We start from the raw sequence: 72,089 nt of genomic DNA, 5'->3' as shown, positions 1-72,089 counted from the left end.
GGGGTTAATTGTCCACATTTGCTCAAGTTTGTGAGGAGTTGGCTTCTACTTCACTTGGCTCAGCTCTTTTTAACTAAAAGGGCCATCTTGTGCAGCAGTAATGTTGCATTCTTTCAAGGTGGCTCTTTTATTTGGGCTCCCTTCCACCGCTGAAATAATCATTTTTATAATTGCCGCCATACCTGTAGTCTGCCCGGGGGGCATGTCTTTTCCCTCCCGGACACAAACACCTCCGAGCCATTAGTCAAATGTTACGTCCCCGGAGGCTCGCTGTAAATTTTTTTCTGGGCATACGCAGTTTGCGCTGCCCTTCGACTCACATCACATGATGGGAACTTACAGCGCAGGCGCCGGGGACGTAAATGAATGCAGAGGAGGCGTCGCCCGGCACACGGGAGAAATGAGTGAAGGCTGGGAGGCATTTGTGTTCGGGGAAAATACATGCCCCCCACCACAATTTAATCTCAGCAAAGACAATGACAGCCTCATGTAATGGGAAAAAAGAAATAAAGAAGCTGATGCAGAACTCCAGAAAGGAAAAGGCTTCAACATAGGTGAGTATAATGTGATCTGTGTGTCTATCTGTATATCTATCTATACATCCATTATACACCATGATTAAGGCTCCTTGCTGAAACGTGTCAGTCTGTCTCATGTGGATTACCAGTGGTTACCAACACTTGCATTTTTTTATGGAATAATTAAAAGCTAAGTTTTTTACTTTTTATTGCTACGTCTTTTAGGTGTCGGTATTCTCCCACTGCATGGGGTAGATCCCAAGCCTTGTCTGCCTCGGCGGTCTCCCATTCGGGTTCGGCCGCAGCAGGTGCTGCTCAGTATAGATGTCGGTTGGTCCCAGTGTCTAGCTCAGGTTCATGGTATAAGGTTGGTTACTGCAGTCTCTCCATCCAAGGCCTTTGTAACCAGTGGTATACAGGTGCAGACTGCCACTCTGGAGTCTAAGTCCAGAAATCACCTTACTGACCATGTCCATCATGTGGCGCCTTCTTATTGGTGGTTGGATGTCTCCTGCTCTGGTGATGTGGCAGCTCTGGATTGGTCTGCGGGCAATGTCTCGGCCAACTTGGCGTGAGTGTTTGGGGTGGAGCCTTTTGAATGAAAGATCCCCAATGGCACCCCCGGGCGAGCTAGTATCATTTGTGTGTGGCTATGTGAGTGTAGATCCTACCACTCTGTCTGCAAATGTCGTATGTCTGTCTCTGCTTTGGGACTGTTGATATAGGCAGGCAGCTATCATCAGTGGGGGCAATTAGCCGTTTGGCTTAGCATCTGTTACCTACTTATGTGTGGTTAGCACGTAGCGTTTCAGAGCAAGCTCAACTCTAGTCAGGGTATTATGCTCAGAGCATCTGTTTCATTTCTGTGTGCGAATGACACAGCTCATTTGCAGAGCATCTATTTAGTTTCTGTGTGCGAGTGACACAGCTCAGTTGCAGAGCATCTGTTTCGCTTCTGTGTGCGAGTTCAGTTCACGTGCTTGCCCTGTGCCAGTTAACTGGACAAAGCACTTGGTACTCGTTTGTACTATTCCTTCCTGTGGAGTAACAGAGTTTGGAACTCAGCGTTCTGTTCACACTGAGTGGCGTTAACCCAGTATGTACAGGTAATCGCTCGCCGTGTATTCCATCATTATCCACTGCAGCAGTTTTCCATCTCTGCATGGTGGACCCCGGGTTGCAATTGCTCTTTATTATTTATTTTATTTAGCGCAATCCGCCAACCGTAACAACATCTTTGCATTTCTTCACTGGAGACCATTTTGCACCCTTTGCTTTTGTTGATTGCGTCTGAGACTGGGACGGCTCCTTGCAAATTTTTTCTTCCAACAAGGTGCATCAGAACACGTGAACTGACTTTCCCTTATTCCCTCTCCCTTCTTGCTATACATAATCTAAGGTGTCATAATTTATACCGTATATATGTACTACATCCTTTTCATAATATGGGCTGCAATATATACAGTTGTGCTCAAAAGTTTACATACCCCAGCAGAATTTTTGCTTTCTTGGCCTTTTTTCAGAGCATATGAATGATAACACCAAAACTATTTCTCCACTCATGGTTAGTGGTTGGGTGAAGCCATTTATTGTCAAACTACTGTGTTTTCTCTTTTTAAATCATAATGACAACCCAAAACATCCAAATGACCCTGACCAAAAGTTTACATACCCTGGTGATGTGGGCCTGATAACATGCACAGAAGTTGACACAAATGGGTTTGAATGGCTACTACATGTAACAACCTCACCTGTGACCTGTTTGTTTGTGATCAGTGTGAGTTTCTGGAATCAAGACAGACTCTTGCATCTTTCATCCAGCCACTGATGTTTCAGGATTCTGAGTTATGGGGAAAGCAAAAGAATTGTCAACGTATCTACGGGAAAAGGTAGTTGAACTGTATAAAACAGGAAAGGGATAAAAAAGATATCCAAGGAATTGATAATGCCAGTCAGCAGCGTTCAAACTGTGATTAACAAATGGAAAATCCGGGGCTCTGTAAAAACAAAACCTCGGTCAGGTAGACCAACAAAAATGTCATCCACAACTGCCAGGAAAATTGTTCAGCATGCAAAGAAAAGCCCACAAATAACATCAGCTGAAGTACAGGACTCTCTGAAAACTAGCGGTGTGGCTGTTTCAAGATGCACAATTAGGAAGCACTTGAAGAAAAATGGGCTCCATGATTGAGTCACCAGTAGAAAGCCATTACTGTGCAAATGCCACAAAGTATCTTGCCTACAATACGCAAAACAGCACAGAGACAAGCCTCAAAACATCTGGAACAAGGTAATTTGGAATGATGAGACTAATATTGAACTTTTTGGCCACAACTATAAACGTTACATTTGGAGAGAGGTCAACAATAGAGTTGAGCGACCTTGACCTTTTTAGAGTCGAGCCGGGTTTTGCGAAACCCGACTATGTCCAAAGTCGGGTCGAGTGAAATCGGCCGATTATGACGTAAAGTCGGGATCGACCGAAACACGAAACCCAATGCAAGTCAATGGGGCAGCATAGTCGGCAGTGAGTGGGGGCCAGGAAAACACCTAGAGTGGCCATTTTAATGTCAAAACCATCCATTCTTCTTAATGAAGCTTGTCAAGCGTAATTTACCTTATAATAATTGGAAGGCATTTGAAATTGGGGGTCATTTGGCTAAAGTTGTGGGGGGTAGGGCTGGTTCAAGTAATTAGTGGGCCCAGGAAATCTGGACCACGTCACGGCAGTGGAGCAGGGAGAGGTAAGTATTTCAACTTTGCAAGTGCTGTGAACCTGAGCAAGCAGGGGGGGCCCACTCGTTGGCATTGGCACTGGCACAGGGCCCCTCAAAGTACAGCGGTGTGTTTGCACGGCGGGGGCGCCTCCCACCGGCAGCAACACTTTTGCGTACTATGAGAGGCCCTGTGCCAGTGACGTCGCCAACTAGTATTCCTCCCCCCACCTGATGAAGGAACCTGCACTTTCATCTGCACCTTCCTCTTTGTCCCCGTGTAAGGTGGTATGGTATGCGGGAAGAGCAACCTGACTTTCAGCAGGGTCACAATGTTGTTGTGTAGCGTGCACGGGGAATGTTGCGTTATGGGTCAATGTACCAGCAGACTCATCTATCACTGGCTGGGCAATGGGCACGATGAAGTGGAAACACAGATATAGGCCCAAAGAAGAAAGTGGGCTAAATGCAGTTCAAAATTGGTAACACAGGAATAACCAGGGGGCATTGCAGTGGAGGACAACTGGAATGAGAGGCTGACACAGAGAGTAGGGCCAAATCAGTAAGTAGTCGAAATGCAGTTCAAAATTGGCAACCGTAGTAAACAGGCGGCACAGCTTTGTTCAGTGGAGGAGAACAGCAAGGAGTGGCAGACACCGATAGTAGGCCCCAAACCAACTAGTACGCCAAATGCAGTTGTTCCATTTAACCACAATTTAATGAGAGCCTGAAGATAGAAGCTCAGGAAAGGCAACCTGGGGAACACCTTGGAGTGTAACACACCATCTCTCTCCACCCCATACCCATTTTGTATGGCCTAATGCAGTGTACTTTTCTACAACTACTAAACGAGAGTCGGAAGACCGAAGCAATGGCAAGGAAACCTGGGGAACACCTTAGAGTGTAACACACCCTCTCTCTACACCCCATACCCAATTTGAAGGCCTAATGCAGTGTAGTTTCCAAGAACTACTAAACGAGAGCCGGAAGATCGAAGCTCAGGAAAGGCAACCTGGGGAACACCTTGGAGTGTAACACACCCTCTCGCTACACCCCATACCCAATTTGAAGGCCTAATGCAGCGTAGTTTCCAACAACTACTAAACGAGAGCCGGAAGATCGAAGCTCAGGAAAGGCAACCTGGGGAACACCTTGGAGTGTAACAAACCCTCTCTCTACACCCCATACCCAATTTGTAGGCCTAATGCAGCGTAGTTTCCGACAACTACTAAACGAGAGCATGAAGATCGAAGCTCAGGAAAGGCAACCTGGGGAACACCTTGGAGTGTAACACACCCTCTCTCTACACCCCATACCCAATTTGTAGGCCTAATGCAGCGTAGTTTCCGACAACTACTAAACGAGAGCCGGAATATCGAAGCTCAGGAAAGGCAACCTGGGGAACACCTTGGAGTGTAACACACCCTCTCTCTACGCCCCATACCCAATTTGTAGGCCTAATGCAGCGTAGTTTCCGACAACTACTAAACGAGAGCCGGAATCTCGAAGCTCAGGAAAGGCAACCTGGGGAACACCTTGGAGTGTAACACACCCTCTCTCTACACCCCATACCCAATTTGAAGGCCTAATGCAGTGTAGTTTCCAAGAACTACTAAACGAGAGCCGGAAGATCGAAGCTCAGGAAAGGCAACCTGGGGAACACCTTGGAGTGTAACACACCCTCTCGCTACACCCCATACCCAATTTGAAGGCCTAATGCAGCGTAGTTTCCAACAACTACTAAACGAGAGCCGGAAGATCGAAGCTCAGGAAAGGCAACCTGGGGAACACCTTGGAGTGGAACACACCATCTCTCTACACCCCATACCCAATTTGAAGGCCTAATGCAGAGTAGTTTCCAAGAACTACTAAACGAGAGCCGGAAGATCGAAGCTCAGGAAAGGCAACCTGGGGAACACCTTGGAGTGTAACACAACGTCTCTCTACACGACGGAAGGGCTGATTCTTAGGAAGGAAGGCTGTTGGAAATAAGCATTGCGCGTCCGAGGGTGATTATATTCTTATTAGGTATATACTCACCCTCGGACGCGCCCTGCTTCTTTATTTGGAATGAATGTTTATTTGCAATGTGGTGTTGACTTTCTCTATTATTTTGGTAATTAATGATTTTATTATTTTCATTATTTTGCATCTTCTCGGCAATAATATAAAGAAGACGCGACAGGACAACACTCGGTGGATGCCATATGTGTGTTTTCAATTTAAAAAAACTTTCAGTTAACTACTTGCAGGAGAAAGTAATTGTAGCTGGTGGCCATTTTTAGTACTGTACCAGATTAGAGTTGTGTGTTTGTTTTTAATGTTAAAATGTCTGCATTTGATATCTCACCAGTATTTTCTTTTTTATAAGCAAAATACTTATTTTTATATTTTCTGATGTTGGTTCCAGGGGTACACGGCCAGCAGTGCCCTGGTCAGTGTAGTAGTAGTTGAAAGAATGGACCGCAGACAGGCATCGAAGGCCTAAAATAATAACACATGGCTGTAGGCAATTTTAAATTGGTTCCAGGGGTACACGGACAGCAGTGGTGTGGTCAGTGGAGGCCTAGTGGAAGGAGTGACCGCAGACAGGCATCGAAGGCCTAAAATAATAACACATGGCTGTAGGCAATTTTAAATTGGTTCCAGGGGTACACGGGCAGCAGTGACCTGGTCAGTGTAGTAGTAGTTGAAAGAATGGACCGCAGACAGGCATCGAAGGCCTAAAATAAAAAAATTGGGCTGGCTGTAGGCAATTTTAAATTGGTTCCAGGGGTACACGGGCAGCAGTGGTGTGGTCAGTGGAGGCCTAGTGGAAGGAGTGACCGCAGACAGGCATCGAAGGCCTAAAATAATAACACATGGCTGTAGGCAATTTTAAATTGGTTCCAGGGGTACACGGGCAGCAGTGACCTGGTCAGTGTAGTAGTAGTTGAAAAAATGGACCGCAGACAGGCATCGAATGCCTAAAATAATAACACATGGCTGTAGGCAATTTTAAATTGGTTACAGGGGTACACGGACAGCAGTGACCTGGTCAGTGTAGTAGTAGTTGAAAGAATGGACCGCAGACAGGCATCGAAGGCCTAAAATAAAAAAATTGGGCTGGCTGTAGGCAATTTTAAATTGGTTCCAGGGGTACACGGACAGCAGTGGTGTGGTCAGTGGAGGCCTAGTGGAAGGAGTGACCGCAGACAGGCATCGAAGGCCTAAAATAATAACACATGGCTGTAGGCAATTTTAAATTGGTTCCAGGGGTACACGGACAGCAGTGGTGTGGTCAGTGGAGGCCTAGTGGAAGGAGTGACCGCAGACAGGCATCGAAGGCCTAAAATAATAACACATGGCTGTAGGCAATTTTAAATTGGTTCCAGGGGTACACGGACAGCAGTGACCTGGTCAGTGTAGTAGTAGTTGAAAGAATGGACCGCAGACAGGCATCGAAGGCCTAAAATAAAAAAATTGGGCTGGCTGTAGGCAATTTTAAATTGGTTCCAGGGGTACACGGGCAGCAGTGGTGTGGTCAGTGGAGGCCTAGTGGAAGGAGTGACCGCAGACAGGCATCGAAGGCCTAAAATAATAACACATGGCTGTAGGCAATTTTAAATTGGTTCCAGGGGTACACGGACAGCAGTGGTGTGGTCAGTGGAGGCCTAGTGGAAGGAGTGACCGCAGACAGGCATCGAAGGCCTAAAATAATAACACATGGCTGTAGGCAATTTTAAATTGGTTCCAGGGGTACACGGACAGCAGTGACCTGGTCAGTGTAGTAGTAGTTGAAAGAATGGACCGCAGACAGGCATCGAAGGCCTAAAATAAAAAAATTGGGCTGGCTGTAGGCAATTTTAAATTGGTTCCAGGGGTACACGGACAGCAGTGGTGTGGTCAGTGGAGGCCTAGTGGAAGGAGTGACCGCAGACAGGCATCGAAGGCCTAAAATAATAACACATGGCTGTAGGCAATTTTAAATTGGTTCCAGGGGTACACGGACAGCAGTGACCTGGTCAGTGTAGTAGTAGTTGAAAGAATGGACCGCAGACAGGCATCGAAGGCCTAAAATAAAAAAATTGGGCTGGCTGTAGGCAATTTTAAATTGGTTCCAGGGGTACACGGGCAGCAGTGGTGTGGTCAGTGGAGGCCTAGTGGAAGGAGTGACCGCAGACAGGCATCGAAGGCCTAAAATAATAACACATGGCTGTAGGCAATTTTAAATTGGTTCCAGGGGTACACGGACAGCAGTGGTGTGGTCAGTGGAGGCCTAGTGGAAGGAGTGACCGCAGACAGGCATCGAAGGCCTAAAATAATAACACATGGCTGTAGGCAATTTTAAATTGGTTCCAGGGGTACACGGGCAGCAGTGACCTGGTCAGTGTAGTAGTAGTTGAAAGAATGGACCGCAGACAGGCATCGAAGGCCTAAAATAAAAAAATTGGGCTGGCTGTAGGCAATTTTAAATTGGTTCCAGGGGTACACGGGCAGCAGTGGTGTGGTCAGTGGAGGCCTAGTGGAAGGAGTGACCGCAGACAGGCATCGAAGGCCTAAAATAATAACACATGGCTGTAGGCAATTTTAAATTGGTTCCAGGGGTACACGGGCAGCAGTGACCTGGTCAGTGTAGTAGTAGTTGAAAAAATGGACCGCAGACAGGCATCGAATGCCTAAAATAATAACACATGGCTGTAGGCAATTTTAAATTGGTTACAGGGGTACACGGACAGCAGTGACCTGGTCAGTGTAGTAGTAGTTGAAAGAATGGACCGCAGACAGGCATCGAAGGCCTAAAATAAAAAAATTGGGCTGGCTGTAGGCAATTTTAAATTGGTTCCAGGGGTACACGGACAGCAGTGGTGTGGTCAGTGGAGGCCTAGTGGAAGGAGTGACCGCAGACAGGCATCGAAGGCCTAAAATAATAACACATGGCTGTAGGCAATTTTAAATTGGTTCCAGGGGTACACGGACAGCAGTGACCTGGTCAGTGTAGTAGTAGTTGAAAGAATGGACCGCAGACAGGCATCGAAGGCCTAAAATAAAAAAATTGGGCTGGCTGTAGGCAATTTTAAATTGGTTCCAGGGGTACACGGGCAGCAGTGACCTGGTCAGTGTAGTAGTAGTTGAAAGAATGGACCGCAGACAGGCTTAGAAGGCCTAACATAACAAACTTGGGCTGGCTGTAGGCACTTTTAAATTGGTTCCAGGGGTACACGGGCAGCAGTGGTCTGGTCAGTGGAAGTCTAGTGGAAGGAGTGACCGCAGACAGGCTTCCAAGGCCTAACATAACAAACTTGGGCTGGCTGTAGGCACTTTTAAATTGGTTCCAGGGGTACACGGGCAGCAGTGGTCTGGTCAGTGGAAGTCTAGTGGAAGGAGTGACCGCAGACAGGCTTCCAAGGCCTAACATAACAAACTTGGGCTGGCTGTAGGCACTTTTAAATTGGTTCCAGGGGTACACGGGCAGCAGTGGTCTGGTCAGTGGAAGTCTAGTGGAAGGAGTGACCGCAGACAGGCTTCCAAGGCCTAACATAACAAACTTGGGCTGGCTGTAGGCACTTTTAAATTGGTTCCAGGGGTACACGGGCAGCAGTGGTCTGGTCAGTGGAAGTCTAGTGGAAGGAGTGACCGCAGACAGGCTTCCAAGGCCTAACATAACAAACTTGGGCTGGCTGTAGGCACTTTTAAATTGGTTCCAGGGGTACACGGGCAGCAGTGGTCTGGTCAGTGGAAGTCTAGTGGAAGGAGTGACCGCAGACAGGCTTCGAAGGCCTAACATAACAAAATTGGGCTGGCTGTAGGCACTTTAAATTGGTTCCAGGGGTACATGGGCAGCAGTGTATGGTCAGTGGAAGTCTAGTGGAAGGAGTGACGGCAGACAGTCTTCGAAGGCCTAACATAACAAAATTGGGCTGACTGTAGGCACTTTTAAATTGGTTCCAGGGTAACACGGCCAGCAGTGGCCTGGTCAGTGTAGTAGTTGTAGAAAGAAGGGACCGCAGACAGGCTTCGAAGGCCTAACATAACAAAAATGTCAAAACAATGGTATTGTCAGTGCCAGGCATTGAAGGATGTCAGCGGCTAGACTACACATTGGTGAAGCTGTGAGAGATAATTTTGCTAGTGGTAGAGCACTGTTTGAGCTGGGGGGGGGAACTGTCTTGTGGCCGGCGGTACAGGCACAGGGCCCCTCATATTACAACGGTGTGTCTGACGTTGGGTGCGCACCACCACCGCCAGAGACACTTTATTGTACTATGAGGGACCCAGTGGCAGTGCCGTCGACCAAAAGCGGCCACACCCACCTCTTCAGACAAACAGCACTCTCAAGGGTCCAAGCGCAAAGTGGCGATAGCACGGCCCCGTGTGGGGAGTTTGGCCATTTCGTGAGGTGGAAACATGTCGTATGCTGGACAATCAGGTGAAGAAAATTACGAGATTGGAAAAGTCATTCAGAATAGTCCACAGGCAAGACCTTTTCATAGGAAAGCTAGGTGTCAGCCGGGCAGGGTGGGGCAAAAGATTTTGAAATCCAGTTGTGGTTCATTTTAATGAAGGTTAGATCATCTACATTTTGGGTAGCCAGACGAGTCCTTTTTTCTGTTAGTATTGAACCTGCAGCACTGAATACTCTTTCTGATAGGACACTAGCTGCCGGGCAAGCAAGCTCCTGCAATGCATATTCTGCCAATTCTGGCCAGGTGTCTAATTTGGATGCCCAGTAATCAAATGGGAATGACGGTTGAGGGAGAACGTCGATAAGGGATGAAAAATAGTTTGTAACCATACTGGACAAATGTTGTCTCCTGTCACTTTGAATTGATGCTGCAGTACCTGTCCTGTCTGCGGTCATAGAAAAATCACTCCACAACCTGGTCAGAAAACCCCTCTGTCCAACGCCACTTCTGATTTCTGCCCCTCTAACACCTCTGGTCTGCTGGCCCCTGGAGCTCGTGTGAGAACGATCACGGGCGCTGTGTGCAGGGAATGCCAGAAGCAAACGGTCAACAAGAGTTGATTGTTTTGTTGCTAATATTAGTTCCAAGTTCTCATGTGGCATAATATTTTGCAATTTGCCTTTATAGCGAGGATCAAGGAGGCAGGCCAACCAGTAATCGTCATCGTTCATCATTTTTGTAATGCGTGTGTCCCTTTTGAGGATACGCAAGGCATAATCCGCCATGTGGGCCAAAGTTCCCGTTGTCAAATCTGCGGTTGTGCTTGGTTGAGGGGCAGTTGCAGGCAAATCTACGTCACTTGTGTCCCTCAAAAAACCAGAACCCGGCCTTGCCACGCCACCAATTTCCCGTGCCCCCGGGAAAGCTTCCTCATTAAAAATATACTCATCCCCATCATCCTCCTCATCCTCCACCTCCTCTTCGCCCGGTACCTCGTCATGTACACTGCCCTGACCAGACAATCGCTGACTGTCATCAAGGCTTTCCTCTTCCTCTGGTGCAGACGCCTGATCCTTTATGTGCGTCAAACTTTGCATCAGCAGACGCATTAGGGGGATGCTCATGCTTATTATGGCGTTGTCTGCACTAACCAGCCGTGTGCATTCCTCAAAACACTGAAGGACTTGACACATGTCTTGAATCTTCGACCACTGCACACCTGACAACTCCATGTCTGCCATCCTACTGCCTGCCCGTGTATGTGTATCCTCCCACAAAAACATAACAGCCCGCCTCTGTTCGCACAGTCTCTGAAGCATGTGCAGTGTTGAGTTCCACCTTGTTGCAACGTCTATGATTAGGCGATGCTGGGGAAGGTTCAAAGAACGCTGATAGGTCTGCATACGGCTGGAGTGTACAGGCGAACGGCGGATATGTGCGCAAAGTCCACGCACTTTGAGGAGCAGGTCGGATAACCCCGGATAACTTTTCAGGAAGCACTGCACCACCAGGTTTAAGGTGTGAGCCAGGCAAGGAATGTGTTTCAGTTGGGAAAGGGAGATGGCAGCCATGAAATTCCTTCCGTTATCACTCACTACCTTGCCTGCCTCAAGATCTACAGTGCCCAGCCACGACTGCGTTTCTTGCTGCAAGAACTCGGACAGAACTTCCGCGGTGTGTCTATTGTCGCCCAAACACTTCATAGCCAATACAGCCTGCTGACGTATGCCAGTAGCTGCCCCATAATGGGAGACCTGGTGTGCAACAGTGGCAGGTGCGGATGGAGTGTTTGTGCGACTGCGGTCTGTGGACGAGCTCTTGCTTCTGCAGGAGGACGAGGAGGAGGAGGAGGAGGGGGTGCGAACGGCTACAGACAACTGTTTACTAGACCGTGGGCTAGGCAGAACTGTCCCAAACTTGCTGTCCCCTGTGGACCCTGAATCCACCACATTTACCCAGTGTGCCGTGATGGACACGTAACGTCCCTGGCCATGCCTACTGGTCCATGCATCTGTTGTCAGGTGCACCTTTGTGCTCACAGATTGCCTGAGTGCATGGACGATGCGCTCTTTAACATGCTGGTGGAGGGCTGGGATGGCTTTTCTGGAAAAAAAGTGTCGACTGGGTAGCTCGTAGCGTGGTACAGCGTAGTCCATCAGGTCTTTGAAAGCTTCGCTTTCAACTAACCGGTAGGGCATCATCTCTAACGAGATTAGTCTAGCTATGTGGGCGTTCAAACCCTGTGTACGCGGATGCGAGGCTAAGTATTTCCTTTTTCTAACCATAGTCTCATGTAGGGTGAGCTGGACTGGAGAGCTGGAGATCGTGGAACTAGCGGGGGTGCCGGTGGACATGGCAGACTGAGAGACGGTGGGAGATGGTATTGTTGCCGCCGGTGCCCTAGATGCAGTGTTTCCTACTACGAAACTGGTGATTCCCTGACCCTGACTGCTTTGGCCTGGCAAAGATACCTGCACAGATACAGCAGGTGGTGCGCTAAATGGTGGTCCTACACTGCCGGAAGGGATGTTGCGTTGATGACTAGCTTCATTGGCCGAGGGTGCAACAACCTTAAGGGACGTTTGGTAGTTAGTCCAAGCTTTCAAATGCATGGTGGTTAAATGTCTATGCATGCAACTAGTATTGAGACTTTTCAGATTCTGACCTCTGCTTAAGGAAGTAGAACATTTTTGACAGATGACTTTGCGCTGATCAATTGGATGTTGTTTAAAAAAATGCCAGACTGCACTCTTTCTAGCATCGGATACCTTTTCAGGCATTGCAGACTGAGCTTTAACCGGATGGCCACGCTGTCCTCCACCAGGTTTTGGCTTTGCCACGCGTTTTGGGCAAGATACGGGCCCGGCAGATGGAACCTGTGGCGATGTTGATGCCTGCTGCGGCCCCTCCTCCTCCTCTGCTTCAGAACTGCTGCCGCCTGCACCCTGTTCCCCCAATGGCTGCCAATCGGGGTCAAGAACTGGGTCATCTAATAACTCTTCTTGTACCTCCTGCGCAACTTCGTCTGTGTCACCGTGTCGTTCGGTGGTATAGCGTTCGTGATGGGGCAACATAGTCTCATCAGGGTCTGATTCTTGATCAGCACCCTGCGAGGGCAATGTTGTGGTCTGAGTCAAAGGACCAGCATAGTAGTCTGGCTGTGGCTGTGCGTCAGTGCACTCCATGTCAGATTCAATTTGTAATGGGCATGGACTGTTAACTGCTTCACTTTCTAAGCCAGGGACGGTATGTGTAAAGAGCTCCATGGAGTAACCCGTTGTGTCGCCTGCTGCATTCTTCTCTGTTGTTGTTTTTGCTGAAGAGGACAAGGAAGTGACTTGTCCCTGACCGTGAACATCCACTAACGACGCGCTGCTTTTACTTTTACCAGTTTCACGAGATGAGGCAAAAGAGCTAGAGGCTGAGTCAGCAAGATAAGCCAAAACTTGCTCTTGCTGCTCCGGCTTTAAAAGCGGTTTTCCTAATCCCAGAAAAGGGAGCGTTCGAGGCCTTGTGTAGCCGGACGACGAACCTGGCTCCACAGCTCCAGACTTAGGTGCAATATTTTTTCCCCCACGACCACCTGATGCTCCACCACTACCACTACCCTCATTACCAGCTGACAATGAACGCCCCCGGCCACGACCTCTTCCACTAGACTTCCTCATTGTTTTAAAAACGTAACCAAACTAACGTTATTTGTTGCAGTCACACAACTTACACGGTGAGCTATAACTTCAGTATGATTTAGCTACCCCTTTACAGGTTGGTGAGACCACAGCGAAAATCAGGCCCAATGTTACACACTCTTTTTTTGGTGGCTGCAAATTAGAGAGATGCCCCACACGCAGGACTGTCACTGAAGCACAAATGTTAATATTAATGTCACACTATTATTTTTTTTTTATTTTTATTTTTTTCAGGAACACTTTAGAAACCCCCCAAAAAAAAAAAAATAGATTTTTGCAGGGAGAATTTAGAAAACAAATGTAACAAACTATATGCTTTCTATGGGCCACTGAGTGAGAGATGACGCACACAGGAATCAGGAGTGGCACACAAGCCCAGAGGCCAATATTTTTCTACCAATGATTGATGGAGTTATTTTCTCTGGTAGATTTTGGAACCCAAATCAAGGAAAAAAAATGTAGGCTTTCTATGGACCACAATTGGAGAGAGAGAGAGAGAGAGATGGCACACCCAGGAGTCAAGACTGGCACACAAGCAGAAAGGCCAATATTAATCTCCCACTGTTTTTTTTTTTTTTTTTTTTTTTTTTTTTTTTTTCAGGGAGACTTTAGAAAAAAAAATAATAAAAAAAATATGATTTTATCAGGAAGAATTTAGAAACCAAATAAAATAAAATGATTTTTTCAGGGAGAATTTATAAAACAAATAAAAACAAAAATAGGCGTTCTATGGCCCACTGACTGAGAGATGACGCACACAGGAGTCAGGAGTGGCACACAAACCCAGAGGCCAATATTTTTCTACCAATGATTGATGTAGTTATTTTCTCTGGTAGATTTTAGAACCCAAATCAAGGAAAAAAAATATAGGCTTTCTATGGACCACAATTGGAGAGAGAGAGAGAGAGAGAGAGAGAGATGGCACACCCAGGAGTCAAGACTGGCACACAAGCAGAAAGGCCAATATTAATCTCCCACTGTTTTTTTTGGTTGTTTTTTTTTTGTTTTTTTCAGGGAGACTTTAGAAAAAAAAATAATAAAAAAAATATGATTTTATCAGGAAGAATTTAGAAACCAAATAAAATAAAATGATTTTTTCAGGGAGAATTTATAAAACAAATAAAACCAAAAATAGGCGTTCTATGGCCCACTGACTGAGAGATGACGCACCCAGGAGTCAAGACTGGCACACAAGCAGAAAGGCCAATATTAATCTCCCACTGTTTTTTTTGGTTGTTTTTTTTTTTTTTTTTTCAGGGAGACTTTAGAAAAAAAAATAATAAAAAAAATATGATTTTATCAGGAAGAATTTAGAAACCAAATAAAATAAAATGATTTTTTCAGGGAGAATTTATAAAACAAATAAAACCAAAAATAGGCGTTCTATGGCCCACTGACTGAGAGATGACGCACCCAGGAGTCAAGACTGGCACACAAGCAGAAAGGCCAATATTAATCTCCCACTGTTTTTTTTTTTTTTTTTCAGGGAGACTTTAGAAAAAAAAATAATAAAAAAAATATGATTTTATCAGGAAGAATTTAGAAACCAAATAAAATAAAATGATTTTTTCAGGGAGAATTTATAAAACAAATAAAACCAAAAATAGGCGTTCTATGGCCCACTGACTGAGAGATGACGCACCCAGGAGTCAAGACTGGCACACAAGCAGAAAGGCCAATATTAATCTCCCACTGTTTTTTTTGGTTGTTTTTTTTTTTTTTTTTTCAGGGAGACTTTAGAAAAAAAAATAATAAAAAAAATATGATTTTATCAGGAAGAATTTAGAAACCAAATAAAATAAAATGATTTTTTCAGGGAGAATTTATAAAACAAATAAAACCAAAAATAGGCGTTCTATGGCCCACTGACTGAGAGATGACGCACCCAGGAGTCAAGACTGGCACACAAGCAGAAAGGCCAATATTAATCTCCCACTGTTTTTTTTTTTTTTTTTCAGGGAGACTTTAGAAAAAAAAATAATAAAAAAAATATGATTTTATCAGGAAGAATTTAGAAACCAAATAAAATAAAATGATTTTTTCAGGGAGAATTTAGAAAACAAATAAAACCAAAAATAGGCGTTCTATGGCCCACTGACTGAGAGATGACGCACACAGGAGTCAGGAGTGGCACACAAACCCAGAGGCCAATATTTTTCTACCAATGATTGATGTAGTTATTTTCTCTGGTAGATTTTAGAACCCAAATCAAGGAAAAAAAATATAGGCTTTCTATGGACCACAATTGGAGAGAGAGAGAGAGAGAGAGAGAGAGAGAGAGAGATGGCACACCCAGGAGTCAAGACTGGCACACAAGCAGAAAGGCCAATATTAATCTCCCACTGTTTTTTTGGTTGTTTTTTTTTTTTTTTTTTCAGGGAGACTTTAGAAATAAAAATAATAAAAAAAATATGATTTTATCAGGAAGAATTTAGAAACCAAATAAAATAAAATGATTTTTTCAGGGAGAATTTAGAAAACAAATAAAACCAAAAATATGCGTTCTATGGCCCACTGACTGAGAGAGAGAGAGAGATGGAACGCTTAGTACTGGCACACAAGCCCAAAGGGCAATATTAATCTCCCTTTTTTTTTCCAGGGAGAATTTCTGAAACCCAAAAAAAAAATAAAATAGGCTTTCTATGGCCCACTATTTGTGAGAGAGATGGGACGCTCAGGACTGGCACAGATGGCACGCTCAGGACTGGCACAGAAGCCCAGAGGCCAATATTAATCTCCCTTTTTTTCTGGGAGAATTTATAAAACCAAAAAAATATTTAAATAGGCTTTCTATGGCCCACTATTTGTGAGAGAGATGGCACGCTCAGGACTGGCACAGATGGCACGCTCACAACTGGCACACAAGCCCAGAGGCCAATATTAATCTCCCTTTTTTCAGGGAGAATTTCTAAAACCCAAAAAAAAAATAAAATAGGCTTTCTATGGCCCACTATTTGTGAGAGAGATGGGACGCTCAGGACTGGCACAGATGGCACGCTCAGGACTGGCACAGAAGCCCAGAGGCCAATATTAATCTCCCTTTTTTTCTGGGAGAATTTATAAAACCAAAAAAATATTTAAATAGGCTTTCTATGGCCCACTATTTGTGAGAGAGATGGCACGCTCAGGACTGGCACAGATGGCACGCTCACAACTGGCACACAAGCCCAGAGGCCAATATTAATCTCCCTTTTTTCAGGGAAAATTGATAAAACAAAAAAAAAAAATTAAATAGGCTTTCTATGGCCCACTATTTGTGAGAGAGATGGCACGCTCAGGGCTGGCTGGCACAGATGGCACGCTCAGGACTGGCACACAAGCCCAGAGGCCAATATTAATCTCCCTTTTTTTCTGGGAGAATTTATAAAACCAAAAAAATATTTAAATAGGCTTTCTATGGCCCACTATTTGTGAGAGAGATGGCACGCTCAGGACTGGCACAGATGGCACGCTCACAACTGGCACACAAGCCCAGAGGCCAATATTAATCTCCCTTTTTTCAGGGAAAATTGATAAAACAAAAAAAAAAATTAAATAGGCTTTCTATGGCCCACTATTTGTGAGAGAGATGGCACGCTCAGGGCTGGCTGGCACAGATGGCACGCTCAGGACTGGCACACAAGCCCAGAGGCCAATATTAATCTCCCTTTTTTTCTGGGAGAATTTATAAAACCAAAAAAATATTTAAATAGGCTTTCTATGGCCCACTATTTGTGAGAGAGATGGCACGCTCAGGACTGGCACAGATGGCACGCTCACAACTGGCACACAAGCCCAGAGGCCAATATTAATCTCCCTTTTTTCAGGGAAAATTTATAAAACAAAAAAAAAAATTAAATAGGCTTTCTATGGCCCACTATTTGTGAGAGAGATGGCACGCTCAGGGCTGGCACAGATGGCACGCTCAGGACTGGCACACAAGCCCAGAGGCCAATATTAATCTCCCTTTTTTTCAGGGAGAATTTATAAAACCAAAAAAAAAAATAAATAGGCTTTCTATGGCCCACTATTTGTGAGAGAGATGGCACACTCAGGACTGGCACACAAGCCCAAAGGCCAATATTAATCTCCCACTGTATTTTTATCAGGGAGAATTTATACACCCCACAAAAAAAAATACAGAAAAATGAAAAGGCTTTCTATGGCCCACTATGTGAGAGAGATGGCACACACAGGGATGGCACTCTAGCAGAAATGCCAAATTGCCAATCTTAATCTCCCACCAAAAAAAAAAAAAAAAAAAAAACAGGGAATGTCCTACAATTACTATCTCCCTGCCTGCAGTAATCTCAGCCAGGTATGGCAGGCAGCTACTATCTCCCTGCCTGCAGTAATCTCAGCCAGGTATGGCAGGCAGCAATAAGGAGTGGACTGATGCACAAATGAAATAAAAAGTGTGGACAAACAAAAAAGATAGCTGTGCAGAAAGGAAGGAACAAGAGGATTTGTGCTTTGAAAAAAGCAGTTGGTTTGCACAGCGGCGTACACACAGCAATGCAGCTATCAGGGAGCCTTCTAGGGCAGCCCAATGAGCTACAGCGCTGAGGGGAAAAAAAAAAAAAAAAAACTTCCACTGTCCCTGCACACCGAGGGTGGTGTTGGACAGTGCAAATCGCTGCAGCACAAGCGGTTTTGTGGTTAATGGACCCTGCCTAACGCTATCCCTGCTTCTGACAAAGCGGCAGCAACCTCTCCCTAAGCTCAGATCAGCAGCAGTAAGATGGCGGTCGGCGGGAACGCCTCTTTATAGCCCCTGTGACGTCGCAGACAGCAAGCCAATCACTGCAATGCCCTTCTCTAAGATGGTGGGGACCAGGACCTATGTCATCACGCTGCCCACACTCTGCGTTTACCTTCATTGGCTGAGAAATGGCGCTTTTCGCGTCATTGAAACGCGACTTTGGCGCGAAAGTCGCGTACCGCATGGCCGACCCCGCACAGGGGTCGGATCGGGTTTCATGAAACCCCGACTTAGCCAAAAGTCGGCGACTTTTGAAAATGTTCGACCCGTTTCGCTCAACCCTAGTCAACAACATAGACGCCGCAGTTATTTCAACGGCAGTTAGTCATGGCAGGAGTTAGAACCCCACTCTATGGATCTGTCTCTTTTGGGTATGTCTGCTGAATAAGCACTTCTAATTACTTGAATCTAGCTTTTCTATTAACCCATCTTACTCCATCATGTTTACATATGCCCTTACAGTGTTTGCTCCACTAATCCTCTCTCTCCTTCGCTATCCACATACCCCAGCACCCTCTAACCAAATAATCATCTCCACTTCACTCTTATCTCCCCACCTGTCCTCCTCTGCTGACCTTCTCCTCAACCTCAAATCTGTCCTAATAAAACATAAAGAAAGTTGCCCACTCTCCTCCCACCTTCTCTCCCTTTCTCTGCTTCTTCTCACTGCTGGTGACATATTTCCCAACCCTGGACCCCCACGGCTCATACCTCCAATGACTACCCTCTCCTATCGCTCCCTATCTAATTTGAACTACCGCAATCTTTCCAACATAAAACCTGTGCCCCTGATGCACACCCCCCTGCTCCCTCTCTTTGGAGTACTCTGGAATTCCCACTCAATCTGTAATAAGCTTCATGTGATTCATGACCTTTTTCTCTCTCACAATCTTGCCTTCCTTGGCCTCACATAAACATTGCTAACACCCTCTGACACCGCCTCCCCTGCTGAGCTGTGTTACGGCGGCCTCCACTTCACCCACACCCCTCGTCCGGGCAACAGACATGGTGGAGGAGTGGGTCTTCTCCTTTCTTCTAACTGCACCTTTAATCCAATGCCACCTCTACCCTCCCTTATCCTCCCCTCTTTTGAAGTCCACTCTGTCCGCATCTACTCTCCCTCCAAGCTCCAAGTGGCCGTCATATACCGACCTCCGGGCCCAGCCACTGCCTTTATTGACCAATTCTCCACATGGCTTCTTCACTTTCTCCCTATTGACATTCCCACCATCATCATGGGTGACTTCAACATCCTCATTGATACAGCCTCCACACTTCTGTCCCTTACTTCATTTTTTAGACTTACTCAGTGGTCCTCCGCAGTCACCCACACAGACAGACATACCCTAGACCTGGTCTTCACCCGTCTCTGCTCTCTATCTAATTTCACTACCTCCCCTCTCCCTCTATCGGACCGGACCACCATTTGCTCACTTTCTCTATCCTGTCCTCCTCACCGGTCACCCATGTACAGCAACATGCACCCCCCCTCCCCGCAGAAGCCTTGCACACCTAGACTCCCACACAGTCTCTGACTCTATCCTACCACTGGCACCCATATCCTCACTCCATGACACAGACAGTGCCACTGCTTTCTACAATGCCACTCTTGCATCAGCTATTGACACGGTCACCCTGCTCGTTCATGGCAGAGTGCGATGTATCAATAGACAACCCTGGCACAATAACACCACTAAAAAGCTCTGACAACTGTCCAGAGTTGCAGAGCCGCATTGGAAGAAAACACATTCACAAGACGACTTCACTGCTTTCAAACATGCAACACTTGCTTTTAAATCTGCTCTCACCTCTGCTAAACAAGCCTACTTCACAACCCTTGTATCTCCCCTATGCTACAACCCCAAATAGTTATTCATAACCTTTAACTCCCTCCTCCACCCCCCACTGCCCCCTCCAACCTCCCTCATCTCTGCTGTGGACTTTGCCACACACTTTAAAAATAAGATCAACCAAACAAGGCAAGTCTTCATTGTTCAACCACCACAACCCATTTGTATACCAGACCAATGCCCAAACCCCATTACCTCCCTCTCCAAGATCACTGAAAGGGGGCTTAATTGTCTCCTCACCAAATCGCACCTCACCACCTGTGCGCTTGACCCCATCCCACCTCCTCCCCAACCTCACCACCACACTTATCCCATCCCTAACCCACCTCTTCAACCTATCACTAACTTCTGGCACCTTCACTTCTGCTTTCAAACATGCCACAATCACACCTATCCTTAAATAGCCAACCCTCGACCCAACAGCTATGTTCAGCTATCGCCCAATATCACTGCTTCCATTCGCTTCCAAAATCCAGGAGCAGCATGTCCACGCTGAACTTTCCTCCCACCTCTCATCTAACTTGCTCTTTAACAATCTACAATCTGGTTTCTGTCCCATCACTCCACTGAGACAGCCCTGACCAAAATCACTAATGACCTACTTACATCCAAAGCTAACGGTCAATACTCTGTACTCCTCCTTCTAGAACTGTCCTCTGCTTTTGACACAGTTGACCACTGCCTCCTACTACAGATACTCTCCTCCTTTGGCATCAAAGACCTCGCCCTATCCTAGATCTCCTCATACCTTTCCAACTGCACATTCAGCATCTCCCACTCCCATACTACCTCCTCATCCCATTCTCTCTCTGTTGGAGTCCCTCAAGGCTCTGTTCTAGGACCCCTACTCTTTTCAATCTATACACTAGGCCTGGGACAACTCATAAAGTCCCATGGATTCTGGAACCATCTTTATGCTGATGACATTCGGATCTACCTTTCTGGCCCAGACATCACCTCTCTGCTGTCCAAAATCCCAGAGTGTCTATCAGCCATATCCTCCTTCTTCTCCTCTAGCTTCCTCAAACTCAATGTGGACAAATCTGAACTCATCATCTTTCCTCCATCTCTTAGATCTTCCATAACTGGCCTATCTATCGCAATTAACGGCATCACGCTTTTCCACATATCGGAAGTCCGCTGCCTCGGAGTAACCCTTGACTTTGCCATGTCCTTCAAACCGCACATCCAAGCTCTTTCCACCTCCTGTTGCCTCCAGCTCAAAAATATCTCCAGAATCCGTCCTTTCCTCAACCATCAATCTACTAAAATGCTTGTGCATGCTCTCATCATCTCCCGCCTTGACTACTGCAACATCCTTTTCTGTGGCCTCCCTTCTAACACCCTTGCACCTCTCCAGTCCATCCTTAACTCTGCTGCCCGACTAATTCATCTCTCTCCTTGTTACTCCTCCGATTCCCCCTTCTGCAAATCTCTTCACTGTCTCCCATTCCCTCAGTGTATCCAGTTCAAATTACTAATAGTGACCTACAAAGCCACCCATAACCTGTCTCCTCCATATATATCTAAACTAATCTCCCGATATCTTCCCTCACATAATCTCCGGTCCTCCCAAGACCTCCTTATCTCCTCCACACTTATCCGCTCCTCACTCAACCACCTCCAAGACTTCTCCAGAATATCCCCCATATTCTGGAATTCTTTGCCCCAACACATCTGACTATCAACCACATTCGGATCATTCAGACGGAACCTGAAAACCCACTCTTCATGAAAGCCTACAGCCTGCACTGACCCTACTGCCTCCTCACCACTACCGAAGCTACCGCCTCACCACCACCGGAGCTCCTACAATCTTCAACCTATTGTCTCCATCCCCGCCATCCTGTAGATTGTAAGCCCGCAAGAGCAGGGTCCTCTCCCCTCTGTATCAATCTGTAATTGTTAGTTTGCTGACTGTAAGTGATATCTGTAATTTGTATGTAACCCCTTCTCATGTACAGCACCATGGAATCAATGGTGCTATATAAATAAATAATAATAATAACAAGGCCTATGATGAAAGTATCACCATTCCTACTGTAAAGCACAGAGGTGGATCGCTGATGTTTTGGGGATGTGTAAGCTACAAATGCACAGGAAACTTTGTCAAAGTTTAAGGAAAGATGAATGCAGCTTGCTATCAACAAATACTGGAGGCAATTTGCACTCATCAGCCCAGACGTTGTGCATGGGATGAACTTGGACTTGGACATTCCAACATGACAACGATCCAAAACACAAGGCCAAGTCGACCTGTCATTGGCTACAGCAGAACAAAGTGAAGGTTCTGGAGTGGCCATCCCAGTCTCCTGACCTCAATATCATTGAGCTAATCTGGGGAGATCTCAAGCACTCACTTCATGCTAGACAGCCCAGGAATTTATAGGAACTGGAGGCTTTTTGCCAAGAAGAGTGGGCAGCTTTACCATCTGAGAAAATAAAGAACCTCATCCACAACTACCACAAAAAACTTCAAGCTATCATGTTAGAGGGGGCAATACACAGTATTAAGAAATGGGGTATGTGAACTTTTGATCAGGGTCATTTGGATGTTTTGGGTTGTTATTATGACTTAAAAAGAGAAAACACAGTAGTTTGACAATAAATGGCTTCACCCAACGACTAACCATGAGTGGAGAAAAAGTTTTGATGTTATCATTCATATTCTCTGAAAAAAAGGCCAAGAAAGAAACAATTCTGCTGGGGTATGTAAACTTTTGAGCAAAACTGTATATACACATATTGTAGATATACATACTTATACTCTTGCACACATAACTATAGACTCTTCATTTCACAGTATTTCTATGTCAGGGGTGATGTGGGGACATTTGACGGCTCTGTCACCACTGTGAAAGTGATGTGAAGTAGATTATTCCACTACAGATGAGGACACAGGGCCCCTGGTCTGGTAAGTTCCAATGCTGGAATGAATGATAGAAGTCAGTGCTGGGGCAGATACTAATGGCCAATGAATGGGCAGAGGGCGCTGCTATGACTGTGAGCTTAGAATAAAAAGCTCAGTAAGTTGCCTGATCTTGTAGAGCCAGATGTAGATGCAGGGAATTAAGTGAAATTCAGGAGGAACAAAAGGAGAAAACTAAAACCAAAATGTATAGGGGTGTTGTATATTACAATGTAGCACAGATTAGCTTGAAACAAAATGTGGAGAGAGAGGAGTGGACTATCCAACACTGCCCATCAATGCAGATGGGATTAACCCTGTAATTTCTGAGCTCTTAATAAGCAGAGTTTTACTGTGTCAGAGTCCCTTGACTCAGCATGGAAGAGAAGGTAACAGCTCTCCAACCAACTTTAGAGGGAAAGTCTATTCAATTTGAGCTCAATATGGTTCCAGTAAAAAAATAAAAACTTTGTCATATGACTATACAAAAAATTTCAGGTTTTTACTTTCAATAGGGGGCACTCGAGCTCTAGTCCTCCTCCTCGCTGAAGAGGCAATTTGCATATTAAATTTCCCAGGGGAGCAGCATGACGTATAAGTCTCCTCACTCTGACACGCCAGGCCGCAAGGAAAAATGTTACCTTTTAGATCCCAGATTTTTGGTCCAGAAGATTACGTGACCAGAAGAGGCTCTACTAGAAGTTTCTAAATTCCAATTGTCTGATATTTCTTGCAATATGTAGATGACAAAGATCATGTGTTGGGTATATAGTCTAGAATTGTCTTGATCTTACCTGATAATATAAAAATAATGTACGCTATAGTCTCTAGTGATTGGCATATCCCTGTTTTTGAGTATACTGTTGTTCTTCTCTTCTACGTTTCACATTTGTCATTTCAGACTGCCATGAATGTTCCAGAGAAGGCTTTGTGCTTGCTAACCTGAGGTTTATGCTGTGCAGCAGGAAGAAGGACATGTCGATTGGAAATCAATGTCATGGTTACAATAATAATGGCTAAGCTATAAAACTAGCCATGGACAAAACATATAAACTGGGCCAAAAGCCAGCGTCATGGGACCTATGCCTTCTACGCTCTGCAGAAATTCTCTCTGAGTGTTCCACCGGGCTCCAAAAAACATTACTCACAATTGCTCCTGTGATTGATTTTTTAATATGAGGATAGTCTCATTTTTCAGTGGCATATTAATGCTGATGATGTGTGATGATGCCTGAGCGCTTTCCATCCCATGTCTGTTAAACTGCTGAAGGATATGTATTTAGCCATAGGTCATTCCTCAGTGTCAGATGCAACTCTATTATTCCTCATACGTACTCCCCTGTTTGATATCTGAGAGCTATGAATCCTCATTGCCATCTAAAAAGAGCTTGGGAGCGAGACAGTTTATATTTTCTATGGAAATCTCCATGGTGGCTGATTTTAATATCATTTAGACCAATCGAGAAACACTACGTCAACCGGAGAATAGAAAATACATATTTAGCAACAATGTGAATGAGTAAGATGGGTAAAGCCAATGAGACTCTCATTTTACTACAAGTATCAATCACTTCCAGGATCACAGACACTCTGAGTATTAAACGGAACCTGTTACCAAGTTTTCCCAATGGAAAGTATGGCCACCACCTCCAAAGCCTCATTTATAGCATTTTAGTATGTTGTGTCTGTCCCCAATCCCATTTAAATAGCACAAAAAATACCTATTTATTAGACTTAGACTTGACCAATGGCATTTCTGGGTTTCCTTCGGTGCCTCCTCTCTTTCCATAATTGCTGTCCTCCTGCCCTTCTTCATGTAGATGACGTGTCCTACGTCATCCATGCAGTGTCGACCAGTCACACTCCTGTACGTTAATGCACATTCGCCAAGAAAAGCCTAAGAGCGGTAATGATGACCCAAAAGTGAAGCCGGCGCATGCGCACTACAGCATTTTGCTCTGCTTTCGGCAGGGCAGAGAGAAGTATGCCTGCGCATGAGAGCAATGGGGGACTCTGTGTGGATGATGTAGGACACGTCATCCTCATGACGAAGGGAAGGAGGACGACGATTGAGGGAGGAGGCACCGAATCAAGACCAGAGATGCCCATTGGCCCAGACTGCTAATATAAGGTCTTTTTGTGCTATTCAGATGGGATTGGGGACATACAGTACATATAGCTTACTAGAATGCTGTAAAAGATGTCTTAAAAGGTGGTGGCCCTACTTTATATTGTGAAAACCTGGTGTCAGGTTCCCTTTTAAAGACTAGTATTTGTGCTCTTCAAGTCAACCTATTCCTCTATATTCAGGGGTTTCATATACAGTTTGAGATAGCGCTACCTGAGTGGGTTGGGGAAACTCGCTCGGCAATGGGAATTAAAGCACTCAGCCATGGTTTCGCAACATAAATAGTCTATCCAGTTTATTAAGCTTCAAAAACCGGGTCACAAACAGTTCATTACATACATGAACGGAACACATTAACCACCGACAGTCTGTTCCAATAGCAGATACGTCTCTGCCCGTAACCCCCAGTTATCTGGAGTTACCTTACAGGAGCTCCAGCTCCACACACTGACTCCTGTCAATCCTGGTTCCCAGGGGAAAGCTGCCTCACTGGGGATCAATGTCCTTGTGACCAGGGCACCTCAGATAGTCCAGACCCGCAGTAGGAACTGTATCTTCCCCCAACACAGTAGCCGTCCCAGGCTCTCCAGATACAGCCTCTCCGTGCACTATTCAGGAAGTCCAGTCCCAGGCACTTCCAACACACAGGCCTTCAGTCCATGGTCTCACCAGGTGCTTCCAGGATGCCAGTCCATTCCAGGACATTCCAACACCCTGACCATTCAGTCCATAGCCTCAGCAGCTGCTTCCAGGAATCCAGTCCATCCCAGGATATTCCAACACACAGGCTATACAGGAACTCACACTTTCACCATGTGACCCAAACCCTGGCCACATTATGTAGCTGTAACCACCCCCATAAGTGGGTGGTGTGTGTGGTTAGCCAGTCCCACCCAGCTCACCAGCTAACCCTATAAGCCCCCCTTATAAGTAAACACAACAAACATAACCATATCATTTTGGGCTTACAGCGCAGAGCACCTGTACGACACATACCAGCCATTTACAATAATGCCAGTCCCTAATTCACCATCATAATTATGCCTCCAAGCGCATCCTGATGCTCACACACAGCGCCCCCTGGCTGTAACATGGGTCACTGCAACACAACAGGTATACATGGAAAGAGGTCTGATTGAAGGATAGGAGCATCCGATACACAACATGGCTTCTATAGAAGCTTTGATGATGGTGAAATTGATCCTGGTCATTGCTGTAATAATGCATCTTCAAAAGTAGTAATTTGGATTCTAAATATGGGTTATTGTGTTCTTAAAATGAACGATACCTTACCACACAAGTTCAGTTCCAACTTCGGTGTTTTCTATGGAGACACAAGTTCATCAACATCAAAGTAAGGGCTCATGCTGACGATCATCGGCGTTTATCGGAGTTTTGCTAGTTTCTACAATTATAGTCTGGCCGAGTTTCATCAGTTTTTGCAGATTTTCTTATAAACAAAAAAATGTTTCTCTACCTTTTCCTATCTACCAGTCTGTAGAATACTGGCAGCACTTGGTTATTATCTGATTTTTTTTTCAGAATTGAAGGTAAACTGAACAAATTTGCAGACAATGCAAAGCTAGGCAGGAAAGCTAACACTAGAGAATACAGAGAAAAAATTTAGAAGGATCTAGATAGCGTGAACAATGAGCAGCAACTAATAGAATGGTATTTAACAGCGCGAAATGCAAGATTCTACATCTGGGCAAGAATAATGAAAATTACATCTAAGGAATAGGAAGAATAGGACTAAGCATCAGCACGTGTGAAAAAGATTTGGGTATACTAATAAATCACATGAGTCAAAAGTGTGATGCAGCAGCAAAAAAAGGCAAACACAGTTTTGGGATTTATTAAAAAAAAAGTATACAGCCCTATGCAGGGCTGCTGAACGCAAATGTGAACTTAGCCTTAGTGAGTTGAGGGGAAAAGATTGTTTAAAGAGATGTGTTTTTAAAGTACACTTTAAACATGGTGGTTGGTAACCGTTGAATTGTCTGGGTTAGTGCATTCCAGAGAACTGGCGCAGTATGGAAGAAGTCTTTTAGATGGAGGTGCGAATTATGGAGGATGTTAGTCTTGGGTCAGTTTCAGAATGGAGGGAATGAGTAGGGCGATAGACAGAGATGAGGGAGGAGATATAGGGTGGTGCAGAACTGTGGAGAGCTTTGTGGGGGAACGATATGAGTTTATATTGCATTTTGTGGAGAAGCATAGAGTCTAGATCACATAATTATCCCCCTCTACTCCTCTTGGTCAGGCATCATCTGGAATACCGTGTCTAGTTCTGGGCGCCACATTTTAAACAAACACCGAAAAACTAGAACACGTTCAGAGAAGAGCGACCAGGATGGTGAGTGGACTGCAAAGTCTGTCCTACGAGGAACAGTTAAAGGATCTGGGAATATTTACCTTGCAAAAAAGAAGGCTAAGAGGAGACTTAATAGCTGTCTACAAATATCGGAAGGGTTGTCACAATGTAGAGGGATCATCCTTATTTTCATTTGCACATGAAGCACCAAAAGCAATGGAATGAAAGTGAAAGGGAGAAGATGGGTTGCCGTGACAGCCAGGGTTTTGATGAAGACCGCCATGTATGTCGTCATGGTACCCCTGTGAAATCCGGCCCATGGCTAACATTCATAGAAGACTGGGATTTTTTACTTTATACAGCAATGCTGTGGCTTCTGCTTTATGTAGCACAAGAGATCAGTCAATCACATGTTCTAGTCCCCTAAGGGGACTAACAAATACAGTGAACAGTACAAAAAATGTTTTAATAAATATGAAAAAATAATAAAGCTAAAAGTTCAAATCCCTCTCATTTTCCTCCATTAAAAATTAGGAATTAAAAACAACAAAATACACATATTTGGTAACACTGCGTTTGCAAAAGTCTGACCTATCAAAGTATAAAATAAATTAATCCGAACAGTAAATAGCATAGAGTTAAAAACATAAAATCCAAACATCAGAACGGCCCAAAATATGCAATAACAGGTGATTAAAACATCATACAAACTCCAATATGAAATCAATAAAAACATTGGCTCAAGGCACAAAAAAACACGTTCTCACTCACATCCGTTTCCCGAAAATTGAAAACGTTACTGCTCTTGGAAAATGGTGACAAACGCTATTTTTTTTCTTTATAAATGTCTGTAAATTTGGAAGATATAGCGAAAGTGCAAAAATGAAAAATTGCCCAATCCTTAAGGGGTTTAACTAGATACTTCTTTTCTTTTTAAACCTTGTTTTTATAGAATAGAAAAAAATTTTCCTACATACATTAATGCAAATATTACTTGGGGCATATATGTCAGAGCATCTATTCCAGAAATTGCATTGGTTTAAAGGAGGGTAAACCAATAATAAAGAAAAACTGGGAAAGGGAAGAGAAGGGGGGAGAAGAAAGCATGTCAGAAACAGGTACATATTTTACATATCGGACACCCAGCATGGGTGCTTGACTTTAAACTCAGGACCCAATGACACTGAAGTAGACCTCCAACACCAGAAGTGTCTCTATGTAGAGTTTCTCCCAGAGATATCACTATATAGGTGTTTCTCCTAAAGTAGCTGCTCTTGATACCAGACTGTTGGTCGAAAACAAGTTTTAATGTCATCCCGGATGCCTTGTGGAAGCAAGGAAATGAACCTTTCCCAAGTTTCAAAAAGGACTGCACCTCTCCATCTTTATGCAAGAAGGCCTCAACCCAATCCATCTGAAGCAGAAACTTCAGTTTTTCTAGAAAGGTCTTGAAAGGAGGGGCATGGTTGTGGATCCATCTCTGTAGAATGGCCTTGGTACCTGCTTCTGCCACCAAATGTAGCAGTTTATGGGCCCCTGGAGAGCAGGTGTATTTATCTGGTTTTAAATATCCAAAAATGGCCAATAGAGGTTTGTAAGGAGCAAAGTTTGTCAGATGTGTGATGGTGAATTGTCGTACTCTGACCAAAAATAGTGTGATAACCGGGCATGTCCATAGGCAATGGAACAAGGTGGCCTCTGGGGAGTGGCATTTGAAATATTTGGAGGTTGCGTTCAGCCTCATTCTGAGACCCTTTTTGCGGAGTTTGGTAGGATATATGACAGATTTTCAGTCTGAAGGGAGGAATTTGTAGAGCTTGCAGAATGGTGTTGCAGGACAAGATGAAGTCCTCGATCTGCCATTTTGTTAGCGGAAATTGGGATTGTTCATAATCCAAGGCTACATGGATGAATTTGTTATTGGTGGCTATTTAGCCAACTAGATTCTTCTTTGTTCTTCACATATTTAGGTGTGTATACTTGTTATGGTTCCTTCCTTTGGATGCCACCAGCTGGTATAGAGAGCCTTGTAGGCCAGTCGATCCCCGGTGATTGGTCAAATTTGTCATGGTCCCTGGTAGACATTCTGTAGTCAATGCTTTATATTTCCTGGTGTCATTAACAATTACTACTTTTGAGGTGTTTGGTAATTTAGTGTTAAAAGTGAAATGGGATTTGCAAAATTCTAGATAACGGCTCAGTGGACACAACCAATTTACCGATGCCACAAAGCAATAGTCACAGCATTTGGTCGAAACAAATTCCTAGTAAATTTGCCTTGTCATTTGGCTGGGTCTCGGCTGCGTGTAGCCAGCTTGCATTTTAATTTGACCCTGCAGTTACTTATTTCATTATTGATCAAACATAATGCTGAATCAATGTTCATCTTGTTACTTGGACCATTTCCGTGTAATACAGTGATAGCGATGCCCGAAGTTACTCATTTTCATCCGAAAGTGAATTCACCGTAAAATCAATGCCTGTTTACTCCCGTTGTTATGTCAGACAGCAGGCAATGGTGATTATATATACTGTTTATGCTTCCACATTATATTTTCACATTGAGCAGTAATGAAAAAGGTTTTCCTTCCTTAATTAAACATCCTCATACTTTAACTTGGTAAGATAATATTCACAGGATAGATTATAACTTGCAAATTATTGGGATCTTCACCAATCCCAGGAACTAAGCATTGAAGTGCCTCATTTCAATGAACTGATGGGCAAGCACAGTAGTGCAACTAGGTGTCTCCATCCTGGCCCCTTCCTGTAATAATGTCTCCTTTCTGGATCCCTTGATCTAATAATGGCCTCCATCTTGGGTCTTTATTTAATTTTTATGTAATAATATTCCCCATCCTTGGAGCCTACCTATAATAATGCCCTCCATCCAAGGCCTCCTCCTATAGCAATTTCCCCTATCCTGTGCCCCTTTGTATAAAAATGTCTTTCATCCTTGGTCCCTTTCTTTAATAATGTCCCCATCCTTAGCCCCTTACTATAATAATGTCACCCATCCTGGGCCATTAATATAATAATGCCCTAACTCTTGGCCATTTATTTAATATTTATCCAATAATGTTCCCTATCTTTGACCCCTTCTTATAATAATGCCCTTCCATCCTGGATCTCTCCTAGAATAATGTCCCCCATACTGGGCCCCTTTCTATAATAATGTCCATCATCCTTGGCCCCTTCCTATAATAATGCCCCCCATCCTGGGCCCCTTACTATAGTGTCCTTCATTATTGGTGTATTCCTATAATAATACCCCCATCCTAGGCCCCTCCCTGTAAAAATGTCCCCATCCTTGGTCCCTTTATTAAATAATGGCCCCCATCCTGGACCCCTTTATTAAGTAATGTATCCCATACTGGAACCCTTTATTAAGTAATGTCCCACGTCCTGGGCCCCTTTATTAAATAATGTTCTTCATCCTGGGCTCCATTATTAACCCCTTCCCAACATTTGAGACCATGGTAAAGAAGGGGCTCCTGCAAAATTACATAAATTTACATCATGGCGATCTTATAGGCACAGGGGCGGTGCCCGCAAGATCGTCACCAGGAGCTCTGCTTAAGTTATCGCCAAGACCTGGCTGTCATTGCCAGCACTGCCACGGGCCATTTAACCCCCTAAATGCTGTGACTGATAGTGATTGCAGCATATAGAAGGCACCCGCATTACGTCATCTTGAGAGTCCGATCATTGCCATGGCAACCCAAAGTAGTCATAATGACCCCCGGGTCAGCCAGCTATGGCAAAGCCTGTTAGACCATGCCGAGTGCATGTTCTAAGAGGCTCCTTTCAATGTAGCACTTACAAGTATAATGCGTTGCAGTGCTGGTGCATACAATGCTTTATACCAGCAGAGTGATAAAAGTTAAAGTGAAATAGAAAGGCTAAGTAAAAAAGTTAAAAAGCAAAAAGTTAAAAAAAAGTACAAATATTTTTTTAAATCATAAAATAAAAAAATGAAAAAAAGTTAAACCAATAAATACTGTAGGTTTATTTATGTAAAAAACAATACTACATATTTGGTATTGCCATGTTGGAAATAACCCAACCTTAAATTATCACACTATTTAAACCCTTCAATGAACTCTTTAAAAAAAAGTCACAAACAAATTATGATTTGTCATCATTCTACCAAAAAAAGTGTGATAAAATCTAAAAGTCACCAGGACAACTCGGGTAGCACGGTGGCTCTGTGGATAGCTCGATTACCTTTCAATGCTTGGGTCCTTCGTTCAATTCTGATTGAGGTCTGAGTAACTCTACCTCTCAGTTGTGTTTTAGAAATTGCAAATGGATCTGCTCTAGTTTTTCCTGATCTTCCCATAGGTGCTGGTAGTAATATCAATGACTTTGCCAAAAGTTATCTTCTGAGCAACATGGTGGCTCAGTGGAAAACTCTGGTGCTTGTGAGCATGTGAGTCCAGGGTTCAAATCCAACTATGGGAAATTCCAAATGGACCTTTTCTTGTTTTTCCTGATCTTTCGAAAGGTGCTGGTAATAATACCAATAACTTTGCCAAAATTTATCTTCTGAGCAGCACAGTAGCTCAGTGGTAAGCACTGGTGCTTTGCAGCATGTGAGTCCATGGGAAATTGCAAATGGACCTGTTCTAGCTTTTCCTTATCTTTCCATTGATGCTGAAACTAATATCAATGACTCCCGAAAAGGTTACCTTCCGAACAGCACAGTAGCTCAGTGGAAAGCACTGATGCTTTGCAGTACGGGAGTCCAGGGTTCAAGCCCCACTACGGGAAGTTGCAAATGGACTTTGTCTAGTTTTTCCTGATCTTACCATAGGTGCTGGTAGTAATATCAATGACTTTGTCAAAGGTTATTTTCTGAGCAGCATGGTAGCCCAGTGGTAAGCACTGGTGCTTTGCAGTATGGGAATCCAGGTTCAACTCCCACCATGAGGACTTGCAAGTGGAGCTGATCTAGCTTTTCCTTATCTTTCCATTGATGCTGGAAGTAATATCAATGACTTCCGAAAAGGTTAACTTCTGAGCAGCACGGTAGCCCAGTGGTAAGCGCTCATGCTTTATATCATGGGAGACTAGGGTTCTAATCCCAGCCTGAGAACTTGCAAATGGACCTGCTCTAGTTTTTCCTGTTCTTCTCATTGGTGCTGGTAGTAATATCAATGACTTCCGAAAAGGTTATCTTCTGAGCAGCACGGTAGCCCAGTGGTAAGCACTGGTGCTTTGCAGTCTGGGATTCCAGGGTTCTAATCCCGGATGACACTGCAAGGAGTTTGTATGTTCTCCCCGTGCTCAGGTGGTCTGCCACCCATGCTCTAAAGACATACAGGTAGGGTCCAGTGATGATGGTGTCACCTGTGCAGCATTCGGGGCTGCTTGCCCCCTTTCATTGGGCAAGTATCCTGATTGGATGATGTTCTGGTACAAATAACAAGATATTCACTTGTTAAATTGAGCAGCTCAGTCCTGGCCCGGCTGAGCTGCACTCTTTAAAACAATAATATTTTTTTCTATTAAAGAGTGCAGCTCAGCCGGGCCAGGACTGAGCTGCTCAATTTAACAAGTGAATATCTTGTTATTTGTACCAGAACATTCATCCAATCAGGATACTTGCCCAAGGAAAGGGGGCAAGCAGCCCTGAATGCTGCACAGGTGACACCATCATCACTGGACCCTACCTGTATGTCTTTAGAGCATGGGTGGCAGACCACCAGAGCACGGGGAGAACATACAAACTCCTTGCAGTGTCATCCAGGATTAGAACCCTGGAATCCCAGACTGCAAAGCACCAGTGCTTACCACTGGGCTACCGTGCTGCTCAGAAGATAACCTTTTCGGAAGTCATTGTTATTACTACCAGCACCAATGAGAAGAACAGGAAAAACTCAAGCAGGTCCATTTGCAAGTTCTCAGGATGGGATTAGAACCCTAGACTCCCATGCTATAAAGCATGAGCGCTTACCACTGGACTACCGTGCTGCTCAGAAGTTAACCTTTTCAGAAGTCATTGATATTACTACCAGCAACTATGGGAAGATAAGGAAAAGCTAGAACAGCTCCACTTGCAAGTCCTCATGGTGGGACTTGAACCTGGATTCCATTACTGCAAAGCACCAGTGCTTACCACTATGCTGCTCAGAAAATAGCCTTTGACAAAGTCATTGATATTATTACCAGCACCTGTGGTAAGATCAGAAAAAACTGGACAAAGTCCATTTGCAACTTCTCATAGTGGGGCTTGAACCCTGGATTCCTGTGCTGCAAAGCATCAGTGCTTTCCACTGAGCTACTGTGCTGCTCAGAAGATAAACTTTGTCAAAGTCATTGATATTACTACCAGCATCAATGGAAAGATAAGGGAAAGCTGGAACAGGTCCATTTACAATATCCCATGTTGGGATTAGAACCCTGGACTCACATGCTGCAAAGAACCAGTGTTTACCACTGGGCTACCATGCTGCTCAGAAAATGACTTTGTCAGAGTCATTGATATTACTACCAGCACCTATGGGAAGATCAAGAAAAATCAGAGAAAGTCCATTTGCAATTTGCATTTGACACTTGGACTCACATGCTGTAAAGCACCAGTGCTTTCCACTGAGCCACCATGTTGCTCGGAAGGTGACTTTTGGCAAAGTCATTGACATTACTACCAGCACCTATAGGAAGATCAGGAAAAACTAGAGCAGGTCCATTATCAATTTCCCATGGTGGGATTAGAACCCTAGGCTCCCATGCTGCAAATCACCAGTGCTTTCCACTAAGCTATTGAGCTGCTTGGGAAATAACCTTTGGCAAAGTCATTGATATTACTACCAGCAGCAATGGGAACATCAGGAAAAACTAGAACAGGTCCAGTTGCAATTTCTAAAATACAACTGAGAGGTAGAATTACTAAGACAGATTTTGAACTAAGGACCCAAGCATTGTAAGGTAAGCAAACTAACCACAGAGCCACTGTGCTGTCTAAGCCTTAACTGATGACTTTTAGATTTTATCACACTTTTTTTGGTAGAATGATGACAAACCATAATTTTTTGTGACTTTTTTTTAAGAGTTCATTGAAGGGTTTAAATAGTGTGATAATTTAAGGTTTGGTTATTTCCAACATGGCAATACCAAATATGTGGTATTGTTTTTTTACATAAATAAACCTACAGTATTTATTGGTTTAATTTTTTTCATTTTTTGGGGAATTACTTGCTGGCTAGGTCATCAACATGTCTTTCAGTGCCCACCGACAGGTCATAAAAAACTAGAGCAGGTCCATTTGCAATTTCTAAAGTACAACTGAGAGGAAGAATTACTCAGACCTCAGTCAGAATTGAATTAAGGACCCAATCATTGAAAGGTAAGCGAAGTAACCACGCTGCCTGAGAATTACCGGATAGCTAAGTCATCAATATGTCTATCAGTGCCCACCAACAGGTCATTAAAAACTAGAGCAGGTCCATTTTTAATTTCTAAAGTACAACTGAGAGGAAGAATTACTAAGACCTCAGTCAGAATTGAACTAAGGACCCAAGCATAAAATGGTAAGTGAGCTAACCACGGAGCCACTGTGCAGCTCAGTAGATAACCTTTGTCAAAGTCATTGATATTACTACCAGCACCAATAGGAAGATCAGGAAAAGGTAAAGCAGGTCAATTTGAAACTTCCCATGGTGGGATTAGAACCCTGGATTCCCGTGTTGCAAATCATCAGTGCAGTATGTAGAAAACAATACCACATATTTGGTATTGCCATGTTGGAAATAACCCAATCTTAAATTATCACACTATTTAAACCCTTCAATGAACTCTTTAAAAAAAAGTCACAAACAAATTATGATTTGTCAGCATACTACCAAAAAAAGTGTGATAAAATCTAAAGTCATCAGGAAAACTCGGGCAGCATGGTGTCTCAGTGGTTTGCTCGATTACCTTTCAATGCTTGGGTCCTTAGTTCAATTCTGATTGAGGTCTGAGTAATTCTACCTCTCAGTTGTATTTTAGAAATTGCAAAAGGACCTGCTCTAGTTTTTCCTGATCTTCCCATTGGTTCTGGTAGTAAAATCAATGATTTTGCCAAAGGTCATCTTCTGAGCAACACGGTGGCTCACTGGAAAACTCTGGTGCTTGTGAGCATGTGAGTCCAGGGTTCAAATCCAACTATAGGAAATTCCAAATGGACCTTCTCTTGTTTTTCCTGATCTTTCTAAAGGTGCTGGTAATAATATCAATGACTTAGCCAAAAGTTATCTTCTCAGCAGCACGGTAGACCAGTGGTAAGCACTGATGCTTTGCAGTATGGGAATCCAGGTTCAAATCCCACCATGAGGAATTGCAAACGGACCTGTTCTAGTTTTTCCTTATCTTCCCATAGGTGCTGGTAGTAATATCAATGACATTGGAAAAGATTATCTGCTGAGCAACACGGTAGCCCAGTGGTAAGCGCTCATGCTTTATAGCATGGGGTTCCAGGGTTCTAATCCCAGCATGGGAAATTGCAAATGGACCTGCTCTAGTTTTTCCTTATCTTTCCAATGATGCTGGTAGTAATATCAATGACTTCCGAAAAGGTTACTTTCCGAGCAGCACGGTAGTCCAGTGGTAAGTACTCGTGCTTTGCAGCATGGAAATCCAGGGTTCTAATCCCACCCTGAGAACTTGCAAATGGAACTGCTTGCTCTAGTTTTTCCTGATCTTCTCATTGGTGCTGGTAGTAATAACAATGACTTCCGAAAAGGTTATCTTCTGAGCAGCACGGTAGCCCAGTGGTAAGCACTGGTGCTTTGCAGTCTGGGATTCCAGGGTTCTAATCCCGGATGACACTGCAAGGAGTTTGTATGTTCTCCCCGTGCTCAGGTGGTCTGCCACCCATGCTCTAAAGACATACAGGTAGGGTCCAGTGATGATGGTGTCACCTGTGCAGCATTCAGGGCTGCTTGCCCCCTTTCCTTGGGCAAGTATCCTGATTGGATGAATGTTCTGGTACAAATAACAAGATATTCACTTGTTAAATTGAGCAGCTCAGTCCTGGCCCGGCTGAGCTGCACTCTTTAAAGCAATAATATTTTTTTCTATTAAAGAGTGCGCAGCTCAGCCGGGCCAGGACTGAGCTGCTCAATTTAACAAGTGAATATCTTGTTATTTGTACCAGAACATTCATCCAATCAGGATACTTGCCCAAGGAAAGGGGGCAAGCAGCCCTGAATGCTGCACAGGTGACACCATCATCACTGGACCCTACCTGTATGTCTTTAGAGCATGGGTGGCAGACCACCTGAGCACGGGGAGAACATACAAACTCCTTGCAGTGTCATCCGGGATTAGAACCCTGGAATCCCAGACTGCAAAGCACCAGTGCTTACCACTGGGCTACCGTGCTGCTCAGAAGACAACCTTTTCGGAAGTCATTGATATCACTACCAGCACCAATGTGAAAATCAGGAAAAACTAGAGCAAGCAGGTCCATTTGCAATTTCCCATGCTGGGATTAGAACCCTAAACTCCCATGCTATAAAGCATGAGCACTTACCACTGGGCTACCGTGCTGCTCGGAAGTTAACCTTTTCCAAAGTCATTGATATTACTACCAGCACCTATGGTAAGATCAGGAAAAACTAGACAAAGTCCATTTGCAACTTCCCATAGCAAGGCTTGAACCCTGGACTCACATGATGCAAAGAACCAGTGCATTCCACTGGGCTACCGTGCTGCTCAGAAGTTAGCTTTGTCGGAGTCATAGATATTATTACCAGCACCTATGGGAAGATCAGGAAAAACTAGAGAAAGTCCATCTGCAATTTCCCATAGTTGGATTTGAACCCTGGACTCCCACGCTGTGAAGCACCAGTGCTTTCCACAGAGCCACCGTGTTGCTCAGAAGGTGACTTTTGGCAAAGTCATTAACATTACTACCAGCACCTATGGGAAGATCAGGAAAATCTAAAGCAGGTCCATTATCAACTTCTCATGGTGGGATTAGAACCCTAGGCTCCCATGCTGCAAATCATCATTACTTTCCACTAAGCTACTTAGCTGGTTGGGAAGTAGACTTTGGCAAAGTCATTGATATTACTACCAGCACCAATGGGAAGATCAGTAAAAACTAGAACAAGTCCATTTGCAATTTCTAAAATACAACTGAGAGGTAGAATTACTAAGTCAGATTTGAACTATGGACCCAAGCATTGTAAGGTAAGCAAGCTAACCACAGAGACACTGTTCTGCCTGAGCTTTCTCTGATGACTTTTAGATTTTATCATACTTTTTTGGTAGAATGATGACAAACCATAATTTTTTTAAACTTTTTTTAAGAGTTCATTGAAGGGTTTAAATAGAGTGAAAATTTAAGGTTGGGTTATTTCCAACATGGCAATACCAAATATGTAGTATTGTTTTTTACATAAATAAACCTACAGTATTTATTGGTTTAATTTTTTTTCATTTTTTGGGGAATTGCTTGCTGGCTAGGTCATCAACATGTCTTTCAGTGGCCACCGACAGGTCATAAAAAACTAGAGCAGGTCCATTTGCAATTTCTAAAGTACAACTGAGAGGTAGAATTACTCAGACCTCAGTCAGCATTGAATGGTAAGTGCCCTACCCACTGAGACATGGTGCTGCCCGTGAATTTCCTGATGTCTAGGTCATCAATATGTCTATAAGTGCCCACCCACAGGTCATGAAAAACTAGAGTAGGTCCAATCGCAATTTTTAATGTACAACTGAGAGGTAGAATTACTCAGACCTCAGTCAGAATTGAACTAAGGACCCAAGCATTAAAAGGTAATCAAGCTAACCACTGAGCCACCATGCTGCCTTAGTACTACCTAATGGCTAGGTCATTAAAATGCCTATCAGTGTCCACCGATAGGTCATGAAAAACTAGAGCGGGTCCATTTACAATTTCTAAAGTACAACTGAGAGATAGTTCAATTCTGACTGAGGTCCGAGTAATTCTAAGAACCCAAGCATTGAAATAACCAATGAGGAACCGTGCTGCCTGAGCATTACCTGATGGCTAGGTCATCAATATGTCTATCAGTGCCCACCCACAGGTCATGATAAACTAGAGCAGGTCCAGTCGCAATTTTTAATGTACAACTGAGAAGTAGAATTACTCTCATTTCATTTTCTGAGATGTGTCTGAGAGGAGAAATCTTGTTGACCTCAGTCAGAGTTGAACTAAGTACCCAAGTGTAAAATGGCAATGGAGGTAACCACTGATCCACTGTGCTGCTTGAGAGTTTATTTCTGGCCAGATCATCAATAGGACTCTTGGCATTTAATGGAAGCTCAGAAAAAAACTAGTGAAGGGACTATTACAATCACTGGCTACAATTTCTAAAATACACCTGAGAGAAGGAATCTCATTGTCCTCAGCAAGAGCTGAACCCAGAACCCCCAGCATTGGACAGCAACAGTGCTAACGACTGCACCATCATGCTGCCCGAGTGCTAATTTTTGGGTATGTCATCTATATGACTCTCAGCACCTATGGGAAGGTCAGGAAAAACTAGAGCAGGTCCAATTTGCAGTCACTGATTACAATTTCTAAACTACGCTAGAGTGGATGAATCTCATTGTCCTCAGTCAAAGTTGAACACAAGTGAGGTGGAAAACGGGGCCATACTGGCCATATGTCAAATGCCAGAAGGGCCTGTCTGGTCATGGGCCACTTTGTCTGCTACGTTGTTAACAGAATCAGTGTTGTCAAGATACCCATACTGTTAAGAGTTGTGATGGAGCACAAAGTTGCTGACTCTGGCACCCCAGCGGGCCACAAATATCCTTGGAAATATTGGTCTTGTAGAAAATCTTCCTTTCCTCCATCCAGGGTAATATTAGTAATATATCCCCTCTTGTTCTTGGGACGAGGACAACATGGGCCTGTGAGATTTCAAATGCCAGGACTGAATTTCAGCCCCAGTCCGTACCTGCTTGTGTGACAGGTAAAGAAGAGGTTGTCAAGAATTTTTTTTTTTTAAATCGATATACTTTTTAAATATAACAGAGGCACATCTATTTAACCCCTTTCTGACATCTGATGTACTATCCCATCGAGGTGACCTGGGCCTGTCTGACCATCGATAGTACATCATACGCGATCAGCCGTGCTCACCGGGGAAGCGCAGGCGATCTCGGCCGGTTGTCATCTGATTATCACAGCTGATACCCAGCACTATGTGCCAGGAGTGGTCACAGACCTCTCCCGGCAATTTAACCCTCAGAACACTACGATCAAATAAGATAGCAGCATTCCAGTGGCATAGGGAAGCATCGTGCAGGGAGGGGGCTCCCTGCGTACTTCCCTGAGACCCTCAGAACAACAGAATGAGATCGCGTTGTTCCGAGCGTCTCCTCCCTGCAGGCCCCCAGATCCAAGATGGCCGCGGGGTCCTTCTGGGTCCTGCTGGGAGGTGGCTTTTCAGTGCCTGCTGATAGCAAGCACTGAAAAGCCTCCTGCACTGCTTGTCTGATCGCTTATCTGACACAGTGCTCTGCAAAGTGTCAGATCAGTGATCTGACTTTATACACTGATGTCCCACCCAGGGACAATGTAAAAAAAGTTTTTAAAATATTAACATGTGTAAAAATATCTTTTTTTAAATCCTAAAGAAAGAAAAAAAAAATTTCTTTATGTAAATGAAAAACAATAAAAGTACACATAATTAGTATCACCGAGTCCGAAACGACCCAACCTATAAAACTGTCCCACTAGTTAAACCCCTTCAAAGAACACTATAAAAAAAATTAGGCAAAAAACAATGTTTTATCATCCTTGCCTTATTACTAGTGTTGAGCGATACCTTCCGATATTTGAAAGTATTGGTATCGGATGGTATCGGCCGATATCCGAAAAATATCAGATATCGCCGATATCCGATACCAATACAAGTCAATGGGACACAAATATCGGAATGTATCCTGTATGGTTCCCAGGGTCTGAAGAAGAGGAAATTCTCCTTCAGGCCCTGGGATCCATATTGATGTGTAAAATAAAGAATAAAAATAAAAAATATTGATATACTTACCCTCGGACGCGCCCCGGTTGTAACCGCTGCAACCGCCATGATTCCCTTCCTAAGAATGAGCGCGTGAAGGACCTTCGATGACGTCGCGGCTTGTGATTGGTCGCGTGACCACTCATGTGACCACTCACGCGACCAATCACAAGCCGCGACGTCATCGAAGTTCCTTCACGCGCTCATTCTTAGGAAGGGAAGCATGGCGGTTGCAGCGGTTTCAACCAGGGCGCGTCCGAGGGTGAGTATATCAATATTTTTTATTTTTATTCTTTATTTTACACATCAATCTTCATCCCGATACCGATTCTCGATATCGCAAAAATATCGGAACTCGGTATCGGAATTCCGATACCGCAAATATCGGCCGATACCTGATACTTGTGCTATCGGAATGCTCAACACTACTTACCACCGAACAAAAAGTGGAATAACGTGCGATCAAAAAGATGGATATAAATAAGCATTGTACCGCTAAAAACGTCATCTTGCCCCACAAAAAACGAGCCGCCATTCAGCATCATCACCAAAAAAATAAAAAAGTTATAGCTCTCAGAATAAAGCAATGCAAAAATAATTATTTTTTATATAAAATAATTTTTATTGTATAAAAGTGCCAAAACATAAAAAAGATATAAATGAGGTATCGCTGTAATCGCACTAACCCGAAGAATAAAACTGCTTTATCAATTTTACCACACAATTGATTGATAATTGCCCCATCCAAAAGAAATTCATGAATTGCTGTTTTTTGTTCATTCTGCCTCCCAAAAATCGTAACAAAAAGCGATGAAAAAATGTCATGTGTCCGAAAATGGTACCAATTCAAAACGTCAATTCATCCCACAAAAAATAAGACCTCACATGGTCTGTGGGACAAAATATGGAAAAATTATAGCTCTCAAAATTATAGCTCAACAACTATTTTTTGCAATGGAAAGCCTCTTTTAGTGTGTGACAGCTGCCAAACAAGCACCCGATATAAAATCCTGCTATAAATAGTAAATCACACCACCCTTTATCACCCCCTTAGTTAGGGAAAATTAATAAAATATTTTTTTTTATTTATTTCCATTTCCCATTGGGGTTAGGGCTAAAGTTAGGGTTGGGCCTAAAGCTAGGGTTAGGGTTGGGGCTAAAGTCAGGGTTAGGGTTGGGGTTGGGGCTAGAGATGGGAAACTAGCATTCTGGAATGCTGTAGATAAGCCCCCGATGTAACCTGAAAGATGAGAAAGTCGTAGTTACTCACCGATAACGGTGTTTCTCGGAGCCCATGACAGCACTACGGAGAGAGGGGATCCGCCCTTCAGGGACAGGAAACCTACAGATAAAAGGGCGGTACTTCTCCCTCGCATCAGTTGGTTTACAGAGCATCGGAGGACCTCCAGGTTAGTTTACAACAGAGAAAAAATCATATTACAACATTTCTTAAAAGAGGAACCCCGTGCCTATACTCATACTATATACACTATATAAATTATATGTAATTAAAGGTGCTCACCGCACACGTGATGGGAGGGAATAAGCGAGTGCTGTCATGGGCTCCGAGAAACACCGTTATCGGTGAGTAACTACGACTTTCTCGGTCTCCCATGACAGCACTACGGAGAGAATTGCAGAGACTAAAGGTACTGTCACACTAAACGATATCGCTAGCGATCCGTGACGTTGCAGCGTCCTCGCTAGCGATATCGTCCAGTGTGACAGGCAGCAGCGATCAGGCCCCTGCTGGGAGATCGCTGGTCGGGGAAGAAAGTCCAGAACTTTATTTCGTCGCTGGACTCCCCGTAGACATCGCTGAATCGGCATGTGTGACACCGATTCAGCGATGTCTTCGCTGGTAACCAGGGTAAACATCGGGTAACTAAGCGCAGGGCCGCGCTTAGTAACCCGATGTTTACCCTGGTTACCATCCTAAAAGTAAAAAAACAAACACTACATACTTACCTACCGCTGTCTGTCCTCCAGCGCTGTGCTCTGCTCTCCTCCTGCTCTGGCTGTGAGCGTCGGTCAGCCGGAAAGCAGAGCGGTGACGTCACCGCTCTGCTTTCTGGCTGCCCGGCGCTCACAGCCAGACCAGAGAAGCAGAGCGCCGAGGACAGACAGCGGAAGGTAAGTATGTAGCGTTTGTTTTTTTACTTTTTAGGATGGTAACCAGGGTAAACATCGGGTTACTAAGCGCGGCCCTGCGCTTAGTTACCCGATGTTTACCCTGATTACCGGGGACCTCGGGATCGTTGGTCGCTGGAGAGCTGTCTGTGTGACAGCTCTCCAGCGACCAAACAGCGACGCTGCAGCGATCCGGATCGTTGTCGGTATCGCTGCAGCGTCGCTATGTGTGACGGTACCTTAAGCTCAGGGAGGGACCACCGCCTCGAGAACCCTTCGTCCGAAGGTTAAGTCAGACACAGAGGCTAGATTTAATCTATAGTGTCTAAAAAAGGTCGATGGTGATGACCAGGTGGCCGCTTTACAGATTTGCTCTATTGATACCTCTGACCTCTCAGCCCATGAGGTAGCTACTGCTCTTGTGGAATGTGCTCTTATACCATCTGGGATCTCATTCCCCGAGGATGAATATGCCAGGACTATCGCCTCCTTTATCCACCTCGCCAAAGTACCCTTGGATGCCCGGAATCCTTTTCTGGGACCCTGGAAACAGACAAACAGAGAGCCTTCCTTCCTATACTCTCTGGTGGAATCTAAATATTGGATTAGGCACCTTCTGACGTCTAGATTATGGAAGTTCTGCTCTTTCTCATTTTTTGGGTTTGGACAAAAGGATGGCAGGGAGACTTCTTGTGACCTATGGAATTTTGATGCCACTTTTGGCAAATAGGCCGGGTCAGGTCTAAGAGTGACTCTATCATCTAATATTTTAGTGAAGGGTGGATTAGAGGATAAGGCTTGAATGTCACTTATTCTGCGTGTGGATGTTAACGCTACCAAGAGAATGGTTTTAAGTGATAGAGTTTTAATGGAAATCGTCACTATGGGTTCGAATGGAGGACCCGTTAACGCCGAGAGGACTAAATTTAAGTCCCATGAGGGCACTTTCTGAGCGACTAATGGCTTTGATCTTGTCACCGCCTTAACAAATCTAATTATCCATGGGTTGGCCGCAATATTATGGTTATAGAGTGCTCCTAGAGCTGCTATTTGTACTTTAAGAGTACTAACCGACAATCCCTGTTCCAGACCTTTTTGTAGGAACTCCAGTATTTTAGGAATTGAGGGCCCATCTTGGACTTTTACTTTGGAGACGGACAGAAATTTTTTCCAAGTTTTCCCATATATTCTAGTAGTGATGGGTTTTCTACTTTTTAACAACGTGGTGACTAAGTTATCTGAGAAACCTCTTTCTTTTAATAGTCCCCGTTCAAAAACCAGGCTGTCAAATGTAAGTTCGATTCCTGTGGGTGGAAGATCGGCCCTTGATGTAGAAGGTCTGGTATATTCGGCAGGACCCATGGGTCCGAGACCGAAAGCATCCTCAGCCAGGAGAACCACGTCCTTTTTGGCCAGAACGGGGCTATGAGGATCATTTTCGCTTTGTCCTCTCTGACTTTCCGATTGACTGCCGGGATCAGAATAGTTGGAGGAAAAGCATAAGTTAATTTTTGAGTCCACGGAATCATAAAGGCATCTAGAGCCTGTGGATTCCCTACCAGGTTCAGTGAGCAGAATTTGTTCACCTTTTTGTTTTTGTAATTGGCGAATAGATCTATTGTCGGTGCTCCCCACATTTTTGTGATCTGATCGTAGATGGATTGGTTTAGGGACCACTCGCCTTGTTTTAACAGCGATCGACTCCGGTAATCTGCTCTCTCGTCGTTTGAACCCTGAATGTGTAGCGCAGAGAGGGATAGTAGATTTTCTTCTGCAAGGTTGAAAATTTTGGCTGAAGAACTCATGAGTGCCGGAGACCTTGTTCCTCCCTGGTGGTTTATATACGCTACAGTCACTTTGTTGTCCGAAAAGATTCAGACATGATGTCCCTGAATATAGGTCAGAAAAGAAAGAAGAGCCTGAAGCACTGCCCAAAGTTCTTTTTGGTTTGAGGATGCTGATATTTCCTGAACTGACCAGGTTCCCTGAGCCACTCTGTCCCCCATATGAGCCCCCCACCCTGTGGGACTCGCATCGGTTGTTATCACCCGGGATATTTGTGTCACCCAAGGAACTCCCTTTGATAAGTTTTGGCTCTCTGCCCACCAACGAAGGGAATGAATAACTGAGGAACTCAGGGTGATTCGACTTTCCAATTTGTCTTTTAGTATTGACTGCCATTCGAGTACGTGCCACTGAAGTTCTCTTGTGTGGAACTGTGCAAAGGGTATCGCTGGTAGGCATGAGGACAGAGAGCCTAGTAGTGACATTGCTCTCCTTAGAGTCATGGAAGGATGGTGAAAAGTTCGCGCTATCATGGCTGATATGTTGACTTTTTGGGGGTTTGGAAGTCGGCATTCTTGTACTCGGGAGTCTAATGTCAGACCTAGGAACTCCTGTACTTGACAGGGTTCCAACTTTGATTTTTTTAAGTTTATGAGCCACCCCAAGTCCGTCAAGATAGTCATTACCCGGTCCCTCTGTTCTTTGCAACTTTGGGCCGAGTTGCTTACGATGAGAAAGTCATCTAGGTAAGGGACTATTAATATATTTTGTTCCCTTATGTGGGCCATCATTTCCGCTATTACCTTCGTGAATATTCGAGGAGCTATAGAGATTCCGAACGGAAGAGCTCTGTACTGAAAAAATCTTAATTGTCCTTTTATGGGAACTGCCAATCTCAGGAATTTTTGAGACTGATTGTGGATGGGCACATGATAATATGCATCGGTTAGGTCTATCACGACCATGTAGCAATTCGGAAACAGGATTTTTATGGTGGACTTTATTGTTTCCATTTTGAATTTGTAATTTTTTACGTATTTGTTCAGGTTTTTTAGATTTATAATGGTCCGAAAGGACCCGTCGGGTTTTGGTACTAAAAAAAGAGGGGAGAAAAACCCTTCTCCTACTTCCTGAGGAGGGATTTCTTGAATCACAGATTTTTGCAGTAGGGAAATAATTTCTTTCTCTAAAGCTGCTTGTTCTGCCACTGAAGATCTTATTTTCGTTTCTATGTACTTCCGGGGAGGGAAAGAAATAAAATCTATTTTTAGACCGTACTGAATGATGTTTAGAATCCAGGTGTTGTTGGATATTTTCTTCCAGGCGGGAAGGAAAGATGTGAGTCTTCCCCCCACCGTAGGCACAATGTCATTTGGAGGGTTTTTTGTCGCGAGAGGTGTTGCCAAAGAGGTAACCTCTATCCCTTCTCCTGCCTTCTTCCCATTTATTCTGCTCCCTGGGGGGTCTGCGGCGGAAAAATCTCCGATTCCGAAAGGACTGCCTGAATGGAGCTGGGCCCAAATTTGGAAACCCCTTCTTTTTGTCTCCTGCTTTTTGGAGGATGTCATCCAGGGTCTCTCCAAACAGAAAATTTCCTTCACACGGAATAGAACATAGCTTTAGCTTTGTCTGGAGATCCCCAGGCCAGCTTTTGAGCCATAAGGTTCTTCTGGCTGCGTTGGAGAGAGCAGCGGCCTTAGATGTTAACCGTACGGAGTCTGCCGAGGAGTCCGCCAGGAATGCTGCTGCTGCTCTAATTGCAGGGATAGAATCCAGTAATTTATTCCTGGGTAGCCCGTCTCTAATTTGACTCTCTAATTGATCAATCCATACCATCAGAGATCTGGAGGTGCAGGTAGACGCAACAGTAGGCCTCAAGCTACCCCCAGCCGATTCCCATGCCCCTTTAAGAAATGTGTCTGCTTTCTTATCCAAAGGGTCTCTGAGGGTACCCATGTCCTCGAACGGGAGCGCAAATTTTTTCGAGGCTTTTGCCACCGCTACATCCAACTTTGGTGCCTTATCCCAGGAAGTGGATGCGTCATCTTCGAAGGGATACTTTCTTTTAAGCGAGGGCACTGAAGAGTTCCTCCTATCTGGTTTTTCCCATTCTTTTTTGATTAGGGATTGGACATTGGGATTTAAAGGAAAGGTTTTCCGTTTTTTTTGTCCCAAGCCACCAAACATTACGTCTTGGGCTGTTTTGTCAGGTTTAGGCTCCTCCACCCCCATAGTAGCCCTAACGGCTCTCACTAAGGCATCCACTTCCTCGAGTGGAAAACAATGTCGGCCCGAATCTTCCTCGGAGGAGGATAGGGAGGAGTCAGAATCGTCAGAATCTGCGTCTTCAGATGAGGATCGGACAGAGTGGGATTGTACTGTTTCCTTTACTTTATCTTTTCCTTTTTTGGAGGAAGATACAGCATTCTGAACCTCAGATCTAATAATATTTTTTAGCTCGGATGCAAAGTCGGGAGTCTCCTCACATAGCACACGCTGGATACATGATTTACAAAGCTTTTTGTCCCAGGCTACTGGTAAAGCTTTGTCACAGATGGGGCAGGATTTGTTTTTCCTTTTCTCCAACTTCTTCTTTCCCTATTAAGGGAGAAGAGGGAGCCCTATTATAATATATACATTCACGAAGATCACTCACCATTCGGACGTGCAGGCAGGTACCGGTTCTGGAGGGGGCCCTGGGTCCGGAATAGAAGGTTCCCGAGGAGGTGAACTAGTCTTCGCAGCAGACCTGCTGCGCTGTGTAGAACGGCTGCTAGACCCACTCCTGGCGCTCTTAGGGTCCGTCTTCTTATGGTGCTGCTGCCTAGGCTGCAGCTCCTGTGGATCGCTGTCTTCCATGATTTACAGGGAGATGGTGCGACAACTATGTGTGCACCATCTCCCTATTTGTATTTGGCGCCACCTCCGTCCAGTTCCAGCGGTGGCGGCTTCGGGAGCCGGACAAGCCGCGGCAGGAGCCTCCTCGCTGCCGGAACTCGACCGCCCGGTCCCGGTCCATCGGTCTTCATAACAGGTACCACCGGAAAGAGGTTCCCTGTTCAGGGACAGGAAACCAACTGATGCAAGGGAGAGGTACCACCCTTTTATCTGTAGGTTTCCTGTCCCTGAAGGGCGGATCCCCTCTCTCCGTAGTGCTGTCATGGGAGACCGAGAAAAAGAGGTTAGATTATACTCACCCAGGGGCGGTCCCGCTGCGGTCCGGGGCCTCCTATCTTCTTACTATGACGTCCTCTTCTTGTATTCATGCTTCAGCTCCGGCGCAGGCGTATTTTGTCTGCTCTGTTGAGGGCAGAGCAAAGTACTGCAGTGCGCAGGCACTGGGAAAGGTCAGAGAGGCCCGGCGCCTGCGCACTGCAGTATTTTGCTCTGCCCTCAACAGGGCAGACAAAGTACGCCTGGTCCAGAGCCACGGCAAGAAGACAAGAAATGGACATCATCCCATAAAGATAGGAGGCCCCGGACCGGACCGCGACGCCCATCAGATCGGACCGCCAGCCCAGGTGAGTATTTATCTAACCTCTTTTTCTCATCTTTCAGGATACATTGGGGGCTTATCTACAGCATTCCAGAATGCTGTAGACAAGCCCCTGATGCCGGTGTACTTACTGTAGCTCCTCTTCGATATGAGATTTATCTTCCATTCTTTATGAACCCTGACTCTGGGGATAAACAGCTGCAGGAGATTGGTCTGATATAAGGGGAGGAGACAGGAGCTGACCCATCACGTTCTGAGATCAATGCAACTGAAGGCAGCAAATAGGGGGAAAGTCGGGGTTTGGAAGCCAATTACATGCATTTTTGTACAGGAATGAAGCTAAATTTATTTATTTTATTTTTTTAAATGGGATTTGCAAAGTTTCATAACTTTCCACGCCGGACAACATTATAAAAAAAATTAAGTTTTAAATATTGTGCAGTAAATGGTCATTCATGTAAATCAAATCTGAGCTGCAATACCAGACACAACCTAAAGACCAAAGGGGCGCTGTTTCCACAACACTTTTTTTTTTTTTTTATTCCAGACGGCCCATTTTATTCTACAGATAGGAATCATTCTAACAACTCAATTTTCTCCGAAGCCTAAACATCTTTGTCTATGTAGTTCAAGTCATTAGGCTGATAATGCAATGAACTCTTAATAGTCAGAATCACTTGCAATTATAAACATATTGATTTCTAAAGCTGTATAAATGGCTCGGTATATTTACATACTGCCTGTTAGGGTAAAATCATTACAGCTTCAGCTTGAACCAACTCAATATGTCAACATTAAGGATATCAGTTTATTGACCTAAGAAATCCATATAAATAAACTTTATTCCCATAGTCCAAATTCTACTTCAATTAGGACCAGAAGAATGGATACAATGTATACTGTAAAAACATTAGTGCATGAAGATAAACAGATCATTTTATCCCGGAATGAACTGGAACTTTGGTGCATTTTTTGTTTATTTTTGGAACATAAATATTTACATTTACCTTTTTTTGCACCAAAACGGGAATGTATCTGCGATGAGGCGCAATCAACGATTTTATAGACTATTCTTTCAGTCCTTGTGCTTTATTTAGCCACGTATTAAATAAAAGAAATGTTTAGGTTGTAGCTTAACCCCATAATGGCCAGATGTTTTTAATCCTTTATGCAAAGTTTCGAAAAAGTGAAAATCGTTTTTTTTCTTCCTCCTCTATTGGGCACTTTGCTCTGTGCGTAAAACATTTGATGAAAAAAACCAACAACGTTTTTAGTGGCTTTTCTTTCCCCACAATGTTTGCAGCATATCCTAATTCTATGAAGACATCTGTTTTTCACCAACATGTTCTGTGTTTTTCACAGATTAAACTATAATTGGTAGGTGTTCCGTTGTGTTACGAAAGTCCATTGGGCCCCCCAGCGCAAAATTTGGTCCTGGGCCCACAACTGCATGTTTGTCAGATGTATGAGCCCTTTTAGCATTCCAGATCCTATGAAAAAATGTTTTCCCCCTATGTCATAATGTCTTCAATCCTGGGCCCCCTCCTGTAATAATGTCCTCCATCCTGGCCCCTTCCTGTAATAGCGTCCCCATACTGGGCCCCTTGTAGTAGTAATGTCACCTTCCTTGGCCTCTTCCAAGTATAATGTCCTCCACTCTGGCCTTTTTCAGATATAATGTCACACATCCTTGACCCTTTCCTGGTATAATGTCCCACATTCTAGGCCACTTCCCCATATAATGTCCCACATTCTAGGCCCCTTCGCATTATAATGTTCCACATCCTGGGCCCCTTCCTGGTATAATGTCCCACATTCCAGGCCCCTTCCCCATATAATGTCCCACATTCTAGGCCCCTTCGCATTATAATGTTCCTCATTCTAGGCCCCTTCCTGGTACAATGTCCCACATTCCAGGCCCCTTCCCAGTATAATGTCCCACATTCTAGGCCCCTTCCTGAAATAATGTCCCACATTCCAGGCCCCTTCCCGTATAATGTTCCACATTCTATGCCCCTTCCCGGTATAATGTCTCACATTCTAGGCCCTTCTCAGTATAATGTCCCACATCCTTGGCTCCTTCCTGGTATAATGTCTCACATTCCAGGTCCCTTCCCGGTATAATGTCCCACATTCTAGGCCCCTTCCTGATACAATGTCCCACATTCCAGGCCCCTTCCCGGTATAATGTCCCACATTCTAGGCCCCTTCCTGATATAATGTCCCACATTCCAGGCCCCTTCCCGTATAATGTCCCACATTCTATGCCCCTTCCCGGTATAATGTCTCGCATTCTAGGCCCTTCTCAGTATAATGTCCCACATCCTTGACTCCTTCCTGGTATAATGTCTCACATTCCAGGCCCCTTCCCGGTATAATGTCCCACATTCTAGGCCCCTTCCTGATATAATGTCCCACATTCCAGGCCCCTTCCCAGTATAATGCCCCACATCCTGGGCCTCTTCCCGTTATAATGTCTCACATTCTAGGCCCCTTCCCGGTATAATGCCTCACATTCTAGGCCCCTTCTCAGTATAATGTCCCACATCCTGGGCTCCTTCCTAGTATAATGTCCCACATTCTAGGCCACTTCCTGGTATAATGTCCCACATTCTATGCCCCTTCCTGCTATAATGTCTCACATTCTAGGCCCCTTCACAATATAATGTCTCACATTCTAGGCCCCTTCTCAGTATAATGTCCCACATCCTTGGCTCGTTCCTTGTATAATGTCCCACATTCTAGGCCCCTTCCTGATATAATGTCCCACATCCTGGGCCCCTTCCAGGTAAAATGTTATCCATCCTTGACCTCTTCCAGTAATAATGTCACTTTCAGTAATGATGTCCCCCATTCTGGTATAAAGTCCTAAGTCCTTGGCCCGTTACAGTAATAGTGTCCTTCTTTTCCATTCTACTCCAACATATGTAAAAAACTAAATGATTCTTCTTACTTTCCTGTGCCCCCACGACGTGCGACATCCTCTTCTATAACAGGCACAGGAGCCGGCAAATGACTACAGTGTGCAAGCAATGGGCAACGTATTATGTCTGCCATGTGCCCCCCGTATCTAGCACGCCGGTGTCAGTTGCCGGTCTCAGATTGGCCAGCAGTGTGTATTGCGGTGTAGGGACCCGGCGAGTCTTTGAGCCAGAGTATATCAAAGTTGAATGTGTGTCTTTGGATGCACAACCAGCTGAAATAGCTGCTGGCGTTGGCAGACCTCCCTCCAGCATGGGCTAGTCCCGGTTGAACCTTTTTCAACTGCGATCACTACACCCCGTGATCTAGCATGTCGATGAAAATGGTCCATTATTTCTCAATAGCAAAAAAAGAAGACGGCTAAAAGAGATCTTAACCACATGGACGGGCGTGGGGCACTTTTTGGGGGTAAAGAAATCGACTTTTTTTCTAGTCCCGAAACCCCTTGAAATTGGCCAATGTGTCTACTGTAGGTTGACTTTTAGTTCTAACGCATGATGCATGAGTTTAAAGGATTCAGGTGGGATCAGATTACAGGGCTGCCCAATGGACACGCTCTTCTGATTTGCACAGTAGAACATACGCCTGAACGGAAAGTGTTTATAGTAACATACATTCGCTCTCTTAAATCATCACATCTGTTTCTCCCCGTAGCGCCATACACAAATGGAAATAATAAAAGAGTTTTTTTTCTCACCTAGGGTCAATAGATTTATTGTACCAGCACTAAAACCTTGAATTTTCAAGGGAAAAAAAATGAGAAAAGACACAAAAAGCAGATGCGTTCTCACTATTCTCCTTTACACCTATTACTACAACTCTATCGGAGCGGTGGAAATACCATTAACGATTTCTATCGGAATATCCAGCCATGCGTTGAACGGAGATGAAGTTTTCAGGTTAAATATTCTCGGCATATAAATTAAACCCTATTACCAGATTTTGACCACGTTTGCCTAGAGATTTGTTCCATGTGTGATAATGTTCTTCAGGAGCTTCGGGGAAGAGGAAAGAGCATCCAATCTCCAAGCCTTTGATCACTTGGTAACTCCATTAAAGACATTTGATTGTTTGCTCTTCTCATTTGATACCTTTACGCTTTTTATATTGAGCGTTTGTTAAAGTCTTGTTGACCTTTTGTCGAAACTGGTGGGAAACAAAAACCTTCCCCAATACACAATTCCTAATCAATAAGTTACCAATAACCTGTGCAGGAAATTAGACTTCAAAGTAATTAGATGTTAGAAAGTGACGGCTTAATGATGTGTTCTTATGTAGGAGTTTGTAAAGTAAATAAACTTATCTACGACTTTCCATTGACCAAGTGTAATCTAAAGTGTGACCATAAACAATGGGACTTCCTAATTCTCCAGTCACTAGCACCAAAATCACTGAACAGTTACCATTTAAAATTACTGAATGGGTGCGTGAAATGACACATGGCCTCCTAGGTCTTCTGTCAAGGCTACTATTTAGTTCCGACAGGTAAATAATTGTCTACATTGGATTTCACAGTCGTCGTTGATTTACCTGTTGGCTTCATTAGTCTGGTTTCCATTAGACTTATCATGAAGTTCTAACTTTGTATCATTTTTCAATACTGATTTAAGAAAAACACTGATCTGATGATTAGGTCCAAGAAGCTATTTTTCCCCCGATATGGGGAAATTAGTATCTGCCTCATGGAGGTTTTTGCCTTACCGTGGATCGACATGTTAGGCAATAGAATGGACTCGATGGACTTGAACTATGAATATAAACTACGAAAAGGGATTGTGAAATTAAAATGGTCAAAAAAATTAAAGATATGTATGTATATAAAAGAAAAAAAGCAGGATCAATGAGGGAGATCTATGAGTGAAACTGGCTGCCAAGAGAGGTGGTGACCAGTTCTCCATCAATGGAAGTCTTCAAACAGAGGCTGGACAGACATCTGTCTGAGATGGTTTAGTGAATCCTGCATTGGGCAGGGGGTTGGACACGATGACCCTGGAGGTCCCTTCCAACTCTACCATTCTATGATTGTATGATATATAAGTAAATAAATCAAACAGAAAGTGTTGGCATTCCATTCTCCTTGATTCAATACTCGATTAGGAATACATGTGCAAAACTGACAGTAAAAGCTTCAAACCATCTGACGCGTTTCGGAATACAATTCTTCAGTTATGACTAAGAAATTGCATTCTGCTTGTTTTTATTTAAGCATGTCTTATTTCATAAACGGAAGACACGATGCCAAAAAAGTTATTGCCAACATTAAAGTTTGGTCACTTTGACCCCTACCTGTCCCAAGAATGGGGTCCACGAATGAGTTTGGCCACGAATGAGTGTCACTGCTCCCTTTATGGAGATGCCGGAGATAGTCAAGTTCTTGGCTTTTTTTTGGCAATCCAATAGAGGACAATTGGAGCGGTGGCGCCAACACTCCATTCTGACCATTCCTTCTTGGAATTGGTTAATGCCGTTTAACAAAAAAAGCAATGAGAAATTATAGATTGGTTTGGAAATGTTTAATATTCACCGTTATCAGTCATATTTTCCAAAATGTAATAAATAATCATTATTTGTTGGAACCTCTACTTCTCTAGTGCCAGCTCTTCACTGCTCTCCGCCGGTGTTGGCTTCCACCGATGAATCAAGTCTATAACGAGTCGATCTCCTACCGTCTACCTTGGCGGCGCCGCTGAGGCCAATGATTAGCTGCAGCGGTCATGTGTTGTTGTCCAAAGCAAAGATATATTCTGTCTCTGTCTAAAACTCTTTAATGAATAAAAGTAAAGGTGAATTCTGCATTTTTTGGATTGTTTTAACTGTTTGTATGAAATTCCTTAAATACTTTATTTTTATGGACCCACATTATGTATTTTCCAAACAGATAAAAGACTTGTTTCCCAAACTAATGGATTTTACCAAAGATGTGATGTACTTTAATCCCAGCTAACAGTTTACTGATATCCCTGAAGTAGGTTTTAATTGTGCGCTAATGTAGTAAACTAGTAGTCAATAACTCTCTGTACTTAACTTCCCAACTGTCCCCAGAGGCTAATTGTTCCTTCCTATTGATTAATTAGCAACTCTCTCCACCCCCTTTCCACTATTCATCCTCATGACTTTTAGATTAAAGGTTTCCTCTCTGCAGGTATTTATATCATGAATCAGAATAGGATGGTATATAAATAGCACACAGAACATATAAAAACCCAGATATACTACTGTACTGATCTGATAAACTAGACCTCTAAAGCCGGCTATACACTTTAACTGTAACCTGTACGACCACCAGCTTCTCCGACCCACCCCACTCCCATACGCATGGATGATTGCCATGTCTGAGCATGCATGGGTTGAGGCGAGGAAAGTAAGATACTGGGTCTTAACTCCCAAGAAAACCAAGGCATCGAACATGTTGAAATCCAACAGCCCAATCCATTTTTCCTCTGACGTCTATCATCAAGAGAAAGTTGGGGAAAAGGCATACAAATCAGAGTAAACAGCAATGTAAGACAGATAAAGGGAATCTATCAGTAGGACCAACCTTCCTAAGCCGTCTAAATGGGCATGTAGGTCATAAAAAGATTAGTAAAATGATACCTTGATATCTGCGGTTTGATGTCTTGTTCCAGAGTAATCCATGTTTTTCTTAATACGAAAATGAGCTGTTAAGATCTATAGGCTGGATATAGATCTTCACGAGAATCTGCCTCCAGAGCTTATTTTAAATGAAAGGGGGCGTTATCAGTGTGAGACATGTAATGACCGGCAATCTGCTCTCTTCATCTACACGTCTCACTCTGGTTATGACACTATTCATTTAAAATAAGCTCTGGAGGCGGATTCTCAGGAAGATCTATGTACACCCCATAGATCTTAACAACTCATTTAAATATTAAGGAAAACGGTAATTTCTATGAATTAAGACATTGGATCGCAGATATCAAGGTATCATTTTGTTCAACTTGATATGACCTTCATGTCCAGATAGACGGCTTAGGAGGGTTAATCCTACTGACAGATTTTTATTAAAGCTTAGCTTAAGGCCTCTCGTACACATTAGATTTAAATTGGGCAAACCTGCTGATTTTTATGAGACCAAATGGCTATCTAATGTGCTTTGGGGCCTTCAGACTATCTTCTGAAAGATATTGAGAGAGATCCCTAAAAGGCATATTGAATTCAAAAGCTCACTCTTTTTCTATTCCCTGGAGACCCCTGGAAATGGCTTCCTCCCTTCTAACCAACGAAGACATGTGAATGCTCTGCTAAGTGTAAGATAGCGCTTACTGCATGTGTTGGGGGACACTTGCTTAGCAACGGGATTCAGTCACACAGGCATGATTTTCTCCATTAAACAGTCCATGTGGTTTATTTAGGCATCATAAACCACCATGTTTCACATCACACAAATATAGTTCATAGTACACAGCTTCAATCACTTTTCAGACACTACACCCGCCAGTTCTCCTCTAACTAGTTCCCAGGGGTGTTCTTGTGCTGAATCAATGTCTCTACTCACATAGCACGACATTAAGTTGCAGTTTCTAAACACGCCGGACCTCACTTCGTCCAGTTACCGTGGGTGACTGCACAGTTCATAAACATCCATGGAACATCATAGGCACTAACAGTCTGTTCCACTAGTAGATATTTGTCTGCCCATAACCCCCTTTATCTGGAGTTACCTTACAGGAGCTCCTGCTCCACACGCATACTCTTCATCAGTCCTCTCTCCCAGGGAAGCTGCCTATCTGGGATCACCGTCCCGGATCATTCCTTGCTCACCAGGTCACCCAATAGTTCCAGACCCACAGATGGACGGTAGCTTTCCCAACACAGTAGCCGTCACATGCTCGGCAGGACCCTGGCCTCACCCGGTGCTCTTAAGGAATTCAGTCCTACTCTCAGGACCTTCCAACACACAGGCCTTCAGGTATGCGGCCTGTCCATGTGTTATTCAGGAATCCAGTCCTACTCCCAGGACATTCCAACACACAGGCCATCCAGGACCTTACACACTGACCATGTGACCAGACTTCAGTCACATTATATCACAATAGCCACCCCAACAGGTGGGAGGTGTGTGGTTAGCCAGACCTGCCCAGCTCTCTGACTAACCCTGTAAGCCTCCCTTATTATAAACTACACAAACACTTGTGCGACTACAGGTCCCAGAACAACAACATTACTGGCTTAAAGCACAGAGGACCTCCTCTGCGACACATACCGGCCATTTACAATAATGCTGGTCACTGTCTCACCATCACAGTTACACCTACGACTGCCATGTACTCCCATGGCCTCAATACACCACTGTGCATATTTTGAGAACATACAGTGTCCCTTAGCTGTAACAGGGGTCACTGCCTCACATAAGCAAACGTTCATGTGAATGGTAGAATCAGGAGAGATAGCTAAGGTGTATGGAAACCTTAAGATACAGATTTCATTTATCTTTATTTCTATATTTTCCACATTGATTTACAAACTGCAATCTATTAAACCAAGTCTCGGAATAGTGTGGTCCTCACTTTTACAGGTTGCTGAAGTAGGTCACTTTATAGGTCTAACACTGTATATACACATCAGATGCTTGTTGGCTAAACCTCCCAGTTTGAGCAGGCTCAGGTGACTCTTTAATGATTATGGGGTCTCTCAACTCTTACGTTATGGCAGATGTGGAGAAAATTCCTACAAGCCAACAATCTGATGTCTATAGGGACCTCTCCACCTTCCTTTGACATCACCTATTAGATTATTGGGGGAAATAAGGATTGGAATTGGTTTTGTCCAAATTTATGTTTCCCTTGTTTTTAGACATTTATATTACAAAGTTAGGTCTCAATCTCCTTGCTGTTACTTCTTTGGTTGATTTCCTCTGCTCGAAAACCGAAATAAGGATTGGGCAGTTGGATTTTTACATGCCTAATCATTTTGTCCTCAGGGGAAGTAACCCACCCTGGAATTGTTTGTCTGGTAGCAGCAGCTCTCCTCTCTTCATACTGTAGACATATGTGCTACTGAATAAGCATGTATGGGTAAGGAAAGGAGAGATGATGTACAGTATGCGTATGGGCGTCATAACTGATTTTCAATATTTAGTATTAAATCTAGGGTGAACCTGTTCTAGGAGAATTTGAATCTGCCTCAAATTTTGCAAAAGGTTTGGATATTAATTAATCCAAAAACAAATTCTGTTTTTAGTATTGTTTTGTGGAAAAAATAAAGTTAACCACTCACCTGTCTTGCTGCCATAGACCCCCCGTCCCAAGTTATTCTAGCATTCGATCTTCTGGGCTTCTTCTTCAACCCCTGCATCATCTTCACTCGGTGCTGGGGCATCAGGTTATTCGATGTGAATCAGATGTTCCTTATTGTGTTTTTAGGCTATTTTCAGACCTCAAAAGAAAAAAAGAAACCTAACTTCTCCTACATGCTAGCCACCTTAGGGAGAGACCCAAGTTGGGCTAAATGTAGCGGGACGAAAGAGACCGAAAAGCCCTCTACTTAAAGGAAATACATAGTGGATGCTTTCCTGAAACGGAAAGTACTTGCAAGCAGCATAATACAAAGAATAGCAGGTTTACCCAGAATCCTTTGCAGTAGGCGGAGCTATGCAAATCATCTCTTTCCACCCCAGTCTAATCCACAGCGCTTGGAATCGCCAAGCGTGCAATGCTGCGGATTAGTTTCTAAATTTACACAGCCAACCAATTCCTACCTGTGGACACGTGTTTCGGGCTTTAGACCCTCATCAGCACAGGGCTGGAATTGGTTGGCTGTATGGAGTGGGGCTCGGTGAGCAAGCGATACATACATGCTAGCCACCTTAGGGAGAGACCCAAGTTGGGCTAAATGTAGCGGGACGAAAGAGACCGAAAAGCCCTCTACTTAAAGGAAATACATAGTGGATGCTTTCCTGAAACGGAAAGTACTTGCAAGCAGCATAATACAAAGAATAGCAGGTTTACCCAGAATCCTTTGCAGTAGGCGGAGCTATGCAAATCATCTCTTTCCACCCCAGTCTAATCCACAGCGCTTGGAATCGCCAAGCGTGCAATGCTGCGGATTAGTTTCTAAATTTACACAGCCAACCAATTCCTACCTGTGGACACGTGTTTCGGGCTTTAGACCCTCATCAGCACAGGGCTGGAATTGGTTGGCTGTATGGAGTGGGGCTCGGTGAGCAAGCGATACATACATGCTAGCCACCTTAGGGAGAGACCCAAGTTGGGCTAAATGTAGCGGGACGAAAGAGACCGAAAAGCCCTCTACTTAAAGGAAATACATAGTGGATGCTTTCCTGAAACGGAAAGTACTTGCAAGCAGCATAATACAAAGAATAGCAGGTTTACCCAGAATCCTTTGCAGTAGGCGGAGCTATGCAAATCATCTCTTTCCACCCCAGTCTAATCCACAGCGCTTGGAATCGCCAAGCGTGCAATGCTGCGGATTAGTTTCTAAATTTACACAGCCAACCAATTCCTACCTGTGGACACGTGTTTCGGGCTTTAGACCCTCATCAGCACAGGGCTGGAATTGGTTGGCTGTATGGAGTGGGGCTCGGTGAGCAAGCGATACATACATGCTAGCCACCTTAGGGAGAGACCCAAGTTGGGCTAAATGTAGCGGGACGAAAGAGACCGAAAAGCCCTCTACTTAAAGGAAATACATAGTGGATGCTTTCCTGAAACGGAAAGTACTTGCAAGCAGCATAATACAAAGAATAGCAGGTTTACCCAGAATCCTTTGCAGTAGGCGGAGCTATGCAAATCATCTCTTTCCACCCCAGTCTAATCCACAGCGCTTGGAATCGCCAAGCGTGCAATGCTGCGGATTAGTTTCTAAATTTACACAGCCAACCAATTCCTACCTGTGGACACGTGTTTCGGGCTTTAGACCCTCATCAGCACAGGGCTGGAATTGGTTGGCTGTATGGAGTGGGGCTCGGTGAGCAAGCGATACATACATGCTAGCCACCTTAGGGAGAGACCCAAGTTGGGCTAAATGTAGCGGGACGAAAGAGACCGAAAAGCCCTCTACTTAAAGGAAATACATAGTGGATGCTTTCCTGAAACGGAAAGTACTTGCAAGCAGCATAATACAAAGAATAGCAGGTTTACCCAGAATCCTTTGCAGTAGGCGGAGCTATGCAAATCATCTCTTTCCACCCCAGTCTAATCCACAGCGCTTGGAATCGCCAAGCGTGCAATGCTGCGGATTAGTTTCTAAATTTACACAGCCAACCAATTCCTACCTGTGGACACGTGTTTCGGGCTTTAGACCCTCATCAGCACAGGGCTGGAATTGGTTGGCTGTATGGAGTGGGCCTCGGTGAGCAAGCGATACATACATGCTAGCCACCTTAGGGAGAGACCCAAGTTGGGCTAAATGTAGCGGGACGAAAGAGACCGAAAAGCCCTCTACTTAAAGGAAATACATAGTGGATGCTTTCCTGAAACGGAAAGTACTTGCAAGCAGCATAATACAAAGAATAGCAGGTTTACCCAGAATCCTTTGCAGTAGGCGGAGCTATGCAAATCATCTCTTTCCACCCCAGTCTAATCCACAGCGCTTGGAATCGCCAAGCGTGCAATGCTGCGGATTAGTTTCTAAATTTACACAGCCAACCAATTCCTACCTGTGGACACGTGTTTCGGGCTTTAGACCCTCATCAGCACAGGGCTGGAATTGGAACTTGGGTCTCTCCCTAAGGTGGCTAGCATGTATGTATCGCTTGCTCACCGAGCCCCACTCCATACAGCCAACCAATTCCAGCCCTGTGCTGATGAGGGTCTAAAGCCCGAAACACGTGTCCACAGGTAGGAATTGGTTGGCTGTGTAAATTTAGAAACTAATCCGCAGCATTGCACGCTTGGCGATTCCAAGCGCTGTGGATTAGACTGGGGTGGAAAGAGATGATTTGCATAGCTCCGCCTACTGCAAAGGATTCTGGGTAAACCTGCTATTCTTTGTATTATGCTGCTTGCAAGTACTTTCCGTTTCAGGAAAGCATCCACTATGTATTTCCTTTAAGTAGAGGGCTTTTCGGTCTCTTTCGTCCCGCTACATTTAGCCCAACTTGGGTCTCTCCCTAAGGTGGCTAGCATGTATGTATCGCTTGCTCACCGAGCCCCACTCCATACAGCCAACCAATTCCAGCCCTGTGCTGATGAGGGTCTAAAGCCCGAAACACGTGTCCACAGGTAGGAATTGGTTGGCTGTGTAAATTTAGAAACTAATCCGCAGCATTGCACGCTTGGCGATTCCAAGCGCTGTGGATTAGACTGGGGTGGAAAGAGATGATTTGCATAGCTCCGCCTACTGCAAAGGATTCTGGGTAAACCTGCTATTCTTTGTATTATGCTGCTTGCAAGTACTTTCCGTTTCAGGAAAGCATCCACTATGTATTTCCTTTAAGTAGATGGCTTTTCGGTCTCTTTCGTCCCGCTACATTTAGCCCAACTTGGGTCTCTCCCTAAGGTGGCTAGCATGTATGTATCGCTTGCTCACCGAGCCCCACTCCATACAGCCAACCAATTCCAGCCCTGTGCTGATGAGGGTCTAAAGCCCGAAACACGTGTCCACAGGTAGGAATTGGTTGGCTGTGTAAATTTAGAAACTAATCCGCAGCATTGCACGCTTGGCGATTCCAAGCGCTGTGGATTAGACTGGGGTGGAAAGAGATGATTTGCATAGCTCCGCCTACTGCAAAGGATTCTGGGTAAACCTGCTATTCTTTGTATTATGCTGCTTGCAAGTACTTTCCGTTTCAGGAAAGCATCCACTATGTATTTCCTTTAAGTAGAGGGCTTTTCGGTCTCTTTCGTCCCGCTACATTTAGCCCAACTTGGGTCTCTCCCTAAGGTGGCTAGCATGTATGTATCGCTTGCTCACCGAGCCCCACTCCATACAGCCAACCAATTCCAGCCCTGTGCTGATGAGGGTCTAAAGCCCGAAACACGTGTCCACAGGTAGGAATTGGTTGGCTGTGTAAATTTAGAAACTAATCCGCAGCATTGCACGCTTGGCGATTCCAAGCGCTGTGGATTAGACTGGGGTGGAAAGAGATGATTTGCATAGCTCCGCCTACTGCAAAGGATTCTGGGTAAACCTGCTATTCTTTGTATTATGCTGCTTGCAAGTACTTTCCGTTTCAGGAAAGCATCCACTATGTATTTCCTTTAAGTAGAGGGCTTTTCGGTCTCTTTCGTCCCGCTACATTTAGCCCAACTTGGGTCTCTCCCTAAGGTGGCTAGCATGTATGTATCGCTTGCTCACCGAGCCCCACTCCATACAGCCAACCAATTCCAGCCCTGTGCTGATGAGGGTCTAAAGCCCGAAACACGTGTCCACAGGTAGGAATTGGTTGGCTGTGTAAATTTAGAAACTAATCCGCAGCATTGCACGCTTGGCGATTCCAAGCGCTGTGGATTAGACTGGGGTAGAAAGAGATGATTTGCATAGCTCCGCCTACTGCAAAGGATTCTGGGTAAACCTGCTATTCTTTGTATTATGCTGCTTGCAAGTACTTTCCGTTTCAGGAAAGCATCCACTATGTATTTCCTTTAAGTAGAGGGCTTTTCGGTCTCTTTCGTCCCGCTACATTTAGCCCAACTTGGGTCTCTCCCTAAGGTGGCTAGCATGTATGTATCGCTTGCTCACCGAGCCCCACTCCATACAGCCAACCAATTCCAGCCCTGTGCTGATGAGGGTCTAAAGCCCGAAACACGTGTCCACAGGTAGGAATTGGTTGGCTGTGTAAATTTAGAAACTAATCCGCAGCATTGCACGCTTGGCGATTCCAAGCGCTGTGGATTAGACTGGGGTGGAAAGAGATGATTTGCATAGCTCCGCCTACTGCAAAGGATTCTGGGTAAACCTGCTATTCTTTGTATTATGCTGCTTGCAAGTACTTTCCGTTTCAGGAAAGCATCCACTATGTAACTTCTCCTACTAATTCATCCCTAGCGAGTTCTCTTTGTGTCCTATCAAGCTCTTCTATCATTTACACTCAACCAGGGTCCTACCAGCACCAAGTAGGTCTCAGACGTCACAACCTGGGTCGCCTGGGCTTTCTAGCACTTCAGATTCATGTCACAGCTCCACGTCACGCCTTGTGATGTCTGAAGCCTACTCAGTTCCAGAAACCGCAAGTAAAAATGATGGTGGAGCCGAAGAGGACATGCAGAGAGCAAGGATGGAAGAGGTGGAAACGGTGAGCAGCCAGGTGAAGGTTTTATTTATTTTTTTCATTCCGGGAGGTTTTTTTTGCTCTGGGGTCTAGAAAGACCAGAGAGCTTTACAAGGAACATTCAATTTGCATTAAATAACTTTGCTTGATTTTGGCCGGGAAATTCGAATCTTGGTGCGCTGCCAAATTTGAATTTTGCCAGTTTCACTCATCACTAATTAGAAGAGAGAGAAAAAAAGCAAATGTACCTTTATGCAGCCAGGGGAGCGCTCATGACCCATGATGGTTTTTTCATGCATTGACGTAGCGGAAAGAAAGAGCAGAATAAAGTCCTTCATGTTTTAATAGTTTTTCTAGTTGACCAAATCTCGTCTCATCTCTTCCCTTGGACCCCACCAGAGATTAAGTGGAATTTGCTAACTTCTGACCATAAATTATTGGTCTGTCCCAAGCAACAGGAGCGGTTCTTCGAGTTCAGTAAGTGATTTTAGGATCATTTTCAAAAATTCAAGAACCTTTTTTAAATGCTACGAAAAAGCCAAGTAATTAGAGATGAAGAGAGAGATTTCAGTTTTCGCAGTTCAACAGAACAGATGACCCTATGATCCTGCTTAAATTTCTGGCACATTTAATGCTATTAAAGCATCTATAGTTGGTCTTAAGGGCACACAAGTGGAATTAAATGAATATAATCGTTAAGGGTGTCAATGGATGTGCAAAAAATAGGTGCGTTGGGCATCATCTGACAAAAGGGTCAAATAAAATCCCCTACTTACGGTCGGTATTGCACATTAATTTCTTCCCATATAAACCTAAAACATAAATACCTAACCCAATTTTGGAAGCCAAATTGAGGTCGTCACTGCACATTTGCATATTTATAATGATTCTTGGCAGGAGTTTCTATGCAGGGAATAGATCTTTGCTCGTGTGTTTCAAACAAGTCGTGTAATTATCCTACATCATCTATCCAGAAAGACGCGGGGACCCGCAAACAAAATATCAATCATTAGGTCTATGAAAGAACAAACGACTATGACCGAGTGTTTTAATGCATAGTAAATTGTTTAAAGGTGAAGTATATGGGATATCCTAAAGTGGCGCCATGCTTATGTTCACGTGACTGAATGGGGTCTTCTGCCCATCCTCCAGTACTGTCATTTTCAGTCTGTATACCGGCGTACAATTATATAGGGTATAGAGTTAGTATCAGTTACCAACGGCTCCTCTGACAGCTAATAAGTGGCATATGGGCCTGTTACCAAATATCTTAAAAATTTAAAAGGGCAATTATACTTTTAACAATATTATTTTACTAATTTTTGGTAACTTTTTAGATTTTCCATGACCCTGTATAAAAAAAATCCTGAAAAATTGCAGTTTTAACAGACCACTGACTCTCATAATAGGCAGATACTTTCTGTTTTGAAGAGATCACTTTTCACTAGTCCTCTCATTATCATTACAGTATGGATTACAATATATTATTTTTATTTAACGGCTTTCGGGCTCAATCTTGACCCACGGCGACTTGATAGCCATGAAAACCATGATTAGTGATGTAATGTACAGTATAGGAGAAGCTTTGCAATTTATTTACATAGTAACATAGTTAGTAAGGCCGAAAAAAGACATTTGTCCATCCAGTTCAGCCTATATTCCATCATAATAAATCCCCAGATCTAAGTCCTTCTACAGAACCTAATAATTGTATGATACAATATTGTTCTGCTCCAGGAAGACATCCAGGCCTCTCTTGAACCCCTCGACTGAGTTCTCCATCACCACCTCCTCAGGCAAGCAATTCCAGATTCTCACTGCCCTAACAGTAAAGAATCCTCTTCTATGTTGGTGGAAAAACCTTCTCTCCTCCAGACGCAAAGAATGCCCCCTTGTGCCCGTCACCTTCCTTGGTATAAACAGATCCTCAGCGAGATATTTGTATTGTCCCCTTATATACTTATACATGGTTATTAGATCGCCCCTCAGTCGTCTTTTTTCTAGACTAAATAATCCTAATTTCGCTAATCTATCTGGGTATTGTAGTTCTCCCATCCCCTTTATTAATTTTGTTGCCCTCGTTTGTACTCTCTCTAGTTCCATTATATCCTTCCTGAGCACCGGTGCCCAAAACTGGACACAGTACTCCATGTGCGGTCTAACTAGGGATTTGTACAGAGGCAGTATAATGCTCTCATCATGTGTATCCAGACCTCTTTTAATGCACCCCATGATCCTGTTTGCCTTGACAGCTGCTGTCTGGCACTGGCTGCTCCAGGTAAGTTTATCATTAACTAGGATCCCCAAGTCCTTCTCCCTGTCAGATTTACCCAGTGGTTTCCCGTTCAGTGTGTAATGGTGATATTGATTCCTTCTTCCCATGTGTATAACCTTACATTTATCATTGTTAAACCTCATCTGCCACCTTTCAGCCCAAGTTTCCAACTTATCCAGATCCATCTGTAGCAGAATACTATCTTCTCTTGTATTAACTGCTTTACATAGTTTTGTATCATCTGCAAATATCGATATTTTACTGTGTAAACCTTCTACCAGATCATTAATGAATATGTTGAAGAGAACAGGTCCCAATACTGACCCCTGCGGTACCCCACTGGTCACAGCGACCCAGTTAGAGACTATACCATTTATAACCACCCTCTGCTTTCTATCACTAAGCCAGTTACTAACCCATTTACACACATTTTCCCCCAGACCAAGCATTCTCATTTTGTGTACCAACCTCTTGTGCGGCACAGTATCAAACGCTTTGGAAAAATCGAGATATACCACGTCCAATGACTCACCGTGGTCCAGCCTATAGCTTACCTCTTCATAAAAACTGATTAGATTGGTTTGACAGGAGCGATTTCTCATAAACCCATGCTGATATGGAGTTAAACAGTTATACTCATTGAGATAATCCAGAATAACATCCCTCAGAAACCCTTCAAATATTTTACCAACAATAGAGGTTAGACTTACTGGCCTATAATTTCCAGGTTCACTTTTAGAGCCCTTTTTGAATATTGGCACCACATTTGCTATGCGCCAATCCTGCGGAACAGACCCTGTCGCTATAGAGTCCCTAAAAATAAGAAATAATGGTTTATCTATTACATTACTTAGTTCTCTTAGTACTCGTGGGTGTATGCCATCCGGACCCGGAGATTTATCTATTTTAATCTTATTTAGCCGGTTTCGCACCTCTTCTTGGGTTAGATTGGTGACCCTTAATATAGGGTTTTCATTGTTTCTTGGGATTTCACCTAGCATTTCATTTTCCACCGTGAATACCGTGGAGAAGAAGGTGTTTAATATGTTAGCTTTTTCCTCGTCATCTACAACCATTCTTTCCTCACTATTTTTTAAGGGGCCTACAGTTTCAGTTTTTATTCTTTTACTATTGATATAGTTGAAGAACAGTTTGGGATTAGTTTTACTCTCCTTAGCAATGTGCTTCTCTGTTTCCTTTTTGGCAGCTTTAATTAGTTTTTTAGATAAAGTATTTTTCTCCCTATAGTTTTTTAGAGCTTCAATGGTGCCATCCTGCTTTAGTAGTGCAAATGCTTTCTTTTTACTGTTAATTGCCTGTCTTACTTCTTTGTTTAGCCACATTGGGTTTTTCCTATTTCTAGTCCTTTTATTCCCACAAGGTATAAACCGCTTACACTGCCTATTTAGGATGTTCTTAAACATTTCCCATTTATTATCTGTATTCATATTTCTGAGGATATTGTCCCAGTCTACCAGATTAAGGGCATCTCTAAGCTGGTCAAACTTTGCCTTCCTAAAGTTCAGTGTTTTTGTGACTCCCTGACAAGTCCCCCTAGTGAAAGACAGGTGAAACTGCACAATATTGTGGTCGCTATTTCCTAAATGCCCGACCACCTGCAGATTTGTTATTCTGTCAGGTCTATTAGATAGTATTAGGTCTAAAAGTGCTGCTCCTCTGGTTGGATTCTGCACCAATTGTGAAAGATAATTTTTCTTGGTTATTAGCAGAAACCTGTTGCCTTTATGGGTTTCACAGGTTTCTGTTTCCCAGTTAATATCCGGGTAGTTAAAGTCCCCCATAACCAGGACCTCATTATGGGTTGCAGCTTCATCTATCTGCTTTAGAAGTAGACTTTCCATGGTTTCTGTTATATTTGGGGGTTTGTAACAGACCCCAATGAGAATTTTGTTACCATTTTTCCCTCCATGAATTTCGACCCATATGGACTCGACATCCTCATTTCCTTCGCTAATATCCTCCCTTAAAGTGGACTTTAGACAAGACTTTACATAGAGACAAACCCCTCCTCCTCTCCGATTTTTACGATCCTTTCTAAACAGACTGTAACCCTGTAAGTTAACTGCCCAGTCATAGCTTTCATCTAACCATGTCTCGGTTATTCCCACTATGTCAAAGTTACCTGTAGATATTTCTGCTTCTAGTTCTTCCATCTTGTTTGTCAGGCTTCTGGCATTTGCGAGCATGCATTTTAGAGGATTTAGTTTTGTTCCTAAAAGAAAATCACCGATGAGACACCGATTGGTAAAAACTGACACAATGATGAAAATTCCAGGAGAGGAATCACATTAGGTTAGGTTCCCAGCAAAGAGGATCGCCTTGTCATGGCTGCAGGGGACACATGAATTGGCCAATTTATGCGTTAAGTGTCCCTGTTTTTTCTATTTTCTAGAGCAGTAATTGAATTCCAATTTCATACATTTCATGTTTGCATGCTATAGCGCTACAGAGTGCTACTTTATTTGTTAGTTATATATGGAGGTGGCTACTCTTAGTTCGCACCTGTTCACACCTGTTCTCTTTTTGTAAGTGAAGGTCAGTTTTTGATATCTGTACATATAGGCCCTCTGATCAAGCAGTCCACCCATCAGCCTCTAGCCTTTTTTTTATCACAGCAGGATCCTACATACCAGTATAAATGTAAGCTTCAACCAAGGAGAAGAATCACATCAGGTTAGGTCCCAGCAAAGAGGATCGCCTTGTCATGGCTGCAGGGCACACATGAATTGGCCAATTTATGCGTTAAGTATCCCTGTTTTTTCCTATTTTCCAGAGCAGTAATTGAATTCCAATTTCATATATTTCATGTTTGCATGCTATAGCGCTACAGAGTACTACTTTATTTGTTAGTTATATATGGAGGTGGCTACTTTTAGTTTGCACCTGTTCACACCTGTTCTCTTTTTATAAGTGAAGGTCAGTTTTTGATATCTGTACGTGTAGGCCCTCTGATCAAGCAGTCCACCCATCAGCCTCTAGCCTTTTTTATCACAGCGGGATCCTACATACCAATATAAATGTAAGCTTCAACCAAGGAGAAGAATCACATTAGGTTAGGTCCCAGCAAAGAAGATCACCTTGTCGTGGCTGCTATGTACACATGAATTGACCAATTTATGCACTAAATATCTCTGTTTTTTCATGTTTTCTGGAGCAGTAATGCAATTCCAATATGATATATTTCATGTTTGCATGCTATAGCGCTACAAAGTGCTACTTTATTTGTTAGTTATAAAGGGAATGTGTCATCAGAAAAGGCCTATTGTTTAAACCAGTTTTGTATGATACTTTTTTTTTTTTACTTGGTGATCTTTTTTTCAAATTTCCATATCATTATATTAATTTAAAAAAAAGCTGAACTCTTGCCATTTTCCACTAGCCACTAAGCCAGATATTAGACTCATGCTTCCTGTTCTGATTTTTCAGCAGTCATCATTATCATTACAGGCAGGATTACAATGACCAAGTACAGCAGATAACACCATTCATTCTAGATTGGGGTCCCAACTCACCTCTTTTTTCCCCCCAGCATTGCCTATATCAGAGCAAAGTTACAAGCAGTCTACCGCTGTCCGTCCACAAGGCTGCCTAAACAGAACAGGAAGTATGAGTCCGATATTTAGCTTAGTGGCCGGTTTGAAAATTGCAAGATTTTTGTTCTTTTTTTTTTATATAGATAAAAAACAGTAACATAAAAAAGTTGATTTAAACAATGCGTTATTTTCTGATGATGACACATTCACAACAGTGGAACGACAAGCTGGAAAACGGGGGAGGGGAAAGAATGGAAATGGCTAATATACCGGCATAGATGCTCCGACTGAATATTTGTTATCCCAATTTGCAATTGTCATTTTTCTTTTCTTCACAACATGGGTGCACAGAAACAAAGGGCCGACTGTACATGGTTGCACGTCCTCCAAACTTTTTTCTGTTGACACTGTGGAAAATAAATAGTGCTTTTTTTTGTGTGTAGCGGTGCCTTCACTACATCAAACATGGGCTTCATTGTGATTCCTCAAGATGGATTTCTGCAGAAAACTCGCATTCCTCAGCTATGCTAACAAAACACATAGGTGTATGTGCACGCTTGTCCTAAATGTACCCCTAGGTGAGCTCCTCTAGACAGATCAGTATGTGCGGAGGATGCACGGCGGGCCGCTCCTGGAAGTTTCCGCTCAGGTCAGGTCTTTTTTTTTCCCCTTTTTTCGAATCTCGAATTTGCCTTTTACAGCAGATTTTGCTTTACTAAGACTTTATACGTGGAATTTAGCACATTCTTCCCTTGATTATTATCTATTTATACTCATAAGGATTGGATTATACAGGGGTGTCACCAGGAGGGACTATGCTGCGCCGCTGGGTGCTATGGGGGGCTAACAAGTCACTAGGACTAGGATAGTAAATTGAACCTTTGCCCCGGGTGAAGGAATTTCTAGCTACTGCGTATAAGCTCATATGACCATGTCTGTCGCCTTCTGTTATGGCAAGGCTTGAAATAGCTTTTTGCACTACAGATATTTTAGCAGTCTGCTTCACAGCGATTTTATTACATATCGTGCTGCACTAGTAGAGGAAAAAATGGCCATGAAATATGTTACTGTAATAATCCACTAATCGCTATGTAATAACTAAAACATATTGTATAATGACGAGCATCAATGCCGCAAGAACAGCGAGCCGCAAATGTCATTAAAAGTTACATCGCTGGCGGAAACCATATATTACATGTATATATTCTGCTCCGCTAGAAGGCCGGAATATGGGGAGACTTACATGATTAGTTCTACACTTTATACAGCTGATGTTCTCTCACACATTCTGCCAGGTCGCATTACTAATAATAATTCATATTTAGCCTTTGTTTATAGATTTCTTTTTTGTTGAGAAATGCTTTGGGATTTTTTGAAATTACCGTATTAGTGCACGGGATGGATTTTGTAAATGCTCTAAAGTTTGGAAACGTACAAAACTTGATAAATCAAATCATGCTTCATATTGTATTTATTCAATCTAATGCTAATATATATATATATATATATATATATATGTGTGTGTGTATATATGTATGCATGTATATATGTGTGTATATAATATGTATGTGTGTGTGCGTGTATATATATATATATGTGTGTGTATATATGTATGCATGTATATATATGTGTGTATATAATATGTGTGTGTGTGTGCGCGTGTATATGTGTGTATATATATAATATGTGTATATATATATTTATGTGAGTGTGCTTGTATATATATGTATATATGTATATGTATACAGTATATGTGTGCGTGTATATATATATATGTGTGTGTGTGTTTGTGTATATATAAGCATATAGACAAATACACATAAACACACATCTATATATATATATATATATATATATATATATATATAAAAGAACAAAAAGGAAAACAGCACAAAAAAATGAAAAAAAAGTGGGCTTTAATGCCTGAACGCCGTTAAGCATAAAAACAGATTAAATTGACAAAAAAATGATGTCTGTGTTAGGAATCCTAGACTATTGTGGGCTGTAATGGAGTCCAGTACTTCGGTTGCTGGGTATTCCTGGGTCTTGTGTCCTGGTCCCTCCATCCCTCTCTCCTCCTGCTCCTCAGCCCTGGGATGGATCCTTTGCCCCAGTGTTTGCCCTCGCTCCTGTCCTGGGTGGGATTTCTGCACTACACGCCCCAGCACACGCTGATTTCATTACAGGTCCCTTTGCGTCCCAGTGTAGACACACTCCCTGCTTGCTTCTTTTGCTCTTTCTTAGACCTCTAGGTCTCTCCCTTGGTCCTCTAGATCTTTTTTGGCATTTCCTGTCCATTTCTTTCCCATTAATAAACCATTACTCGCTCCTTGTAGTGCCCTGAACCCAGACTGGCTGCTGGTCCAGCTTCTACCTGTGCAGCCCCTGCTTGTTCACCTCCACCCTGCTGTCATCTGCTGGTGGCTTCTCACCTGGACCATCAATCATGGCTTGTCCTCCTAATGTTTGTGCAGAGATCCAGAATCCCCCCACCTCTCCATTGTGTCCTCACCCTCTGCCAGCCCTCCTGTGCTGATCACCCTGCAGGCTGAGGAGGACATTCATTGTGTCTGCTCATTAAGGATCTGTCTTCATGACACCAGAGGACAAGTCCAGATAATGCACTCAGCACCTTGGCTTTATGGACTTCACTGCACACTGTCCGCACAGGATAAGGCAGCCTCACTGGGGTCAGCCAGAGACCCTCTGTATACAGGGGGCACTGCATGGTATAATGGGACACCCCACAGCCCTGGGATGGAAACATGGGGGCTCAGAAAAATACTGAGCAGTAATAATAACATACAATAAAGCAATTATCACACATCAATCATGAGAGATAGCACATATTGCTAATATCTTTAGAAAAAAATGTGTATGTGTATATATATGTATGTATGTGTATATATATATGTATGTGTGTACATGTATATATGTGTGTGTGTGTATATATATATGAATGTGTGTGTGTATATATATATATGTATATGTGTGTATATTTCTGTGTATATGTATATATCTTTGTGTGTATTTGTGTGTGTGTGTGTATATATATATATATATCTGTATGGTTGTGTGTGTATATATATATATGTATGTGTGTATATTTGTGTGTATATATGTGTGTGTGTATATATATGTATGTGTACATATATATATACAGTATGTATGTGTGTGTATATGTGTGTATATGTATATGTATACATGTGTGTATATTTGTGTATATGTATATATGTGTGTGTATATTTGTGTGTGTATATATATATATATATATGTATGTTTGTATATATTTATGTGTGTACATGTGTATGTGAATATATATATGCATTTATATATAATTATAATAATAATAATTATTATTATTATTATTATTATTATTATTATTATTATTATTATTATTATTATTATTATGCTATACCCACTGCCACTATGTGATAATAATTGTAAACTCTTGGGAAAGATAATGCAGGTAATGTTCCAAGGTGGAAAGATTTAAACGATAGACACAGAAGGGAGATGAAACCAAATATAATGTGAGGAAAGATAGATTTCGCAGCTCTTAATACTTGAATATTACATTTGGATTTAGTGTGTGTAAATGATATATATATAATTGTTATTAATATTAAACCTTTATTCTCGCCATGTAACTTCTTGCTGCTCATCTGGGGGGCTCTGCACAGATGATAGATAAATGACATTGTGCCCATAAAGCCCCTCTTATCCATCTTATCCAGGATGTTCTCGGGGGTCTTCCTTTCCATGAAACAATTCCATCCCCTGCGCCTCCTCGATGATCGGTGCAATCTGTAGAAATCCCCTTTATTCGGGGGCAGATTAGCATTGGGGGGATTAATAGCAGCATCGAGTAATACGATCAGAGAGGTCTCTTTCAGATTGCCAGATATGGATTCGGGGAATTTTAATTCTGAAACTTGTCATCTAATAATCTGGATCTGTTACAGGATGAAGCATTATCTGGAGACTAAAGTTTCGGCGAAGGTCGAGCTTTATCCCCTCCATCCACCAGGAGCTTCATCCTGCTGGAGAAGTATATATATATATATATATATATATATATATATATATATATATATATTTATAAAGGTTTGTATAAATGGTTAATTCCTTGGCACAGAGGCTGCGGGCATCAGGGGGTCTCCTCTTATGCCCCCCCATGTCCAGAATGCTAAGAGTCCTCCTCATCTTGGACGCTGCTTTATTCCGAATAAGAAAAGTGATCATAAATTGTCTAATTACACTGTAACACCAAGACAAAAAGGTGTTAATGGGTTTAATCCCAGAGCCTGCCATTGTCTGGGAGCCCCCCACTACCAGTGTACACACCGCCCAGGGGGCTGCCCTCTCCTCCCTTTTGTTAAGATTTTCAATTTGCTTTTCTTTTTTTTTTTTTTCCTTCTTTGATGTAAAATTGTGAC

This window comes from Ranitomeya imitator, chromosome 9 (assembly GCF_032444005.1).
Source record: "Ranitomeya imitator isolate aRanImi1 chromosome 9, aRanImi1.pri, whole genome shotgun sequence".
Classification (NCBI taxonomy): domain Eukaryota; kingdom Metazoa; phylum Chordata; class Amphibia; order Anura; family Dendrobatidae; genus Ranitomeya; species Ranitomeya imitator.
This window is presented reverse-complemented; position numbering follows the sequence as displayed.